At 37.5% G+C, this 72,089-nt stretch overlaps 2 protein-coding genes and 1 long non-coding RNA gene across 10 annotated transcripts; all 3 read right to left on the bottom strand.

The window, feature by feature from the left end:
- Positions 1-26,763: 26,763 nt before the first annotated feature.
- Positions 26,764-31,289, bottom strand: LOC141663752 (uncharacterized). Of its 3 annotated transcripts, XR_012551623.1 has the most exons (3): positions 29,363-31,287; positions 27,182-27,283; positions 26,764-27,074 (listed from the first exon to the last, which is right to left on the bottom strand). XR_012551623.1 is itself a non-coding variant. In XM_074469562.1 (2 exons), the coding sequence occupies exons 1-2, from the start codon at positions 31,224-31,226 to the stop codon at positions 27,275-27,277; spliced, it is 1,869 nt and encodes a 622-aa protein (XP_074325663.1). In that variant the 5' UTR covers positions 31,227-31,289; the 3' UTR covers positions 26,764-27,274. The 3 variants fall into 3 exon arrangements, 2 of the variants coding, with proteins under 2 accessions (XP_074325663.1, XP_074325662.1); XM_074469562.1 differs by having other exon boundaries at positions 26,764-27,279; positions 29,363-31,289; XM_074469561.1 differs by having other exon boundaries at positions 26,764-27,283; positions 29,363-31,286.
- A 1,273-nt stretch (positions 31,290-32,562) lies between these two features.
- LOC141668316 (uncharacterized) lies at positions 32,563-43,319 on the bottom strand. 5 transcript variants are annotated; one of them, XR_012552996.1, is made up of 3 exons: positions 43,234-43,319; positions 34,643-35,536; positions 32,563-34,542 (listed from the first exon to the last, which is right to left on the bottom strand). It is a non-coding gene; the product is annotated as an uncharacterized LOC141668316 (long non-coding RNA). The 5 variants fall into 5 exon arrangements; XR_012552998.1 differs by lacking the exon at positions 43,234-43,319 and having other exon boundaries at positions 32,563-33,138; positions 33,636-34,542; positions 34,643-35,988; XR_012552997.1 differs by lacking the exon at positions 43,234-43,319 and having other exon boundaries at positions 32,563-34,239; positions 34,329-34,542; positions 34,643-35,988.
- Positions 43,320-43,426: 107 nt separating this feature from the next.
- On the bottom strand, positions 43,427-49,073 carry LOC141668315 (GTP 3',8-cyclase, mitochondrial). 2 transcript variants are annotated; one of them, XM_074475130.1, is made up of 9 exons: positions 49,007-49,073; positions 48,770-48,836; positions 48,603-48,662; positions 47,141-47,761; positions 46,800-46,967; positions 46,518-46,706; positions 44,720-44,788; positions 44,055-44,152; positions 43,427-43,785 (listed from the first exon to the last, which is right to left on the bottom strand). In XM_074475130.1, exons 2-8 carry the CDS (start codon positions 48,818-48,820, stop codon positions 44,069-44,071), a joined length of 1,242 nt encoding a protein of 413 aa, XP_074331231.1. In that variant the 5' UTR covers positions 48,821-48,836; positions 49,007-49,073; the 3' UTR covers positions 43,427-43,785; positions 44,055-44,068. The 2 variants fall into 2 exon arrangements, with proteins under 2 accessions (XP_074331231.1, XP_074331232.1); XM_074475131.1 differs by having other exon boundaries at positions 48,624-48,662.
- Between the last annotated feature and the right edge of the window lie 23,016 nt (positions 49,074-72,089).

Raw genomic sequence — 72,089 nt, 5'->3', positions numbered from 1 at the left:
TTCTAGCAGATGGAAGTTGACTCCTTGAAGACAAACCTCCCTTGATCCATGAACTCTCTATTATTTCTTTGATTAGTACCACTATTGTTTCCTAATGCTCCCCCTGAATCAGTGTTCCCATTGTTATCAGTATTTGACTCATCAGAACTTGAGGAAGATGAGTCTGATGATCTTTTTACTGATGTTCCTTGAGTTAAATCGCTTATAGTAGTATTTGGATTTGATTCATGTTGCTCCCCCTCAACATATGCTTCAGTGTTAGAAGTATTTCCACTGTTTTGTGGAGCTTCAGAGCTTTGAGTGATATCAGGACTTACTGTATCAGAGGCAGGACTTAAAAGTTCAGCATAATGTATACTTCATTTTCAAATCTCAATATGTCGTGGTCATCTGCATCTTCTAGACCTATCATCTTCTTGTCATCAAAATACACATGTATAGATTCCATGACAGTTCGTGTTCTCAGATTGTAAACTCTGAAGGTTTTTCTGGTCAACGGATATCCCACAAAAATTCCTTCATCAGCTTTCAATTCAAACTTGGTCAGCTGCTCCGGATGAGTTTTGAGAATAAAACATTTACAACCAAAAATATGAAAGAACTTCAAATTTGGCTTCTTTCCCTTCACCATCTTAAATGGTATTTTCCATGCTTGTTGATCAATGTTGCATTTTGTGTAAAGCAGACATTTTGCACAGCCTCAGCCCAAAAGTAGGCAGTCAATCTTGCTTCCTCTAGCATGGTTCTTGTAGCTTATATCAGAGTTCTATTCTTTCTTTAAACAACTCCATTTTGTTGTGGAGTTCCAGGAGCAGAAAACTCTTGTTTTATCCCCTTGAGTTTGCAGAACTCTTTCATAGAGCTATTCTTGAATTCAGTTCCGTTATCAATTCTGATGATCTTTACTTTGTATGTTGATCCTTTTTCCAGCTCCCTCACATGATCAAGAAGAACGGATGGAGATTCATTCTTGGTGTGCAGAAAATACACCCATGTGTATCTTGTATATTCATCAACAATTACGAGTGCATAGCTCTTCGTGGCAATGGACATAACATTTACTGGACCAAAGAGATCAACATTGAGTAGATGATACGGTTCAAGAATGGAGGATTCAGTTTTACTCTTGAAAGAAGTTTTCCTTTGCTTGGCTTTCTGGCATGAATCACATAAGCCATCAGGAGTAAAAACTGCATTGGGAAATCCTCTTACAAGATCTTTCCTCATAAGTTCATTGATATTGTTGAAGTTGAGGTGAGAAAGTCTTTTATGTCAGTTCCATCTGTCTTCCATAGATGCTCTAATCAGTAGACAAACTTTTGAATTATCAATACTTGTGGAGACCCTGGCTTTATATAAACTACCATGTCTTACACCAGTCAATACAATCTTGCCATTAGACTTACTGACATTTTCACAATGCTCCTCATAGAAGTTGACATGATAACCTCTGTCACAGATTTGACTCACACTGATCAGATTATGCTTGAGTCCTCCAACTAGAGCTACATTTTTAATGATAATATTTCCAACTTTGATTTTGCCATATCCCAAGATTTTTCCTAAGTTACCATCTCCATAAGAAACGCTTGGGTCAGCCTTCTCCTTAAATTCTGATAGCTAGGGATTTATAACCAGTCATATGTCCTGAGCATCCACTGTCCAAGACTAGAGCATTCCTCCTGTCACCCTGCAATCAGTAATTTGAATCAATTAGTGTTTTTAAGGACCCGGACTTGCTTGGATCCTTTGGCCTTTTTAAGTTTGTTAACATATGCAGCATAAGACTTTTTATCAGAGTTTATGTTAACATCCTTATGATAAGTATTTATACATGCAGAAACAAATTTTGCTTTAATTAAAGAGGGTTTCAGTTTATAATAATCATAATACAAATTGTGATACTCTTTACATGTATAAATAGAATGCCAAACACTACCACAATGAAAACAAGGACTCTGTGGTTTATATCTAACTGTTATATTCCTAAATTATGATTTGGAAGAAATAACATTTATTTTTTTATTCTTCTTGCAAGAGTTAGCAAGATGATTAGTACTACCACCATTTGAACAAGTCTTTCCAGGTTCATTATGAGGGGTTACATAATTTTTATTCTTATTAACACCTGCCTTGTCATTCCTATTTATCTAGACCTTTTCCTCTTATCTTTCATGTGAAGATCCTCCAGCTTTTGCTTAAGCTGTTTCTGAGTCATTGAACCAATATTACTGATATTTTGTGAACTTGTTCATTCTTATCAGTAATTAAGTTTGATCTAGGTGCTGAGGTTGTACCAATATTGACTTAACAGTATTAGCACTAGGATTAAACTTAATGGTCTTTATTTGAACCTTGTTCAGTTTGACCTTGCTATCAGTTTTTATTGGTTCTGTTCTCTCAGTTTCTTTTCCACTTTTCTTATCAGAATTAGATCTAGCTGAATATCCTAATCCGGATCCCCAACAACCATTCTCTAAAATTTCCTGAGTTGACTTTTCTAAGTTAGTCCAAAGTTTAATGACTTCTCTTTCTTTTGCAAGCTCCTTCTCTAGATAAGAATGTTTTTATAACAATTTTTTTAACATAAACAACATTATCTCTTTCTTTTAAAATTTATAGCATGGAAAGCAACTCAATTTTTAGGTGATCATTCATTTTCTTTAACACATAGTTTTCACTTTTGATTATATTATTCTCTAAGGTTTGATCCCTAAAACTAACATGTAGAGACTTAAGAAATACTCTTAATTCATAGATATCATCAGTATCATAAGCAAGAGTAGTCTGAGGTACCTTTAATTCAGCATTGTCAGGCCTCAACATAAGCTTTTGTCATGAGAGCATAATTGACTCCATCATCTGAATCTGATGAATCATCCCAGTTTCTCTTCCTTGAGATCAAAGCTTGTTTCTTCTCAGCTCTGGGTTTTCTGCAGTCAGCTGCAAAGTGTCCAATTCCATCACAGTTGTAACATCTTTCTTTTTACTTGTCAAGTTTTCCAGATCTAGATTCCTTCCCATTAGTATTTCTCTTGTTGTTCCTCTTATCAGAGTTTGAGGAACTGGAACCTTTTCTGGAAAATCTTCTCCCTTTCTTGAAGTTCTTGTAGATAATCTTCTTGAAGCTTTTAATCGGTAGGGCAACCATTTAATCCATGTTTTCACTATTGTTATGATCATTGTCGGTATCTGATTCAGTATCAGTATTTGAGTCATCATCAGAGTTTGATGATTCAGTATCTGACTTTGCAATCATGGCTTTCCCTTTGGAGTAGCTTTTCCTCCTAGCTGTCTCTTTTGGCTTCTCTTCAACCTTGAGTGTAACTGGTCTAGATTTAGATCCTTTCCACTTGCTTCTTTGCTTCATCTCTAGTTCATGAGTTTTCAGAACTCCATAGATCTCATCTAGAGGTTTGTTATCAAGTTGATAGTTTTCCTTTATTTATGTGACTTTAAAGTCCCACTTTTCAGGGATAGCAAGTAGGAACTTCAAGTTTGAGTCCTCTAAATCATATTCTTTATTGACAAGGGATAAGTCATTCAGCAACTTCTGAAATCTGTCATAGATCTCAGTTAAGGACTCATTGTCCCTTGAGTCAAAGTGCTCATATTCTTGAGTAAGTATTATCCTCCTGTTTTTCTTGATAGTGGTTTTATCTTGACACTTTACTTCTAAAGCATCCCATATCTCTTTTGATATCTTACATCCAATGACTCTATTGGACATAACACTATCAAGACTGTTGTGCAGGATGTGTCTGACCTTAGCATCCTTCATGATAGATTAGATTTCTTCAGGAGAGTAGTCATTCATGTCTTTGTCTATCATCTTCTCTAGTTCTCCTACAAGCGAAACAACTACCTTCATTGGTCTATGAGGACCATCATAGATCATGTTTAGATATTCTGGATCCGTGACCATCCTGACTTTCCAAATTGGATATTCATGTATCTTCAGGATAGGCACCTTGATTGCTTCATACCTACTCATGTTGCTGCTTATCTGTGATGTGGCTGGGGGTGGTGGCTTCTGATTCGTATTATATGTCTCTTCTTCTTTGCCGACATTGTTGATTAATTTTCAGATCTTAAACTATTTGTACGTTAACAGCAAGCTCTTATACTAATTGTTAGTCCCTTAATCACCTATAGGGGATGAAAACATTTAATATAATCAATTCGACAAAGCTTCAACAGAATCAACAGTTTTATATTAACTGATAAAAACTTATTACAAATGTACTTTCTCGAAAAGAGGAACAAATATCCTTGAGAGCTGCTAGGTTATGCGAAAGATATAACAATGTCACAATGCTTATAGCATGAACCTAATATGTGCTTTATATAGAGCACAGCTACACAATGTATAAGGAATCATATTCTATCAACAACAAGGAAACTTATACAATGCTTCTGAGATAAAGTCCTTCACCGTCTTGAGTTCCTGTTTTCTTTTCCTTCTCGAAGATCAACTGATGTGATAAATACTGATTACATTATCCGTTGACATCATCATCCGTCGATATCCTTATCCTCCGATATCATCATCCATTGATGTCATCATCATCCGTTGATGTAAGTTCTGATATGAACTTCTGATAGTTTCTGCTTGATATCATCAATTGCTCCTAACACCTCTTTCTCTCAAATTTCTGAAGGTTCGAAGTCTTGGTCATTTTCTTCGCTGTTACTTTGTTCAAATCATCGATGTTCTCTTTTTGTACTCAATCGACTTGTAAGCTTCTTCTTTCTTTCTTTTTCATCATTGTATCTTCAAATTTTTGCATGCTTGATCTCTTCTCTCCACGAATTCGATATAAAATTTGGGTTTTTGTGTGTTTATTTTATTGTACATGCTTGTGTTTTGTAGTTTATTTTGTGTTGCTCATTTAGATATGTAGGGATTTGTTGTTTTTGCTTTGGTTTTTGGTTCGATTTTCTGGGTTTTGCTAAGGCTGTTCTTGGTGTTCTCGATTGGATTATGTGTAAGTATATGTAAAAAGGGGGATGTTTTGGTTGTTTGATTCTCTATAGAAACTGTTTCTTGGTTAGGGTTTTGTTTATAGCCGGGTTGGGGGGTGTATACCCGGCTATGGGTTGGTTTCATGCTCTTGTTTGTTTGGTTATTCTGGGAGAACGGTTGTACTCGGGTTGGAGGGTATACCCGGGTATAGGTGATTAAGATTATTTTTTGTTTTATTTGTTGATAAGTAGGAATATAGTATTTAGGGTTTTGCTAATCTGGATTAGTAATATATGGTCGGGTTGGACTTGTATTGCCGGTACGGATTGGCAGGTTATGGTAGAACTAACATAATGTACTTGATCCGGACCATTTAGTGAGAAAATAAAACTTGTAGGAATCCAGACTAATTCACATTGATCTTAATAGGTATATGGTCCGGACCAAGACTCATGATAAGAGACCGCTCTCCTGTTATCCAGGTTCCTCTAGCTAAGAAAGTGATCTAAATTCTTCATAGATAAGCCAATCCTGGGTAGAAATAGGTAAGACAGCTGCGACCTCTTCTAAAGTTATTAGCAGGTTCCGGTATAAGAAGCTCCCGGATCGATGTATACCATTTACTCCTGAGGGATACTGGATTGATGTGAAGTATCACTTTGTGACCAAGGCCCGAGATGTTTAAAATTATGTTTACTATCTGAGAATCAAGTATGAGAAGCAGTCTGATGGTCATCCGGGGGTGTATAATCAGGCAGAATTGGATCAAGCTTTTGCGGAGATGACCATAAGCAAGGATCACTATGCGTTGAATGACCATTTTGCTGAGGCAGACCCGAATGAAATGGATAAGGAGATCTGAGCCGTGTTTCAGTTGACCCCGAACATCAAAGGGAGATGGTCGGAACCTTATGAAAGGATCTACCATCGACCAGTTGATGGCTTCGTCCCGGTTTGGATGGAGCATCTGAGATCCGGGTGGAATTCCCGGTGCCACATGTTTATTAAACATATCTGTAAGCATGTTTATAGGATATCCCCATGCAAATTACTCCAAATAGGATCAAGTCTATGACTTGGTTCATAGCTTATTGTAATAAGGCCAGGTTCCAGCCTACCCTGAAGTTATTTCATCAACTTTTTATATTTGTCAAAATCAAGTCAGAAACCATTTTATAAGATCTGGTTCGGGCTGCTGAGTATGGGTATGATCCGGGTAGGTCTAAGCCAATTATGCACCAGACTTCTCTGAAGTACTGGAATGGGGAGATAATCTTGCTGAAAGATATAAATTTGGCTTGCCTCCCCTACTTCACTCTAGAGGGGATTCAAATAAAATTCCACCCGGCTGTTCTTGAGGGTGAAGCTATTGAGCAGATAAGGGATTTATGTGATTGTCTCGGGTTTCATCTTACCCAAGATACATTTTTGAATCATAAGACTCTCTTCAATTTCGGTTGTAAGTTTCTTGGTATTTGTTTTAGTTGTAAAATTTCTGCTTTCTGCATACCCGGTGATTGTTGTGATTCTATACCCGGATTGCTTATACCATGCTTTCCCGGTGATGCTCTGTTGTTCTGACTTGGTTTTCTTTGTTTTCTTTCAGTTTTCCCTCACTACAATACGGATCACGCTGTTATCATGTCTTCCTCTGCATATGCTGCTGCTTTCAATACCTTGGGGCTTGCTTTCAAGACCAAGAGCGTTGCGGTTGCTGGGTCTGGATCAGCTGATGCTGAGGTTGGTGCCGAGTCTTTTGCTCCCCGAAATGAGATAGATCCGGGTTCTGAGCCCATGAATGTTGACCCAATCATTCAGGAAATTCTTGATGAAGAAGAGCCTTCTCACAAGAGGAAGAAGAAGTCCACAGCTTGCAAGCCTCCCCGGGGTAAAATCATTGTTGCTGACTAGTCGTGTGTGATTCTGAGGGGAAGGATCCAGATGGGGAGCCGGTGAAGGTGGGTACTAAGACCCTGGTAGAACTTGCTAAATTAATGTCTGACATCCCGACAGACGATGATTGGGATGAGATGGATGGATCTGGGATGGCTGCATCCTTCAAGAAGGTTACTGGGCACTGAGGATAGGTAATTTGTCTTTAACTCCTGTTTTCTTACCCGGGTAGAGTTTTCTGACTTAGTTATTTTTTCTTAATTTCTTGTAGGTTGGAAGTGCTATTGCTCTCTTTTCTGATATAGCCTTCATGGAGGTCCGGGATGCTAACAAGAGGACATACTTTGAGAAAGATAAGGTGGATAATCTTAAGGATGAGCTCGATGAGGCCCGAGAGGGTTTCAAGACAGTTGAATTTGGGTTGAACAGGCAGCTTACGGAGGAGAATGACCGGGCTGATGGTCTTGCGAAGGAAGTTGAGAAGCTCAAGGATGATTTGGCTGCCAAGGAGAACTTGAAAAAAGAAGCTATCATTGTCGAGTTCAAGGCAAGTGATGAGGATGATATGGTTGTTGCCACGGTCGGGGCTCCTGATATTCGAAGGACATGGTTCCTGGATGAGAGGCACCTGAAAACTGACCCTGGGGCGAATTGGCCAAGTTTCATCCATGAGTTTATTGCCCCCAAGACTGCTATAGAGCATGGTAATGGTAAGCCTGAACCCTACAATGGTCGGAATCCCAGCTTTCTGTAGGTGAACCCGACTTTGCAAAGCCGTATGGGCTATGCCCATGTAGTTTATTTCCTTCTAGTACTTTGTTAATTTGTGAATGGTGTTTTGTAATTGACTTTGGTCGGATTGTTGTACAATACATATTGATGCTTTTATGGATTTGGTTGCATTTGTTAATTCTAGTTTTCTGCTTTATAATGCTTTATATACTTATGAAATATTTCAAGTATAAAATAATTGCTTTCAACCTGGGTATGGATCCATAGCCGGGTTGATGTTTTCTTTATATTGCTTTTTATACTTAGATAATATTCTAAGTACAAAATAATTGCTTTTAACCCGGGTATGAATCCATAGTCGGGTTGATGTTTGCTTTATATTGCTTTTTATACTTAGATAGTATTATAAGTACAAAATAATTGCTTGAAATCCGGTATGAATCCATAGTCGGGTTGATGTTTGCGTTATATTGCTTTTTATACTTAGATAGTATTCTAAGTACAAAATAATTGCTTTCAACCCGGGTATGAATCTATAGCCGGGTTGATGTTTGCTTTATATTGCTTTTTATACTTAGATAGTATTCTAAGTACAAAATAATTGCTTGAAATCCGGTTATGAATCCATAACCGGTTTGTGTTTGCTTTATATTGCTTTTTATACTTAGATATTATTCTAAGTACAAAATAATTGCTTTCAACCCGGGTATGAATCCATAGCCGGGTTGATGTTTGCTTTATATTGCTTTTTATACTTATATAGTATTTTAAGTACAAAATAATTGCTTTCAACGCCGGTATGAATCCATAGCCGGGTTGATGTTTGTTTTATATTATTTTTTATACTTAGATAGTATTTTAAGTACAAAATAATTGCTTTCAACCCGGGTATGAATCCATAGTCGGGTTGATGTTTGCTTTGTATTGCTTTTTCTACTTAGACAATATTCTAAGTAAAAATTGGTTGCTTTCAACTCTGGTATGAATCCATACCCGAGTTGATGTTTACTTTTTTATCAGTAGTGATTTATATAATTGTTAACTGAAACAAAAAAGCTCTTTTCATTTATCTGAAATTTTCTTCATACAAGAATTTGAATCATAAAGTGGTTGTTTGCTATAGGCTACAGGTTTTTGGTTACTTTTTTATTGCTTTCTCTACTGATAGAATTTTATGAGCTTGAGTCCATGCCAAGTATTGGGGATCTCGGATTCATCCATGTTCGTTAGCTTGTAAGTTCCTGGCCTTAAGACTTCTTTGACCTTATAAGACCCCTCCCACTTGGGCATCAGCTTTCTAGTATTGGTAGGATCCAAGGCTTCTGTATCTCGAAGTACCATGTCTCCAACTTGAAAGTTTTGACCCTGGACTTCTTGCTGAAGTGTTCATTAGTTTTTTCCTTGTATTTTTCCATTCTTGCTATATCCTGGTCCCAGACCTCATTAATGAGCTCAATATTTGTTCTGAGCCCCTCCTTGTTGGCTATTTCATCGAAGTTGATTGCTCGATGAGAAGGGGATCCTACTTTGATAGACATCATTACCTCTGTTATGTAAGCTAGCTTGGAAGGAGTTTCGTCTGTGCTTGTACGGGGACTAGTTCTGTAGGCCCATAACACATTGGGCAACTCTTCCGGCCACTTGCTCTTGCTTTCTCTAAGTCTTTTCTCGATGCCTCAAAGGAGGATCCGGTTTGTCACTTCTACTTGTCCGTTTCCATGAGGGTATGCTACTGATGACTTTTTGTGCTTGATACCCCGCTCTAAGAGATAGGATTCAAATTCTGATCCGATGAACTGCAGTCCATTGTCTGATACCAGGACTCTCGGGATTTCGAATATAATCAAGATATTATCCATGAATTTTATGTAGTCTTGCTGGTTGATGGTTCTCATTACCTTCGCTTCTACCCATTTAGTCATGTAGTCGATTGAAACCAAGAGGTATTTGAGATCTCATTTAGCCCGGAGGAAGGGTCCCATGGTATCTATTCCCCAGATAGAAAAGGGGGTTGGAGACAGGACCGAGGAGGGTAATACTGAGCTGGGTTTGGATACATTGCTGAAAGTTGGCATTGCTTGCATTTTTTCACAAATTCATCAGCATTTTGATGGATTGTTGGCCAGTAGTACCCCTGCCTTATGATTTTGTGAGCTGGATCCTTTGCAGATATGTGGTCTCCGCATATTTCTTCATAAACTTCCATTAAACAATACTCCGCCTCCGCTGGGCCGACATATTTCAGGATAGGGGAGGAGAAGGTCCGGCGATAGAGTAGTCCTTCTTCAAGAAAGAACTTTACTTCTTAGATTTTAATCTTTGAACCTTCCCTTTATCTTCTAGGATTTCTCCATGTTCCAAGTAGTTGATGAAATGAGTCATCCAATTCGGGGTGTTGTCTATCTTCAGGACCTCTTTTGTTTCCATAGTTGGCTTTTGTAATTTCTTAAAGTAGATAAAGCAATTTAGGTCTGATGAGTTTTGAACCAGCTTGGACAGGGTATTGGCCTCTGAATTCTCTTCTCGGCAGATTTGTAAAACTTGGCTTCGTGGTAACAAGGCAAGGTAGCTCTGAACCAAAGCTTGATACTTAGCTAGAATTGGATTCTTCGCTATGTACTCACCGTTTGTTTGCTTGACTACAATATGGGAGTCACTATAGATGTTTAGGTTTTAAAATCTCAGGGTCCTGGCAAGATTCAACTCCGCAACCAGGGCTTCATACTCTGCTTGGTTGTTTGTTGCTAAAAAGCTGAAGGATATAGTAGTTTAAATCATGAAGCCATCGGGGTTCTTTAGAATGAGCCCGACTCCTGACCTTTTATTTGTCGAAGATCTGTCGACCTTGAGAGTCCAGGCTCCCGGGTTAGGATCATGGTTGCTGGATGGATCAATGCTCATAGTTGTAGGCTCAACTTCTGGAAAGTTGCATTCAATGATAAAATCAGCAAGTGCCTGGGTTTTGATAGCAGTCTTTGGAATGAAATTTAGGTTGAACTGACTTAACTCTACTGCCCAGTTTACAAGCCTTCCCGAGACATCTGGTTTGTGTATTATCTTTCTTAAGGGTTGATCTGTCACAACCCGGATCTCTCTTCCTTGGAAGTAATGTCTGAACTTTCTTGATGCTATGACTAAGGCAAATGCAAATTTCTCCAATCTTGGGTACATGGTCTCGGCATCTTTTAGTACTTGGCTAACATACTAAGCTAGGTTGTCATTTTCCATTCTCTTCCCTAATCAATGTTGCTCCTACTGTCAGAGCCACTGCTGACAAATGATAACTCCGGCGTGCGGGACTGCTCCTTTCGACGCCGAGCCTGGACCTTCTTGCAGTAGTTGTGGTGTAGCTGATGTGGGGTGTCTGCAAAACAACACCGGAGGGGGGGTTTGAGCCCCGCAACACCTCCGATGTGAGAGTAATAACTCGCTTTGAGGAAGATGAAGATAGATAGGAAAGTGAGGTGGTTGTGAGTGTATACGTGTGTGCAAGAGAGCGTAACCCCTAAATCATTTTCCCTTGGGGTATATATAGCCCAAAGGTAAGATTTAGGGGTTGGTACCTTTAGATCAGGACCGTTCGTTATTAGAGGCGGAGGATGCCTGGATCGAATGGATTCCATACACGTGTCCAGGTAAGGACCACCTTTATGATGCACCTAAAGTGTGCTGATGCGTGTCATGCTTGTCTCAGTTGTTGGTTATTGATAACTGTCATTGTCGCATGCCCACGTGCCCTTCCTTGATGGGATGTGGGGTATGCCTGTGTTTGGGAGTGTTGGGTTTTATAACATACACGAAAGCATGGATAACAATTTTTTCGCATAAAACCCTTATTAATCGCATACGATTCGTGAATATAGTTATAGATCGAATATTAACCTTTAAAAGCGATCCAAGAATGAATACTAGAGGCTTCTAGCAGCTGCTCCTCAATGTGTGAAGCACTCTACGGTATCCACCAAGGGATCAGATCGTCGGATTGAGGGAAAATGGTGTAGAGAGAATTAGGATTGCCTCCCTCTTCAAAAATTCTTTAGAAAATTACGGCTAGGCTAATAGGGTTTATTATAGTGTATTTATAGACACAATTTCTAGCTAATATTTTTCCATAAAATAATATAATTATTAACCCCATATTTTGATTAATCTCATTAATCCATTAATTAATAATTAAAATCTCTTTTAATCATTTCTAAACTCTTTTGAAAATAATACTCTCCATAATTTAATTATCACAAATTAAATTATTAATTAATAATATTAAGAAAGCATCTTAATTAATTTATTATTTATATGAATCCTTTAACTCATTAAATACAATTAATAAATTAATCATATTTATTTTACATCGTGAGTGATACTTTTTAATATATCGCGACTATTCGGATAATATGAATTCACTGCTTAGAATACCAAGAACCTATTCAGTGAATAGTTACCGCATAATACATTCCTTCTGTCTACATTGTCCCGATTAAAAATAAGGCATGGATTTTGTGTCAAGCCTGTCTAATTTAATCATATGTTTTCCTCTTCACTATGCCTAGTTCTGTTTAATGAAAATTAGAAACTTCTTTCTAATTTCATTCACTTTGGCTAGAGATTCCTGAACTAGCATAAGTGGAATAACATAGGACATTCTCTTCTTTCATTAGAAGGAGCAGATCCCTTATTGATCATTCACGATCTTCGTGTACATATTCTTACACCCAAAAGAGCCCTTATTATTGTCCCTAGAGACTAAGAACTAAACCAAAGTATAGTTTGGTGTACACAAGATGACTATGATGACCTCAATGTTAGTGTAGGTGCCCTAGAGGCAATACATTATTCTTTTAAATCTTTATGTCAGTTGATCATTCAATAAATATATTTATTATGACCTTAATTACTGCGATATTTTGTTAGCATAATAAATGTCCTTAGAATTGTGATACAAAACATGACTTGAACATGAGATTATATAATATATCATATTCTTAAAGGTCCCTAGTCGAGTATTATTATATAGGACAATAATAATACATAGATAGACTAGTATGTTGTTTGACAAGATAACCACAACTCATTGGTTATAAGTATGGGGATACTAAAGTCAATACATAGGTACATGTGAGAGTACATGGTACTGGACAGACCCACAGTGAGATTCTTCATATTTAATAAAGTCATAAGAAAGACTCACAGTGATAATGGTGTAACGATCCTTTGACTTGAAATCATTATATTTCTATACGAGGATTAATATACTTTGACTACATTAAAAGTTACTTTTGATCGGGTGATGATAAAAGTGGACATCGGGTATATCATGAGTCGTATGAGAAATATGAATGATAGATAAAGGATTTAACCCTCCTATAATTAGGAGAGATATTATTGGCCTCTTGATTGAGTAAGATTATAAAAGCATGGCCATGCTCAAATAATGATTTGTCTTGATAATCTACTCATGGATCAAGTAAACCCGGATTAAATGTTGAAGAGGATGACTAAATACATGCCTCGAGTTTAATCTATAATATGTATGGTTAAAGGGATTATATTACACGAAAAACATTAATCACGAAAGGTTTTATCTAATCACAATTTAATTATTGTTTAATTGGGTAACAATGATGTATTACTAGATACCGCTCATTGTTTATAATTTTATTAGAGAATAAAATTATTGCCAATTAAATAATAGCCTATAGGGTCGCACAAATAGAGCACTTAATGGAATAGTTAATTTAAATTATGGATTTAAATTAATTGATGATTATTTGAATTTTATTATAATTAAGTAAGACTTAATTGAGATAATATAAATTCGAATTAAAAGGAATGTTTTTGCCCATAATAATTAAGTATGACTTAGTTATTAATTAAATAATAGAAATTCAGTTTTTATTATTTAATCCAATACCTACTAGGGTTGGGCTTTGCTGTTATGGGCCTTTTTAATCAACCATTATAAATACATAATGATATGTTAAAGAGGCTTGTACGTTTTTGAGAAATCCCTAGCAGCAAAGATAGGCAGAAGCAATTCAGATCGTCAAGAAGGAGGCTAGTACATCCATTCCGTAGTCAAGTTCGTGAGACGTTCTTGAAGGTGCTCGTGTGGATACCGTAGAGGTGTTTCTCCGAGAGGTAGACACAAAGCGTGATAGCTAGGATCTCCGTTGAGTTCGTGAAAGTTAAGCTCTTGAAAGGTATGATTCGTTATCTACATAATCTGCTCATAATTATACATGGATCCTGTTTTTGGGTTTCGAAATTTTTGTTTTATTTACGTTTATCCGCTGCGTTTTATGCCTTCAGAACCCAATAATGGTATCAGAGCTACGTGTATAAGGGGCTGATTTGGTTACGTATTTACTGTATTTTTACAAGTATGATTGTGTGATGAGTCTGTCATGATAACAGTTATGTTATATGAGTCTGCCATGATAACAGTTATGTTATATGAATGATATGATGAATCTGTTAATGATCTATATGATGATACTAGTATGTTTAAGATCTGCCATAACTCATATGTATGCGATCTCTTAAAATATGTATATTGATACATGTTTTTGGTAACTGGGATATGGATCGTGTGTATACTGATACATGCTTCTGGAATAGTATTCTGATACATGTTTTGCTAGTATTCTGATACTTGATTGGATCATGATAAGTGATAAATAGTATGTCATCTCTATATGATCTATCATGTTCTTTAATGGTTACTTGAGCATGGTGTATAATTATGGCCTTAAGACCTTAGTTGTAATGGTTTATTCTTTTGGTTTGTAATAAATACGACTTGCATGTCGTTTTCTATTTGTAGTTGTTTTATCTCGAATGTAACTCGAGTTCTTTTGTAAGTTCATTAGTATAATTTTTAATGTAACATCCAAGAAGGACAAGGGAAAGAGGAGGCATCCTATGGAGGCCAAGGAGACAATGGAAGCAATAGAGAAGACATATGTAATAGTTATTTTTACACCATAGATTGACCTTGATCTTTTCATTAGCCTGAAAAGATCACATGGGACTGGGCCATAACTATTGCACGTTTACTTTACGCACTTTTCATATGATGTATAAATAGTATGTGTAGAGTAGAAAATGCATGTTTTAATTAGATTAATGATGCATGTATGTATTAGATACATCACCCATGCCATGCCTTTAAACAAGATAAAATCTGTAACGACTCAAGATTTAAAATTAACAAACGATTATGAGATTCTCGTGTTTATGAAACACGGAATAAAATACGAATTTTCTTTATTTCTGACATGGGGTGATTTTGTCAACAACGGGTTCATAGAACTTGTAAGGCTGTGGGTTTTAAGCGAGACCGATGTGACTCCTCCACTACCTGGAAATCAAACCATTGACAAGTTTTGATTTAAAGTATTTTATTCAAGGAAAAATTGGGAATCTCTTTATGATGGGATCATGATCGTTCTAAATTAAAAATCCCTAAGTAAAAATATTAAGTTTTAATCAGATGCTTTCCAATGAATGAACACTCATTAAATCCTAGATCGATAAGGGGAAGGGCTGTCAGTGGCAGGGGACTCCTATCTATCGTGGTGAAATGCGACGAATATAAACGGTTATATTTGGACGTTGTATCATTGGGTCTAACTTAACTGAGTCATCATAATAAGGTGAATATAAACGGTTATATTCAACTATTATGAACTTAGAAGCATAAAGTTTGGTTAAAAATCTATTAGATAGATAAGATCAATTGTTGTTCACCAAATTATCCAAGAATTATATATAATATAATTGACAACTGTTGTCTACCTAAATAATCATGTTTTAATGATACCAGTGGTTGACTTAGAACATGACGAAATATGGATCTTGGCTCACTAGAAAGATTTATGGGATATACTTTCCGAATTAATAGTTAGGGCTATTAATTTGATAAAAAAAATAGTGGGAGATATATTATGAATATATCATAATCATATGAACATAAAATTTTAACTCAGACAATCTAATGTTTATTTTGCGCTTTTATTATTGTAGATACTGAGTAATGGCAAACAACACAAACACACTATTCGTACGTTCAGTCCTTGAGAAGGACAAGCTGACAGGAGGAAACAACTTCCTAGACTGGCAGTGGAATTTGAGGATTGTCCTCAGGCAGGAGCGCAAGCTTCATGTCATTGATATTCCTCCTCCAGGCCCCCTTCCTGAGGGTGCTACTGCTGATGAACGAGCAGCACGCACAAGGGATGAGAATGATGCAAATGATGTTGCATGTCTTATGTTGGCAACTATGAGTGCTGAGCTTCAAAGACAGCATGTGCATATGGATGCATATACTATCAATGAGCACTTGCAAAGCATGTTTGCAAGCCAAACTCGTCAAGAAAGGTTCAACACGAGTAAGTCACTTTTTAATTGCAAACAAGGGGCGAGTTAACCAGTTGGCCCACATGTTCTGAAGATGATTGGTTACATTGAGTACCTTGAAACTTTGGGTTTCCCGATTGGTCCGGAAACTGGTATTGACCTAATCATGAATTCTTTGAACAACAAATTCACTCAGTTTGTTGTGAACTACAATATGAATGAATTTGACAAAACACCTACTGAATTGTTACATATGTTGAGAACATATGAGACAAACATGAAGACAGCTGAACCTGCTCCCATACTGATGGTGGGAAATAAAGGTAAGGCCAAAAGGAAGGGCAAATGGAAGGGTAAGAAGAAGATTGGATCTGATTCTACACCCAAGCCAAAGTCAGGTCCCAAACAGGCTTTAAAGCCTAAAGGTGGTGTGGCCAAGGGTGAATGTCACTACTGTAAGAAAGATGGTCACTAGAAGAGAAAATGTCCAATTTACTTGGAGGATCTGAAGAAAAAGAAAGCAGATCAGATTTCTGGATCAGGTATTTATGTTATAGAAGTCAATTTGTCTATTTCTACATCTTGGGTATTTGATACTGGATGTGCTTCTCACATTTGTATAAATGTGCAGGGCCTGCAGAGAAGTAGAACTTTGGCTAAGGGAGAAGTGGACCTAAGAGTAGGCAATGGAGCAAAAGTTGCTGCTTTAGCTGTAGGGACTTATTATTTATATATGCCCTCTGGGCTTGTTTTAGAACTAGAAGACTATTTTTACGTGCCTGCGATTCACAGAAACATTATTTCTGTTTCTTTTTTGGACAAGAAAGGTTTTTCATTTACAATAAAGAACAACAGTTGCTCTTTTGCTTTGAATGATTTAACTTATGGTGTTGTGCATTTATTTAATGGTTTATATGTTCTTGATTTAGATAACCCTATCCGTAATATAGAAAACAAACGACTTAAAATGAATGACTCAAATCAAACATACATCTGGCATTGTCGTCTATGCCACATAAATGAGAAACGCATATCCAAATTACATAAGGATGGATACTTGGATAAGTTTGATTTTGAATCATACCAAGAATGCGAATCTTGTTTGCTTGGTAAGATGACTAAAGCCCCTTTCACTGGTAAGGGTCAAAGGGCCACTAAATGTTTGGAGCTAATACATAGTGATGTATGTGGCCCAATGCGTGTAATGGCTAGAGGAGGCTACTACTACTTCATAACATTTACTGATGATTTCAGTATATATGGATATGTATATCTTATGAAGAACAAATCCGATTCTTTTGAAAAATTTAAAGAATACAAGGTTGAAGTAGAGAAGCAAATTGGCGGAGATGCAAGTATTAAGATCTTACGATCCGATCGTGGGGGTGAATACTTAAGCACCGAATTTAGAGAGTATTTGAAAGAGTGTGGTATTGTATCACAACTCACTCCGCCAGGAACACCTCAATGGAATGGAGTTTCAGAGAGGAGAAATCGCACCTTGTTGGACATGGTGCGATCGATGATGAGTCATACAGATCTTCCAATTGGTTTCTGGGGTTACGCTCTAGAAACAGCGGCTTTCACACTTAACCGTGTTCCTACTAAGAAGGTTCAAAAGACTCCATATGAGATATGGAAGGAGAAACGGTCAGGCATGAACTTTATGAAAGTTTGGGGATGTAAGGCGTTTGTTGAAACGTCAAGAATCTGACAAGCTTGGACCTAAATCCGAAGAGTGCATTTTTGTAGGATACCCTAATGAAACAAAGGCATATTATTTTTATAGTCCTTCTGAGCAGAAAGTGTTTATTGCTCAAGATGCTGTCTTCATGGAAAGAGATTTTGTTTCCAAAAGAAACAGTGGGAGAACTATAGATCTCGATGAAGATCGAGAACCGCAAAATAGCATTGAACCTGAAGTGGAACAAGAGCAGAATAATGATAATGCTCAACAAACACAGGTTGTTCGTAGATCTGGTAGATTTCGCCATGAGCCAGAGAGATATGGATTTCTCATGACTCGGTGTGGTGATTTGATGCTCATAGATGAAGATGAGCCTCTCACATACCAAGATGCTATGAACAGTCCAGACTCTAAGAGATGGCTTGAAGCCATGAAATCCGAGATAGATTCCATGTACGAAAACCAAGTATGGACTTTGGTTGATCCACCCATAGGGTGCAAATGGGTTTTTAAGAAGAAAAAGGGCATGGATGGAAATGTTCAGACCTATAAAGCTAGGCTGGTTGCAAAAGGTTTCAAACAAATTCATGGTATTGACTATGATGAAACTTTCTCACCAGTGGCTATGGTCAAGCCTATAAGGATTTTACTTCCTATTGCAGCATTCCATGATTATGAAATCTGGAAAATGGATGTCAAAATAGCCTTCCTTAATGGAAGCCCTGAAGAGGATGTGTACATGACACAACCTGAGGGTTTTGTCGATCCAAGGAATGCTGGCAAGGTATGTAAATTGCGTCGATCCATTTATGGATTGAAGCAATCCTCTAGGAGATGGAATATCTGTTTTGATGAAATAGTCACAGAGTATGGCTTTGTTCAAAACGAAGATGAACCGTGTGTTTACAAGAAGGTTAGTGGGAGCTATGTGGCATTCATAGTACTATATGTTGATGATATACTACTAATGGGGAATGACATACCTTCTCTAAAGGCTGTTAAGACTTGGTTAGGGAGCAATTTCTCCATTAAAGACCTAGGAGATGCATCCTACATTCTAGGAATGAGGATCTATAGAGAAAGATCTAGAAGGATGATCGGTCTAAGTCAGAGCACATACATTGATAAGGTTTTGCATCGTTTTGGAATGCAAAATGCAAAAAGGGGATATGTCCCCGTGTCTCAAGGGATAACGATCTCTAAGGACCAGTGTCCGAAATCATTGGATGAGAAGGACCACATGAATAAAGTTCCATATACTTCAGCAATTGGATCTATCATGTATGCAATGGTATGTACTCGCCCAGATGTCTCGTATGCTTTGAGCATGACGAGCAGATACCAGTCTAATCCGGGTGAAGGTCACTGGACGACAGTTAAGAATATTCTTAAGTACCTGAAAAGAACTAAAGATTCATTCTTGGTGTATGGAGGAGAAGAGAAACTCGTTGTAAAAGGTTACACCGATGCAAGTTTCCAAACAGACAGAGATGATACTGTATCACAGTCTGGTTTTGTGTTTTGTCTAAACGGAGGTGCTGTAAGCTGGAAGAGTTCAAAGCAAGAAACAGTAGTTGATTCTACAATGGAGGCTGAGTACATTGCAGCTTGTGAAGCAGCTAAGGAGGCCGTTTGGATTCAAAAGTTCATTTCTGATTTGGGAGTGGTTCCATCGATCGCAGATCCCATTGATCTATACTGCAATAATAATTGAGCCATTGCACAGGCTAAAGAACCTAGATCACACTCGCGGGCTAAACATATACTCAGGAGATTTCACCTTATTCGTGAGATTAATGAAAGGGGTGATATACACATATGTAAAGTGCACACAAATGATAACATTGCAGACCCACTGACCAAAGGCTTGTCGCAGCAGAAGCACGATGGTCACACTAGTTCCATGGGTATTAGATATATGGGTGATTGGCTCTAGTGCAAGTGGGAGATTGTTAGTTTAGGTGCCCTAGAGGCAATACATTATTCTTTTAAATCTTTATGTCAGTTGATCATTCAATAAATGTATTTATTATGACCTTAATTACTGCGATATTTTGTTAGCATAATAAATGTCCTTAGAATTATGATACAAATTGTATAGTTTAAGTACATGACTAGAACTTGAGATTATATAATATATCATATTCTTAAAGGTCCCTAGTCGAGTATTATTATATAGGACAATAATAATACATAGATAGACTAGTATGTTGTTTGACAAGATAACCACAACTCATTGGTTATAAGTATGGGGATACTAAAGTCAATACATAGGTACATGTGAGAGTACATGGTACTGGACAGACCCACAGTGAGATTCTTCATGTTTAATAAAGTCATAAGAAAGACTCACAGTGATAATGGTGTAACGATCCTTTGACTTGAAATCATTATATTTCTATACGAGGATTAATATACTTTGACTACATTAAAAGTTACTTTTGATCGGGTGATGATAAAAGTGGACATCGGGTATATCATGAGTCGTATGAGAAATATGAATGATAGATAAAGGATTTAACCCTCCTATAATTAGGAGAGATATTATTGGCCTCTTGATTGAGTGAGATTATAAAAGCATGGACATGCTCAAATAATGATTTATCTTGATAATCTACTCATGGATCAAGTAAACCCGGATTAAATGTTGAAGAGGATGACTAAATACATGCCTCGAGTTTAATCTATAATATGTATGGTTAAAGGGATTATATTACACGAAAAACATTAATCACGAAAGGTTTTATCTAATCACGATTTAATTATTGTTTAATTGGGTAACAATGATGTATTACTAGATACCGCTCATTGTTTATAATTTTATTCTCAATTAAATAATAGCCTATAGGGTCGCACAAATAGAGCACTTAATGGAATAGTTAATTTAAATTATGGATTTAAATTAATTGATGATTATTTGAATTTTATTATAATTAAGTAAGACTTAATTGAGATAATATAAATTCGAATTAAAAGGAATGTTTTTGCCCATAATAATTAAGTATGACTTAGTTATTAATTAAATAATAGAAATTCGTTTTTATTATTTAATCCAATACCTACTAGGGTTGGGCTTTGCTGTTATGGGCCTTTTTAATCAGCCATTATAAATACATAATGATATGTTAAAGAGGCTTGTACGTTTTTGAGAAAACCCTAGCAGCAAAGATAGGCAGAGGCAATTCAGATCGTCAAGAAGGAGGCTAGTACATCCATTCCGTAGTCAAGTTCGTGAGACGTTCTTGAAGGTGCTCGTGTGGATACCGTAGAGGTGTTTCTCCGAGAGGTAGACACAAAGCGTGATAGCTAGGATCTCCGTTGAGTTCGTGAAAGTTAAGCTCTTGAAAGGTATGATTCGTTATCTACATAATCTGCCCATAATTATACATGGATCCTGTTTTGGGTTTCGAAATTTTTGTTTTATTTACGTTTATCCGCTGCGTTTTATGCCTTCGGAACCCAACACTCAAGTCTAAGGGCACTTATACAACTATCACTATGTGAACAACTACTGACACGTGAGTGAAGTCCATCAGTTGTTCAACTGTGCGAGTCATGTTCAGTGAACTTATTCTATAATAAGCACCTACATGCTAGTTATAGTGTCACCACACAAATGTCTATGAGAACAGACATCCTTCATAATGAAGCAAGCATAGTATGTACCGATATTTGCGGATCACTAATTACCAGTTAGTAATCCTACGACTGAGAACTATTTAAGTTTAGAGTTATCATCTTTTAGGTCTCATTATTATGATCTCATCATAATCCATAAAATATTTAATCTAAACTATGATCTATCTTATTTAAACACGTAAATGGATAAAGCCCGTAATAAAAACAAAACAAGTCTTTTATTAATATAATTGAAATCAAAACAGATTACATAAAATTTATTCCTTAATCATCATGCATGATTGGACTTATGACACATCTCCTTCAAAGAGACCCCCCTCGAGCCTGCTCTAGCTGGGTTAGACTCTGACTGGGAGGTGATCCTGCTCCTGGGTTGGGCCTGGGCCCTGCTATCAACCTGAGCCCGACTCTCTTCACTTGCTTTTTCCGGGTGAGGGGGGTCTCAGTTCTTCAACTGAGCTTATCTTACCCTAGATCGGGGTTGGATTCTAGCCGGGTTGCTCATATCCTATCATTTGGTTCAGCTCAATGAGGTTCCTGTCATCCCGGGGTGTTACTAGCCTTTCCATGACCGGGTATGTGTTAATGGTTGCTCCTGGAGGGTGTCTCTATCAGCCCCAGGGTCCTATGCTTGAGAATGATCCTGCTCCTAGACCTGAGTACTCAAAGGGTCTGCCAACTGTGCTCTTACCTGCTCTTGCCATTATCTCAAGTGTACAAATAACAACTGGCCAAGATTTGAAGCTAAAAATGTAGATCTAAGGTTGCTTTTTAGAGGTAGCAAAAATTTTCCAGAATAACAACAAATGAACTTGCTGGGTTTTGCTAACAACACTGCAGTATAAGCTTAACGGGGTCTAAAACACGAAGACAATATGCAAGCTAAAGCAGATTTGGGTTTTAAAACAATCAAAACTATCCGGTGTGAGAGTAAGAACTCGTTTTAAGGAAGATGAAGATAGATAGAAAAGTAAGGTGGATGTGTGTATACTTATTTACAAGTGAGTGTCACCCTCAAACTCTTTCCCCTTGGGGTATATATAGCCCAAAGGTAGGGTTTATGTGTTGGTGCCTTTAGATCAGGGTCGTTCGTTGTTGGAGGCGGAGGACGTCTGACTCAGATGGATTCCATACATGTGTCTAGGTAATGACCACCTTTAGGATGCACCAAAGATGTGTTGACCCGTATCATATTTGTCTCAGTTGTTGGTTGTTAATAGTTGTCATTGTCACGTGCCCACGTGCGCTTCTGTGGTAGGCTGTGGGGTATGCCCGTGTTTGGGAGATACCCCTCGAGCCTGCTCTAGCTGGGAGGTGATCCTGCTCCTGTGTTGGGCCTTGGCCCGACTATCAACCTGAGCCTAACTCTCTTCACTTGCTTGTTCCGGGTGAGGGGGTCTCGGTTTCCCAATTGAACTTATTTTACCCAAGATCTGGTTTGGATTCTAGCCGGCTTGCTCATACCTTATCAAATAGTTGAATTTATTGCATCAGGTTAAAAGAAATAATTAATACTACTTATGGGTTAGAACATAATATTGAATTGGGTTAAACAAAATTACAATTGAAAAATAATTATTTGGTCAATATAATGTCATCAGACTTAAAAAATAATATACTACTCATCCGAACTAAAACAAAATAATATTCAAATAGAGCTAGAATAAAATTCAGAACAAGCTAAATTTAAATACTTGAATTTGGTTGTTATAACGAGCTTATATTATTACATGTTATCTTTTATCTATATAAATTTAATACTATTTTTTTAAAAAAGGAAACTAAAGATAATTCATTAGTTGTATATTAATGTAGGAGTGAAACAAGATAATATATTTTATTCACCCAGATTAAAAAGATTTATATAATTAATCTAAGATAAAACAAAACTAAAACAAAAAAAAAAATTAGACCGACTGAAACAAAATAATAAATACTTTTGTAGTGGTTAAGATAAAATTATATCACATATCTAGTTAAATTAAAGATAATATAATTAAATGGATTTGATCAATATAATAAGTTTAGTATAAAATAAAATAATATATACAACTGATGCATGTTTAAACAAGACTAAAATCAAATTAATGATAATTCGCAATATTGATATAGGATAAAATTTACCTTTTAATTTTAAACATAATTATCATTTAATTACACACCTACGAATATCAAGCAAAAATAAGTACCTCGGTCAATAATATTGCATATAATTTTTATCAGATAATATTATTAAAAAATTTAGATGACAAATTTCATATTTTAAAATTTTCAAATCAAAATATTTTTTAAAAAAATTTATCTAATATTAAAAATAATTCATGTATCGCACATGTTCCAATAAACTACAAGCTCTAAAAAATAGTTAAACATGAATTTATACTTCTATTTTTAAGTAAAATAATAGTCGTCTCACAAGTATAGATCGCATATGTCCCGACTACCTCTGTTTTGAAACTAACACCTAATAAGAAGTTTTTTAGAAGAAATACCATTTTTTTATCGTAGGTAACCCGCAGCCGCTACCTTTCGGGTGCGCACTGGGTAAACCCTACGGGCTCACGCAATAGCCTGCAAACCACGTGAACCAAGGTAAACCGCATTTAAGCGACATGCTCTAACTCAGGAGGCATAATCATAAATTCTCCTCCCGTGAGATTCGAACCTGTGACCAAGAGGACAATTTTCCTCTCTTTAACCAACTGAGCCAACTCTTGCGGGCAAAGAAATACCATATTAACACTAGCACTAACATACTCAATATCTTTCAAGCTAAATCATTAATAAAAGAATTACTTTACTTGCCGGTAAACTCGGCTGTACTGTAGTCGCTTAAATTTTAAATATTAAATATTAAATTTTTAATTAGAGATAATAGTAATAATTATAATATAAATTAGTTCAATATAGTGAATCTTATCACCAACTTAAGTAATTTTATATAAAAAAATTATAATAAAACACCTATTTAATTGGGTCAGTTATATATGTTTTTGAACCTGTTTATATGACCCTGCTTTCAAAACTATTTATCTTAAAACCTAATTATTATAAATAGCTATTATAATATAATGAAATATATATACAACTATATGTATTCAAGTATAATTATTCTTTTAATAAATAAAATAATAAAATAATAAAATAAAATAACAATTATTAAAATAATTGTGCATCGCACGAGTTTTAGGCATGTATAATATAATATAATATACTATTATAAGTAAATTATAGAATAATTTGGTTGGTTGGTTAACACCTTCCAAAAAATAGCATCACCTTCTAAAATCACAAATTACATACATACAAACACTTCGTGATCACAACATAGCGTACTCTCCTATAAATCTTTTAGCATTCGAATAACCAACCGATGATCCTCTAAATCTTCTTGCATTCGAATAACCAATCAATGCTTATTTTAAATAATATAAGAAAAAAATATATAACACAATATTATTATATCAATATAAACATAATTAAAATAAATTAATATTCACAATCTATACTATATTATTACAAGCGAAATCATGTTTCGCTTGGCCGGTTGTTTAACGCCTTATTAAAAAGTATGTCAACATCTTCCAAAATAAAGTTTAAATAAATAGTATAATTTAATTTAAAAAAATAAAACATGTATCCAATATAACTACAAACTCTATAAAAAATATTCAACTTAATTTTTAATTGCATTCAACTTCTTTTTCTTATCTTCTTTGTAGGAACCAAATATTTCCAAAATTAATTTTACTAATTTAAATTATAATATAACAAAATAATATAATTTATAATATAACAAAATAATATAATTTACATACAAAATTATAGGAGGACTTTTTAAGATTTTAGCTCGTTCATCGAACGGGTTATAGGCTAGTATAATATAATAACTGGAATGTGATATAGTTTGGGAGTTTTTCTGTGTTTGGTTTGGTTTGGTCAACTCAATCATGATTGTCAAATCTTCTTAATCAAACTATAAAGGCAGTTAGATCTAAATATTAAAAGTATACATCATCCAAGTTTCCGGGTTCAAATCACGCCAATAACGGTATTTATATTATTTTTTATACCTTATTTGATTTTTGAAGTTTGAATACCGACAATAACAAATATTTATATTATAATTTAAGGATATAAATAAGGTCCCAAATTTGAATTCATATAAGCTTTTTCATCGATTTTTATACCTTACTCAGGTACTGAAGTTCGAATCTCGGCCAAAAATAAATATTTATATTATAATTTAAGGATACATATAGGCTCTCAAATTTGAATCTATATGAGCTTTTTTATGGATAGTCTTAATTTTTTTTTAATTTTTTAATACTTATTTTAGTTTTTAGCACAAGATATTATTGTATATTATGATGCATTAGATCTTTAAAATATTAATCATACAGGTCTACACAAAATTTATAATAATTAAAATGAATATTTTGAAAAATGTTTAAAAATATTATATAACAGAAAAGTAACCAATACATAAAAACACGAAATAAGACTAAATTAGGGGGTGTATTCATTTCAGATTTTAAAGGATTGTTAATAATTTATGGATTTTAAAATATTTTTATTGATTTTAATTCTTCGTGAATTTTGATGGAGTTGATCTAAAATCTTGTAGAGTCTTGCAGATTTTGTGGAGTTTTTTAGAAATCCATCAAAATCTCATGTATTTTGAAGAGATTTCAAGATATTAAAAATGTACTACCAAATACATCAAAATCCACAACTTTTTTAAATAAAAGAAAATCCATGGACTTTTGAATACCATCAGATTTTGATGGATTTTTTAAAATCTTAATTGAATATCACCAAATTTTGATTGACTTTTTAAAATCTAAATTGAATACACTCATATTTTAAAAGACTTTTTCCAATCCTAGTTGAATACCTTCAGATTTAAAGGATTATTTAAAATCCAAATTGAATACCCCATGATTTATAAAATCCATAAAAATCTTTCAAAATCCCAATTGAATAAACCTCCTAACTCACTCCTACTTGTACTTGGGGTCCGGTCCGGGTAATAAGCTAGTATTCTTAATATGCTAATAAGTACATTAAAAAATAAAAATTTTGTTCGCTTGTCTGGGTCATTTTGTATTTTGTATGTTACTTTAAGTTTAAGTTTAATAGAGAGTAGTGTGAATATATTTGCGCGGTTTTTTTTAATTTCAATAGTTATCAATCTGTTTTCATCTTTTGGACTCTTGCATCAAGTTGTTCTGTTAAAAATTAACTTGACTATAATTTTATGTAAATATATTTTAATTTAATGAATCACCATTATTTTTTTATATGGCCAAAATATCTTTTTCCTGCTATGTATGTGTGTGTTTTATTCATGAATTCAAGTTTCTTTTTGAAGCCTAGCAAACTGTCATACATAAATGTTTGTTTTTAACAGCATAGAGAATTGAAACAATGGAAAGAGCTGGTCAAACATGGTACTGGAGAATTTAACATTTTAGAGGATACCCGAGACTGAAAAAGAGAATTCTACTGATTAGCATTTTCTATAGAACTAGCATATAACTGAATCACTTATGTAGCATCCTTTACAAGACACAATTGCTCCTTGTTCTGGCTTTCTACAAAATTGATGTAGCACAACATCAGTTTGCTTTGGAGGTACAACCTTAAGTTTCACTCATCACTGTGACTGTGTTAACATGTTACCCGACTGTTTTGCATTGATCAGAATTTGACCGGTGATATGTGCGGGTGCATGTTGGTGTCGATGGATAGTGACTTGGGTCACGCTTAATGACCGTCAGTCACCACTGCTAGTTACTGATTACAAATAATAAAAAGAATAATGACTGGATTACACATGTCTTGTACACTGATCTTGAATGAGGTAGAAAATAAAACGACCAAAGAACAGGCAGCTTGCGAACCTGTTTACAAAATGGCGTAATGAAAAGTGAAGCCTGTGCGGCTCGTCTCCTGATGTGCCATCATGCAAATTACTCATTGTCTCGTTTCATAGTTCATCCTTCCTTGCAATGAATAAAGTCAAATAAATTCAATTGAGAACTCAAATTATATATGTAACTCACATTATGTACTATAAATATGATTTTTAAGGTCAAGAGAAAAAAATAGTGTAGTTCTATATTGTTAAATTGGGAAAATCAATTATTTTATCACTCGACTATTTATTTTTTTTAGAAACCTACCACCCAACTTACATTTTTATTTTTTTGTCACTAACTTTACTTTTGTATTGAATTCTATCCCATTCCGTTAAGGTTTACTTCTTTCCATTAAAACAACCGGAAAATGAAGAAATAGCTGCCGGAATCTGGGCAGCCCAGAAACCGGCACCGTTCCGGCGAACTATCATTTTCCGGCCAAGCCAATTCATGGTCAAATCAGCTCCGTTTTCTATGATTTTTCAGTCGAAATCACTCTATACAAACTCAAAAATTCATATCTAGTAACAATCACAACCAAAATGCTTCTCGATGATTCCGTCGAGTTTTAATAAAAAATTCCGACGAATTTAAAATCCGGTAATAGCAAAATTGATTTAAAACTCAATAAAACTTAATACATAACCAATACACTCCTACAAGAAAATTACACCAACTTTATACTAACAAATAATCACTTAGTCAGTCAAAAAAATGAAGAAGACAAGTGCCGTCTACTTTTCCGGCGAACACAAAATTATAACCCAAAAATCACGAAATAAATACATGTGAATCCAAAATTGAACAATCTATACATTCATAACTTTAAATTAGTGAACTATTAACCAAAATAAATTCCTAAAATTAACGTTTTTTAGACAAAGTTAACGGAATTGTTTAAAATGAAAAGGAAATGTAACGTTAGTGACAAAAAAAATAAAAATATAAGTAGGGTGGTAGGTTTCTAAAGAACTAAATAGTTGAGTGATAAAAAAATCGATTTCCCTTGTTAAATTACTAGATTCCCCTGTGCTATTTATAAAGTTCTTTCATGATCTGAGATAAAAAAGTTAAGAAAGCCGATAGATGCACACTCGTTTATTGATACTGAGACTAAATTACCCCCGTTGTACATAAGAATAGCTTGTAATTGAAGATGTACACGAGGATAGTTTGGTCGCAGTATCAAAAAAGGGTGGGCTCAGTTTCCTCGCTGAATTTTAATGTAATGTTGTGTTGTGGGGCAGGGGATAGGAGGGATACTGTTAGTTCAAAAACTCGAATTATGAAAGATCGATATATTCTACAGTTTATCTATAACTTGATATTATATCTCGTGTCATCCTGTTCGGAAGATTGATTCTGCATCTTTGTTTCTCTTTCTTCTTTAAAAGAATCATTGTAATTCAGTGTTGCTCTTGATGTTAGTACAGTGGATGGAAGATTTTGAGGTATTTCAAGCTGCATTGGAAGTGGATACTCCTGATTATTAGCTTAAGAATCAGAAGTTTAACTAAATATGAAAAGAATCAAATGTTTGATTTATTAATTATACTATAAATGAATGGTTTTGGAATATTAGCTCTGGATTTGTTTTGGAAATAGAAATTGACATGTATTTATGGACAAAATTTATTTTGATAATAGACATGTAAAAGGGAGGGACTAGGTAGAGAGTAATATTTTTTAAATTTTTTTCCTACATAAAAATAATAATATCATAGTTTTATCCAAAAAAATTAAAAAATGTTCAAGCCACAACATATACAACCAACCACCACTGTGCTAAACTGCTAAACTACAGAGGGAAAACAACAACAAAATGAATGCGGAAAAAATTCTTGGATAATGTATACTATACTTTCGCTTAAAACTTGAATCTGACGTCATCTAGCCTTAAACCAACTAAACACCATAACCTGACTATAAAAATAATTGCACATTTCATAATAGCTACTCGTACCAACTAAACTCCGATCACCACGATTAACAAAATTAAATTAAATTTCACTTTTGCATAACTCCAGTTCAGTCAATTAAGCAATCATAACTTAAAACACCACAGCACAATACATATAAAATATAGTATTAGTTAATATTGAACAAAGCATATTAGGAATTACCCGCATCAAAAAAGAAATAATAATAACAAAAGTCACATACCAGAATGTAAGCACTTCTGTAGCATTGCAAGGAGAGTTGGATCATGTACTTCTGATAGTAGACGTTCTAACAAAGAGGTTGTTGATGCATCTCCAAAGATGCCACAATCATCCATTTTATCTACTAGTTTACAAGCTTCCTTATACTTCTTACTCCGGAGGCATCCACGAATAATGATATTGTAAGTGTCGTTCTCTGGATTTAATCCATTGCATTTCATTGTTTGAAAGACAGACAATGCTTTATCTATATAGTGGTTCTTGCAAAGACCATCTAACAAGGTTCCGTATGTGACAGTATCTGGCTTATGGCCTTGATTTTGAATCTTATAGAAAAAGGTCAGTGCTTCCATAGATTTACCCATCTGACATAGCCCGTGTAACAATATGTTATGTGTTACAACATCGGGACTCAAACCTTCGGATACCATCTTTCTGTAAAGATCCAACGCTTTGTCCAGTTTCAACTGCCTGCAATATGCATCCAACAGAATGTTATATGTAAAACAGTTGGGCATGATCTTCTTACTTTGAATTGTATTGAGGACAACCAATGCTCCATCCATTTGTCCTTGTGAACAATATCCATGCATGAGAGTATTGTATGTCACTATATCAGGATATTCACCCCTTTCATGCATTATCAGAATGATGTGCTCTGCATCGTCCAACTTCCCAAACTTGGAATAAGCATTGACCAATATATTGAAAGTACGAACATCTGGAGTAATGTTCAGGTCATCGGTCATCTGTTTAAGCAACATACTAACCTCTTCCCATCTATTTGTATCGAATAGGACCTGAATGATTGTGTTGTAAGTCTGGACATCTGGTAAAATGCCTTTCTGCATCATTTCAGAATGGAGGTTCAAAGCATCATCCACATGACCGCGCTTGCAGAAAGAATTGATGATTGCGGTGTAAGTGACAGTATTAGGTTTGCAGTCAGAGTTTTCCATGAATCTGAACAACCAGAGGGCCATATCAGTATGACCTGTTTTACAAAGGCCATCAATCATGGTGTTAAAAGTTACTACATTAGGTTGAACTTCTCTAAACTTGATAAGGTTTGTCAACAAAAGCCTAGCCTCCGCAGACTTATGTTGGGCAAGAAGCCCCCTAATTAGAGTGTTGTAGGTGACAACATCTGCAACAAAACCACGCTTGAAGACACCGGAAAGCAATGAAAAGGCATAGTCGAGTCGATCGGAGTGACAACAACAGTTGATGGCAATACTAAAAGTAAAGATATCAACAGGAATGCTCAGCGCACACATTTCCCTAAAGACAGAGACAGCTGCTTGGTATTGTTTCATTTTAACGAGAGCAGTAAGCAGCTGATTAAAGTGAAAATCACAAGGGAGAGGTCGCATTTTGAGCATTTTACGAAACAATAAAAGAGCATCATCGACATTATCGAAACCAGATTTGTTCTGAGTTAGTAATTGCTGTAATTTTAAATGTGATTCGGGGATATGTGTGGAATTAGGGTTTGAATTAATAATATTAGTAAGAGCTTGAAAATGAACAGAACTAACTGATAATGAAGATTGAGATAAAGACCAACTAACGGTACCAAACGGTTGTCGTCGTCTAAAGAATGAGAGTAATCTCGTGGAAACACCGATCAAAGACATTGTTCTTGGCTTCCAAATCTCTCTCTCTCCCTCCCTCTCTCTCCCCCTGCCTCTCCTCTCTCTCTCCTTCTCTCTCTGATCTCTCTCCCTCCCTCTCTCTCCCCCTGCCTCTCCTCTCTCTCTCCTTCTCTCTCTGATCTCTCTCTCACTCCTCTCTCTGTCGCTCTCTCCAAAAAACGTAAAATGAGTACAGCTATTTCTGGTTGATTTCAATACACTTTCATTCATTTTAGCTTACTTACGTGCATTTTAAAATTTATCAAAAATAATAAAATATTTATAATATAAAAATAACTACGGGCACTTTGAGCATCTTCAAATATGTAGAATTTTTAGTTAAAAATCATTAATATATATTATAAAAAAATATAGAGATTATGTAAAAAAAATCATCTCCAATCAAAATTCCCCTTATTTATAAATATAGTGTAACCTCTTGACATTGGTTATATTTATTGAACCACTACAGAACCCGTAAAAAATTTGTAAAAAAAAAATCTAATCATTTATTACCATATTCAATTAATATATTCTATTTATAACAACATAAAATTTTAATAAAATACTATTTTTAAAATATAGCTAACGCAATACCATCATAACATAATTTATTACAGGTTCAACAAATTTTATATATTATTTTACGGGTCCAATTTAACCAACCAATTATAGTCAACACGATACTCTTCTACTACTTTCTTCCCCCTACACTAACTTTATATATTTAATATGATTGACCCATTTTTTAAATTTTTTTCTTACAACATTCCACTTTTTCTTAATTTACAATTTAACTGGACGGAGGGAGTATTATTTAGGAGTATTACTTTGTTTGTGGAAAAAAATAATTTCAAAGTCGTTTCTATTCATTGTAAAATACATTTTCATTTATCTTTTATTAGTGTGAGTATTATAATTATTTTTAATAAAATTGTTTTCATCATTAATCTAACCTATTTTTAAATGTTTTATATATTAATATATTTAGTTGAAATATGGAAAAATTCAAAAATCTAGACGAGTGAAAAATTGCTTTTAGGATGTTTGATTTTTTAAGGGATTTATACGATTTATCAAATAATGAGTAAGTTTGTGAATACATGTATTTTATTTAATAACTAAAAATATGTAACTTAACGCATATATAATTAACAAACCCATCAATATGAATATTTCTAATAAAATGCCTCAAATATAATATTCTCTCTATTTTTTAATATTTGACAATTTGATTTTTGACACATATTTTCAAATGATCGAACTATATAGCTAAAATTTAATAATTTTTGTTTTTTTTTGTAAATAAAAGTGTATTATCAAAATTTTAATTCATAAAAAAATTAAAAAAAAATAATCTTAGATATCCGTGTCTCAAAAGTCAAAATATCAAATAATAAAAAACAGAAGGAGTACATTACAATTTAAAAAATCACTTGTTACGGTGAACACAAGTCTTCAAGTATATAAAGCAAGAAGTTGCAGTTCTGTCAAAAAAGAAATTAAGATGTTGCAGTTTTTACCAAGGCTATTTTATTTACTAGTTGCCCAACTGTTAAGACTCATGGAGAGTAATGAGATTCATATTTGTTCTCCATAAACATTCTTAAACTTTATGACAACTTCTACTATAATGCTCATGTACCTTCAAATTTAGTGCTCAACTTGCAAGGGCTGACTTTGACAAGAGGCGCGAAGAGAAGCAAAACTTGGAGGAAGATCGCAGAAAGGAAACTATGGACAAGCTGAGGAAAGAAATGGAGAACTCTGGCAGGAAAAACTATCGTTTTGAGCACAGGTTTGAAGGACATAGACATTAGCAGTTGTAGGCACACCAGCATGAAGGAGGGAGAGGAAGAAGACGTGGAAGAGAAAATGAGGTGGCCAGTTTAACTTTGTAAACTGGAACAATTCCGATATGCTTTCCTGAAAAAAAAAGTTGGTGCTAGAACTACCGATGAACAACCTCTACGATTAAATTACTCTACTATTCATATCACAGGAAGAAACTTTGAGGTTTCACTATTATGCTGAATTTATGGCAAGGCAATGCTGATAACATTCCTGGATACTATAGTATCACTTGAACCTTGAATATGACAACATCTAGCCTTGTACAGTTGTACCAACCTTAATAGATTTCCTGCATACAAACAAACAAAGTAATATTGATCAGCATATACTTCTACTAACCAAAGTCCAATCTTCGCTATAATTCTTCTAACATTCATAAACTATTGCTACCAACTAACCGATCACCAGGACTAATTAAATTAAGTTACTTGCCAATTTCTCATAAATCCTGTTCAGCAATTAAGCAATCATAACTCAAACACCAGAGCACAAAATATAAACAAGTAGTTTAAGATTGATCAAAGCATACAATACTGGAGACATTTAATAAAACGTAGAAGGTGCAGACATCATAGAAACACTGCTCACGACTCTGGTGGTATAATACTGAAAGAAAAAAAAAACTACAATGACAATAACTACGGAATAGGAGCCTTTAAAAGTACAGTGAGACAAGAATCATTTCACAATTCACACTTTAGGTACATAAGAAAGAACATGAACCATTTATCTTGTCTGGAGTTACCAGCATCAATTAAGAAATAATTATTAAAAAAAGTCACATACTTGAATGCAAGCACTTCTGTTGCATTGCAACTTGCAAGGAGAGTCGGATCCTGTACTTCTAATAAAAGTAAGCGTTGCAGTAAAGAGGTTGTAAACGCATCTGCTAAGAAGCTGCAATCAAACATTTTGTCTGCTAGTTTAAAAGCTTCCTTATATTTTCTTACTCCTAAGGCATCCACGAATAATGATATTGTAAGTGTCACTCTCTGGAATTAATCCACTGCATTCCATTGCTTGAAAGAGAGACAATATTTATCAACATAGTTGTTCGTGCAAAGACAACCTAACAAGGTTTCGTACGTGACAGTATCTGGCTTATGGCTCTGACCTTCAATATTACAAAAAAAGGCCCAATTATGGAAACTGGCTTCAAAGAGGGGTTGAGTGGACCCGGTCATTAGAGCATCTCCAAAATACTGGCTAAATGAGCTCTTAAATAAATAATATAAGGAATTTGACACAATATGTCACTCCAACAATCTTTTAGTTTTTTCTAATAAAATTAAAATGCTCCTCTTCTACCTTATTTAAAAGGAAGCTTTAGTCATCTCATTTTTTCTGAACAAAATATTCACTTCCCTTCCCACCATTTCTCATCTTCTTTCTATGACACAAAAGTTAATTGAATTTGAATTTAATATTATAATAATGATAAGGAGTATACAATAAGGAGTGTTGCTAGAATTGACTTACCTTAGAATATCCTATTATTGTATTTAAAAGGAATGCACTAGGAGGCTCTTGAAGATGCTTTAAGCCTGGGAGAGCTCGACAGAGTTAAAAAACCTCATCTATGCAAACCAAAGAACCTCCAACATCTCCAAACTCAGATTTCCCGGAGAACCTGTCTTCTTTTTTAATTTACACGTGGTGGTTCATTAAGTCATGTAATTTTTAGCCTAGGAAACTGCAGGAAAAACCAAACATGATAAACATGTCACTATACTAAACAAAGCCATAATCAACCTAAATATACACAAAGAAAGACTGGGTAGAGGAAGCCTGACCTCCAATTTGAGAAAATCAAGCCTCAGAATGAGACAACATATGAATCTTATATTTCCCTTCCAGGCAGGCATTAACCTTGGGCTACTAACCTGGGAAATGTCCCTTCTAGCATTGTCAACTAGTTTCCAAGTAGACAATTGGACCAAATATTCCCTAACATAAAAGCATACAGAATCCGCTCCTCTGGTGTTAGTGTTAGGTTCCACTTGTACAAACCCAATTCTGCATGCCTGAAAACTCAAGTGAAAGAGGAACACCACGATCCTCACATCGGGCTATAAAGGTGAGGAGGAAGATGATAAGGTGGCCAGTTTTTCTTTGTAAACTGGAACAATTTTAATATGCTTGCTTTAAAAAACTTGGTGCTAGAACTAACAATGAACATCCTCCTGGAATGAACTATCTGTCTGTTCACATTACTCGGAAAAACTTTGAGGCTTCACTATATGCTGAATATATGTCTTGTTTTTTTCTCTGTCCTTTGAACGGGTTCTGTTTCTTTTACATTTCGTTTCAAGGAAACAAAAGTGACCCTACATTATGTATGCATTGTTTTATATTTTTTGATCAAACAAAAGCTTAAAGTACAGTGTAAGAAAAAGCAATGATACTTCCCTTGATCCTTTATATACAGCGTTTAACATTTTTGCACTTACTTTTAGGGTTTTGACCGTAGTGTGAAAATCACTCCCTCCATTATCAATGCTGAATACATTCTTAGGTGATGTATACTATACTATCACTTAATACTTGAATTTGACATTATCTAGCCTTAAACCAGATTTAATAGCGTCAATGAACTTCAGTTACAAGTCATAAATAAAAACAAAGATACAAATTCTTACACAAAAATGAAGTACTGTGCCCTGTCTATGGCTTCTCTAATCGATTTCCTGCATACAAACAAAGTAATATTGATCAGCACTCACTATTAACCAAATCCTATCAATTTGCTGAAATTTATATATAGAATATATGTTGGGCGTTACACAAGCCAGGCATTAACCTTGGACGCCCAACCTAGAAAACTGGAATGTCCCTTCCAGCAGTGTCAACTAGTTTCCAAGTAGAGAATTGGACCAAATATTCCCCAACGACATAGAAGCACATAGAATCTGCTCCTCTGGTGTTAGAGTTAGTATGAGTTGAGAGAATTACAAACCACTCTCTTATTTGTAGCTAGAACCACTAACTACAAGCCCAAGATCAATCTTAAAGAATTAGGCAGAAGTTTTGATGAAAATATATTATATTCCTGAGATCTGATTTGATACAAATCTGCTGAGACATTTTATAGTAGAAATAGAATATTCTAGATAGTTATTAAATGCACAAGTCGACTCAGGTTCCATGTATAGATAATAAATGCAAGAAACTACAAGAACTTTCTAATGCATGAACCTATAGATGCATAATTAATATCTCAACAGTTCCAGAAACTTCATAGAGTTTGCACAAATTTTCAACACTCCCCCTTTGCGCGAACTTCGGAAACCAAACCAAGCTGTGCTCGAATAAACTCAAATTTCGCTTTTGGCAAGGCCTTCGTAAATATATCAGCAAGTTGTTCGTTTGTATCAACTTCGATGAGGTCAATTTCTTCTTGCAACACTTTCTCCCGTATAAAATGATAGTGCACTTCGATATGTTTAGTTCTTGCGTGAAATACCGGATTTGAAGCTAGACGAATCGAACTCATATTATCACAATATAACTCCACTGCTTCCATTTTAGAGTGAGAAATATCCTTGAGCAGTCTCGTTAACCATACACACTCCTGTGCAGCAAGTGTCGCAGCATTATATTCTGCCTCTGTGCTTGATAATGCAACAGTAGCTTGCTTCTTGCTGCACCATGAGATTGCAGCTGAACCGAGGTCAAAATTGTATCCAGAAGTAGATCGTCTTGATGAGGGATCACCTGCCCAATCTGCATCAGTGAATCCACTAAGTAGAATCTCCGCTCCTTCTTTATACATCAGCCCATAATTCATTGTGTGCTTAAGATAGCGAAGTATCCTATTAGCTGCATCCAAGTGAGGCTTCCTTGGCTTTTGCATGAATTGACTAACAACTCCAACCGGAAATGAAATATCAGGCCTTGTGATTGTCAAATATATTAAGCTCCCAACCAAGGTCCGATACGTTGTTACATTCTTGAGCTCTTTTCCAACATTAGCTCTTAACTTCAAATTCTGCTCCATTGGAGTAGCTGCTGGCCTGCAATTAATCATCTTAAATTTCTCAAGAATCTTCTTAGCATACTGACTTTGAGAAACAAGAATACCTTTCTTGAACCTTGATACCTCCAAACCAAGAAAGTGTTTCAATTCTCCTAGATTTTTCATCTCAAAACGAATAGCAAGTTCATTTTTCAACCTGTTGATTTCTTGCTCGTCATTACCCGTTATTATCATGTCATCGACGTATAGTAACACTAGAACGTGCACCTTCGAATCTTTCTTTATAAATAAGCTAGCATCAGCACTTGAGGAAACATAACCACAAAATGTTAGATATTGAGCAATTTTTCCAAACCAGGCCCGCGGAGCTTGTTTAAGCCCATAAATTGCTTTTTTTAGTCGACAAACATAATTAGGAAATTCCTTTGATTTGAAACCTGAAGGCTGCTCCATATATATTTCTCTATCAATATCTCCGTAGAGAAATGCATTCTTTACATCTAGCTGCCAAAGTCTCCATCCTTTTGAGGCTGCCAAAGATAAAGTAGCTCGAACAGATGTCATTTTTGCCACTGGACTAAAAGTTTCCTCATAATCCAGCCCATATTTTTGAGAGAAACCACGGGCCACAAGCCTCGCCTTATACCGATCAACACTTCCATCATTTTTACGCTTCACTTTGTAAACCCATTTGCAGGAAATCGGTTTTACACCTTTAGGTTTGGGAACTAGATCCCATGATGTCTCATTCTTGTAAAGTGCTGACATTTCTTCTTCCATCGCAGCTTCCCAATTCGATCTGCCTTTAGCATCTTCATATGATGTTGGTTCGGAATCATCAAATGGGCCAGCAAAGAAACACTCTGTAATTTTATCATAATCAGCTCCTATAGTATAATCCTTGTACCTTTCATTTCTCTTGCGTATTCTTTGCGACATTCGAGGCAGCTGATCACTTCTTTGATTTCCATTATCTTCTTCATGATGTGCTTCACTTTCACAATCATTTTGAGGTACGATTGGACTTCGAGGATTTGTTTTGTCTTGTACATCTTCAAATTCATCATTTGACTGATCTGCAAGCTTCGTTAATATAGGTTGTACATAGTAAGACGCTGCTTCATCAAAGACAACATCTCTTGATGTCACAACCTTGCGTGTTTCAGGATCCATACATCGCCATCCTTTTCTGTTAGGATCATAGCCCACAAACACACATTTCTTAGCCTTAGCATCCATTTTAGTGCGTAGCTGATCAGAAACATGAACATAGCATGTAGAACCGAAGATTCTGAAATAAGAAACTGAGGGTTTTTCATTGTAGAGAAGCTCGTACGGAGTTTTCATATTGATCACTTTTGAGGGCAATCGGTTTATTACATGACAAGCACACTGCATAGCTTCTGCCCAGAGTTCTTGGGGAAGACTTTTTGAATGAATCCAACTTCTGCTTACCTCTTGTAAATGTCTTAACTTGCGTTCAGCGACCCCATTTTGCTGCGATGTTCGTGGACATGTAAATTGTCTTCTTATTCCATGTATCTCACAGAATTCAGCAAACTGGTTTGATATAAATTCCCCTCCATTATCAGTGCGCAAGCACCTAATCCTTCTTTGAAACTCCCCTTCAACCTTCCTCTTGAATTGTTTGAAGATTGAGAAAGTATCGGACTTCTCATTCATGAAGAAAACCCATGAAAACCTTGTATAGTCATCAACAATTACAAGCATATAGTGAAGACCGCTATAACTTGCTGCGTTGCTTGTTAATAAATCAGAATGAATCAGCTGCAAAGGTTCTGTACTTCTTATTGAAGATTTTCCGAATGGAAGACGATGTGCTTTGCCATATTGGCATCCTTCACACACAGCTTCATGATGAAAACTTCCCAAATTAGGCAACCCGTTAACAATGTTATTTGCTGAAATATTTTTCAGCTTTTCATAGCTCACATGAGCCAAACGAGCATGCCACAGTGATGCTTTATCTTGTCGGCTTGTCTTTTCTACAAAAGCATCACTTGCCATCAAAACATAGAGAGAATTAACTTTCTTCCCCTCCAACACTGTATCAACCTCAATACTTCTGATATTTTTCAAAATCTTGACATCATTTGGGCCAAATAAAACATATCTTCCAGAATTTGAAAGCTGAGATACAGAGATCAGATTTTTTGTCATACCAGGGACATGATATACATCATTTAGAGTGACTTGTCCAGCATTTGAATCCATGGTCTTCATTTTAACATGCCCTTCATTTTTCACAGGATGAACTGAGCTATCTGCTGTCATAATTGCTTTGTTTCCCTTGTGTTCCTTCTGAGACGATAGTAGTGAAATGTCGCCCGTTACATGATGAGAGCAACCGGAGTCAATGATCCAATCTCGCGAGTAATCGATGGTTGCCATGCCTCCTTCCAAAGTGCCTCCATCACACGAAGTCATTGCATATTCTTGAGAAAAATTTCCTGAACTGATTGTCTCCGTAGAAAGGCATGTTTCCCAATCACGATTTCCATCTTCATTTGCAGAGATGTTAGCATTTTTTTTGACAATTCTAGACCTGCAAAACTTCTTTATATGCCCAAATTTGCCACACCTGTTACATATAATCTTCTTCCTTGCCTCATACTGTGAAGCACCTGAGTTCATCTCCTTTTGTTTAAAATTATTTCGTGGCCAGCTTCTTTGTTCATTTGAATCCTTGAGTCTCCATTGCTCCTCACTGCCGGAACCCTTTCTTTTCCAGTCATTCGTTTCTTTAAAATTATTTGCCTTCCAAGTCTTATAATTATGATTGTTATACCTTTGTTTTCTAGCAAACAACGCGCCATCATGTTCAGAAATTGAAGCTTTCGCCATTTGCATTGCAAGAGCTTCTTGATTGGTTAGCAGATTCTCCAATTCGACGATGCTTGGCTGATTTGCCCATCCCTGGATTGAAGTCAAGAATGGGGTGTACTCCTTCTTTATGCCACAAACAAGATATCTGCGCATTCGTGCCTCCTTGATAGGCTCGTCCGGATCAAGCTCTGAAATTTCAGCACATAAACTCTTTACTTTTTGAAAGTATTGAGCAATTGTCATGCTCCCTTGGTTTGTATTTGCTAGTTCATTTTCCAGAAACTGAAGTCTAGCAGTATTTTTCCTGGTAAACAGCTTTTCCAATGTGTCCCAAACGTCCTTTGGAGATTCCTTATCTCGGATGTGATCAATTAGATCTTTGTGAATAGAGCCTCGCAATGCAAACAACGCTTTTCCGCATTTAATCTTCCATTTCCTTCGTGCTTCAGAATTTTCAGGACTGTCCGGAGGCAAATCTGTATCACCACCATCGACAATATCCCAAAGATCCTGTCCTTGGAGATACGCCTTCATACACATCCTCCAGTATTGATAGTTATTGTTCGTAAGTTTCTCCATCCCGAACTGATTTAACGCTCCACCATTGATATCCATCTGTTCAAACTTTTAAAAAAAACAGGAACTGGCAGCTGCACTTTGTTTTCTGCCTAATGCAACTTTTCTGACAGCAAGCAATCTTCACAGTTCAGCTGATAACACAGCTCTGATACCAAGTTGAGAGAATTACAAACCACTCTCTTATTTGTAGCTAGAACCACTAACTACAAGCCCAAGATCAATCTTAAAGAATTAGGCAGAAGTTTTGATGAAAATATATTATATTCCTGAGATCTGATTTGATACAAATCTGCTGAGACATTTTATAGTAGAAATAGAAAATTCTAGATAGTTATTAAATGCATAAGTCTACTCAGGTTTCATGTATAGATAATAAATGCAAGAAACTACAAGAACTTTCTAATGCATGAACCTATAGATGCATAATTAATATCTCAACAGTTCCAGAATCTTCATAGAGTTTGCACAAATTTTCAACAGTATGATTCCACTTCAAAGAACACCATTCTAAATGCAATAAAATAAAAACTCAAGTGAAAGAGGAACACCGCGATACTCACATTGGCTATAAAGGGATTAACATGAATAAACCTGCACCACGCTAAATTTTCTGCAGCTAATATCATATCCTTGAACAAACGTGGTCTAACACCCCAGTTTAAAGCCCACGGAGATATGGGTACCCCCACACCTTCTGGTCTCTTCTATTCCTTCATCCACCCTGGAGTCTGCCGCATTACAAAAACTTGACTCAAGAGAGTAAAAGGTAAAATCTCCATGTAAATAAAAATTTCTCAAGACTTGATGAAATACTCATTGGAGATTGGCGTTTGAGTATTTCTTAAAGAAAAAAAATTAACACTTCGACTACTTTCTACGATTGGACCCCAAGTTAATGGGGGGGGGGGGTTGGCATCAGCAGAAGGGTCCTGGTTGTTCAAACTCGGACGAGATTGACGAGGTACACATCCAATGATAAATTAGAAACTGAAACACAAAAAACCAGGGAAAATCTTAATTTAGCAATAGGGGCTGATTTGTCGAATTCAGAAGCTGCAAGGGCCGTAATGTCAAAATCAGAAACTGCAGGGGTTAAACTCTCAAATTCTGGAAGTACAGGGACTGATCAGAAAAACCTGCAAATTTCAAAAAGACCGTTTTGTAGTTCTTGAAAAGTTCAGGGGCTGGATTATAATATCCGAAAGGTTCATGAACTTGAACAAACTTATCTAATGTCCAGGTGTTGATTTGTAATTTTCACAAAACCTTACAGCAGTTTCACAAAAAAAGAAGATGATCAGGGTTACCCTCTTTTGTTTCCTTGCAGCAGCCTGACAGCCTCTACATACTTTTGCCTTTTTTTCTTCACTCTTTTTCTACCTCTTAGGTTTGTTGTGACTTCATTTTATTGACAGTGTTTCCGTTCGTGAACAATAATTTTTCAGTTGTAAACAGTAATAGACGATGAACAGGAGTAATTTTTATTTGCAAACTCCAAGATCTCTAAACAATTAAGAAATTATTGGAAAAACCTAAGGTCTGTTACCATTTGATGCAGGACAACTTGTATAAAAATGAATATATAATACAAAAACAATAGAAAATTTGGGTAAATTAACCGCTTGAAAATTCACTACCCCGAGGATTTCATCAACACAAAAGGGGAAAAAACTAAGGATCGCGACCCATATATGAGACCCGAAGAATCACTATAAATTAATCAAGTCTAAGATAATATATGGGAACTACAATGCTTATATAGGAATAAAAACCCTAATAAAATAACCTAATACACTAAGGATTGTAACAATTGGGCTAATTTAAGGCAACTTGCATAACCTGAAAACTACTAGCCACTTGTGCCATGGTCTTTTTTCCATCATCATAACACACATATGCATGATGCCTATAAATCTGTATCCTTTTGAACCTAATTGTATTCTGCATCAGGCTCTTGATTACCTATTTTTGTAAAGGCAACGGAACCTACCTTGTTTCTGAATTAGAAAGATTTAATTCTGGTAAGAATTAGATCAAGTCCATGAAGGAAATCAAGAAGTCTTGCATGATCAAGCATTTTTTTGGAAAGAAGCATCACCCGAACAATTCCATTTGGAATGTAAAACTTGTTGAAGTTTTGACACATGTCCAAAATTGATTTTAGTTCAGAAACTTTTGTTGAGTTTTTCAAATAAGAGTACGTATTTCGAACAGTTTCCTACAGTAGTAAAAAGAAAGAAATATGTCTTACCAAGATCTACCTCCATTGAGTTGATTAACTAGGCCATAATGACAGAGTTTACAGCTTCCAACTTTGCATAGGATGGGTCAGCAGCACTTGGAGCAGTAATAGATCCCATCAGATAGCCTAAACCCCCTACCCCGGTCATCTCATCAGGTTGTGACCATTGAAGAAAATATTGACCACTCAGCTTGAATGGTTATTTGGAGAGAGTTTGATTTTTAACAGCAATATAAAAGTGGCAGAATTATTTTGTAGAACGGATGAATCAACTGAAATGTTATTAAAGCATGTAGAACCTGATGTGCTTTCGTGAGGGCCTACCATGACTACAACAAGGCTCGGAGTAGCCATTATTATTTAGATTTTTGAAATTAGCTATGTGGAAATCTAAATTGTATTTTTCATTCATGAAAGATGATGCCTTTACACAAGGCTGTGTACAGACAAGAGAACATCTAACTATGGAAGATATATCAATTTATACAGCTTGATTTCTACCCTAAAGGGATACATAAATACAGAATTACAGATACTATCTTCTACAAACATATTTTAATCATTCATTATGCTGACTCGGATGGAAACAGAACTAAAGAACATGGTGAAGTTATAAAATGTTAACCAAGTCAATATACTAAAAGTGCAAGATGGACTTAATTTAGGATTTACAAATGAAAACAAGAAAGACAAAATATTTGTCTGCCATGAGTAAATATTCCAATTCCAATCAAATGTACCTGTTGTTCTCGAACAACTCCTTCAGCTGAGAACGGAGATCCTACAGAAGAAATAGACATTATGAGGAGTAACCGTCAGAATACGGATCTTCTCTACTTCAAGAAATCAAAAGCTTAGCAAAAATTTGTGAAGTAAGCTTAACCTGGATACTGCAACAGTTTGTATTTAATAAAAATATATTAGATACTTAACTTGGCAGCAACAAACTCTTGTTTCAATTAATACATCATGTATTATTCAATATTAATAGATATTACAAAATTTTGTTCAAACATTACATAGATTACAACAAAACTTTGAAATTGATATGTTAGATATAGGAAATTACAGAGTTCTTAGCATTTAGCTATGTGTAGCCCCATGCTATGTGTTACAAAGTGATCCCCTATGTGTTACAAAGTGATCCCTGTTTGTTTTGCTTTCATTTTCTAAGCTGTCTTCCATTATTTTTGTATTTCTCTATATTGTAATTCTCTATACTGTTTGATCAACGAACGGAAGTATGAGTATCGCCATATCTGTGCTGCACTAGCAATTTAGTTCTCAAAAACCTGTAATGCACATGAAGGAAAAGTTTATGCTATACATTTTGAAATGAAAACACTTAAAAGAATATGCAGTAGAAGGTAAGAATTTAAGAAATACACACACACACACACACATATATACATATATATCTGTGTGTGTGTGAGAGTGAGAGAGAGAGAGAGAGAGAGAGAGAGAGAGAGATGCAAGACATAAATCAAACGAGTAATTTAATAGCATAAATATATTGCAGCTAGACTCTGGAAAGAATGCAAAATCTTAGATAAGAACTCACAGAACTTAAGCAAACTAGCCCCCTATGTGTATCATTGGTCTATTTGGTGTCTTGGCAAGGTCAAACATTCCAGCATGAGACGCTTTCTTTCTCTTGACCTGAAACAAAAAACAAAAGATATTTTAAAAAATCTTGAAACAAAGAAGGTATCATATAATTGCAGACAAATCTGATGCAAATTATTAAATGCTATACCAGTTGTACAGCTAGTCTAATGATATGGCAAACAATAAAAAATGACTGTCGCTGAGAATTCCTGAACAGCAAAAACGGAATCTCCTCTGTAAAAATTTAGTCTAGAAGACAAAAGTTGTGTGGTCACCCATGTTTTAAACATCACATCAGCTTTAAATTACAAAAATTGGAAGTGTGCTTAATTCACTCTGTTTGACTACAATCAACCAAATCCTCGCACACAAAAATTTGGGGGCATGCCTAGTTATTATATACATACTCAGACATATATATCTATATTATATATATATATATATCCTACTAACCTAACCTTGTAACTTCAATGAAGTCAGAGTCTCGACACTTACGGAGTTTTACATATAAATATGATATAACTAGGATTTTGACATTCTGTAGACGAGTTTCATACATTATATAATATAATCCCTAACAATTAGATTATTGCATCTATAAGTTAAACATGAACATACCGCTGCTTCAATAATCTCCCGCAGCTTGTCATCATCAACACCACTTCGAAGAGGATCCCTCAAACTAACCTGCACATGTTTATTCTAGTTAAGAATTAAGAAGGATAAAATTAGGGAAGTATAATAATACAAACTTTGCAAAGGGTAAGGTCAACATTGATCTCCGAAGCACAATAAATATGCATATTCCATGCAGTAACCTATGTAGCATGATGCAGTCATTTGAGCAAGATCTAATACAATGACATTGTGGGAACTGCAGCACGAAGGTCAATCAAATGACTAAAGGTGTGCTAAAAATCGGAATATTAAACTTAATTACAGCATTAGGTAAAATATTTATTCCTGGAATCAACAAACCATGAATGTCAACCTAGCAAAGACTCATGGATATGAAAATTATGTTCTCGCATATTTACGTCCCTCTTTACTAAGATCTACTTTAGGGATGGGCATAGGATCGGGTCACTTCAGGGCCGAGGAGTACGATCTCCGCCCCCAATCTCCGGATTCGAAACCGATCTCGAACCCTCCCTGATCCCCAAAAGGGGATTTTATTTGTGAAAGAGGATACCTTTAGGACTTGTATATATTTTTAATTTGAAGTTTTCCGTTATCACAACATAATTTTGCAATACATAGAGGAGATTTTTTTTTCTTAAATTTATTGAGAAGATAGTAGTGAGGATAAAATAAACGAAAAGGATATTTACCTATAGAAAGAGTTAACTACCAGCTATCATTATTTGAGTGTGGTTCCTTTAGTGTAAACATGTACATGTAAGATGTTGTTTATTGTTCCTCTTCTAGGAGTGTAGTTTAACCTCACCTAACCTTCTGACCTACCCTTTTCTCTAAACTTAAAATGGATACATGTCATTAAATACAACCAAATAATACATTTAGAATAGAGATAAAGATAACACATGTAAAACAAAAGAAATAGAAAACATATGTTGAACCCCCGCCCCGATCCCCGATCTTTTTTCCTTCTCCCCGTTCCTCATCCCTATATTTAAGAAACATAATAATATCTATATGTATATTAACTAAATTATTATGAATAAATATTATTTATATGTAATGTTACAGTTTCAAAATTTTTAATCTGTTTCTTTAATTCAAGATTTTTAAGTAGAATAAAATTAATTTACAGTAATTTTTATCTTTTATTATAAATAAAAGAAACAAGTGACTGGAAACAGGTGAAATAAGAAATGTGAGAATAATATACCAATACCATATAAATATATAAACAGAGCAATACTATCCAAGGTTGTGATTGACTATAAACAAGCCATGTGCCTAATCCTCAGGAATTAAATATTACTCCCACCGTCCTTTTTTAGTTGTCACTTTTGAAAAAAACACACATCTTAAAAAAAAGAGTAAGTTGGATTCTTTATTTACTTGTTTAACCCTAATAACTGTATTAAATGAAGATGAATTGTTGGTATGTAGAAATTAGTCAAACATTGGAAATTGTAGTATAAGGGTATTCTTTGGGAAAACCTTAAAAAAATATGTTATATTAAGAGGACAACTAATTAGGAACAAATTTTATTTTTCAAAAGTGACAACTAAAAAGAGACAGAGGTAGTAGGATACAAAGGCTTTCTTTTTTGTAAAAGGCAGCATATCAATTCAACCAAAGTAGATTCCCACAAAAATGAGGACTGCAATATAAACATATACCACGAGCACTATGACTTAAGATTACCAAAATATGATGTCTCATTTATGCAAAAAAAACAGATAACATCAATTTCTGCATCGCATTGATGAAGAGATAATTTACCTCCGAGGGACCGAAAAGGCATACTTTGAAATTACCATCTGCTAAAAGTCGTAACCTATTGCAACCTGCACAAAAATGCTCAGTCATCGATGTGATGAAAGAAACTGTGCCCTGATGCCCATCTATTCTGAAATTCTTGGCTGTCTCTGTGTGATGATCCTTTATTCTTTCGATCTTAAATTGTTTACCCTGATTTTAAATTAGATAAAAGTTATTAGGATATGCATGTTAGATTTTAGGTGAAATAAAAATGATTTATTAGGGATTATTGGTCAACCTTACCACTCTGTCCAACATCTCAGCATATGGTACAAGTTTCTTGACATTCCAAACGTTTCCATCGAAAGGCATAAACTCAATAAATCGTATATTTATGGGTTTATCGTGTGTCAGCTTTACAAAATCACATATCTCATCTTCATTGAATCCACGCATCACAACACAATTCACCTAAAATGTAGTGTAAATGAACTTAGCCATTCATAACTAAACAGAGGTCAACTAGGATAAGTATTCAATGTGTGTGTCTGTATGTGTGAAGTATAACTTCAAACGGACAATTAACAAGAAAGAAATTCAAGATACAAAAGAAAATGAAATAACATAGGGTTAATAGGAATCACCTTAACAGGATTATAGCCAAGGTCCACTGCAGTGTTTATTGACTCAATAACCCTATCATGCCCTCTACGCCTGGTCATAAATTCGAATTTTGCAGGGATCAGTGTGTCCAAGCTAATATTCACCAAATTAAGTCCACATTCTTTCAGCTTTGGAAGTTTCTTTGATAAAGTAATACCATTTGTTGTCATTGCCAAGGTCTTTAGCCCTTCTAAGTTCGATAACCTTTGACATAGTTCTTCGATATCTTTTCTTATAGTTGGCTCGCCACCTGTCAAACGAATTTTGTCTACTCCCGAGCTGACAAATAAATTAGCCAGCCTAACTATTTCATTCTGCGAGAGCACACTCGTGCTAGGAGTAAGTTCAACACCTTCGGCTGGCATACAGTACTGGCAACGTAAATTACAACGTTCTGTCAAGGAGATTCTCAAGTAAGTGTGTAGCCTTCCGAATGAGTCAACTAGCATGTCAGAAATAGGATTTTCTTTTGGTCCATCTTCTAAAAACTTTTCAGAAGTAGTTGCATACGTCTTTGAAATGGGTCCAGTAAGATGATTAGTAATCACATCTTGATCACAGTGTTCACCAGAATACAAATATGATTTGTATAGGAGTTTGTTCTGATAACAAAAATGAACATAGATTATCAAATAAGAACTCAGAATGCAGATGGCCAACAACCGTCAGCAACCCAAGTGTGTCAAGGAAAGAACACAGTAAAATTGTAGGCTGATACTTCCATATGTATTTAGGTAAAAATTAGAATTTGGAGTTGACTCCCTCATAAATAACAAGTGGTAACATCTCCGACGCGATGAAATACGATTATTCAACTTTTATCAAAAAGTACGATCTAAATTTTGCTCTCATGGACAACAGATAAATCGTTGGAGAAAAAGTATGTAGGGGAAAAGTCATTAGTGTAAGTAACTCTAAATTACATCAGAACTTATTAAATTGATATTAAGTAAGCTTTAAGGGCATAAAACCAACATGTTATATCAGTTTTATCACCTTCAGATCCTCTTAATTACCGGTTGACACATAAACATCATATTCAGGAGAAATAAAAAAATGAATACCACAGGTGTGTTTCATGCACAATATTATATACATTCTACATATCAATTAAAAAACACGATTACAATATTATTTTTCCGACTTATACAATTCTATCTTCATTTTGTTCTTCCATCCTAATATCTACTCCGTCAATCTACTTGTCTCAATCTACTTGTTCAGTTTGACTTTTGCACGTAATTTAAGGTGCATTGACCACATATCTACGTTAATCATTAAACTTTTGTTCAAAAAAAATTAAAAAATGATTAACAGAAATATGTGGTCAATAAACCTTAAATTACGTGCAAAAGTCAATCCATACAAATAAATTGGGACGGAGGGAGTATAACAAAACTACTATAAACATATTTACGCAAGAATAAAAGAGAGAACAATTACGAGTTCAAAAGAGTTCCGGACCTGAAACCACCGCACCGAATTTCCGAGATTCTGGTGAACCTGTCAAACAAATTCAAAACAAAACCTAATTTAACATAAACACAACATCGTAATTCATTCAAAAATCACAAGCATTCACACAACGACGACAAGTATATAGAACTTACAGCACTCGAACGCAGCTTCGTAAGCAACGAAACACTTCGAAACAACACCATTTCTAAGCCAAAACAACTGCAAAATGTTCATAAACTCATATTAATACGCAATTACAGATTTATAGAGCTTAATTCAACACTCAAATTAACTAAACTCGTCGTTTAAATATAAAATTGAGTTCATAATCGAGAAACAACTAATTTATACTTGCACATCATAGATAGATACAGAGTTAGAAATAGTACCTTGAGTTGATGAAGATATTTGTGAGGGGTCAATCACCAGTATATCTGACCGGGGTTTTTATATACAACAGATATATTATATTATCAAATAGTTTCTAAATTAAAAAAAAAGTAATATAAAATTTGTGATTACGGTCCCCGGCACACGCGAAAGGGGCATTGTATCGGGCCCGGTGACTTATTATAGATATTTTAATGGTTCGGATTAAAAGAAAAAAATTGCTATAATTTTCCTTTAATATATTTTTTATTTTTGCTAGAAAATAAAAGCAGGAAGAAAAAAAATCCACGAAAAATTAGGGTATGCAGATCAATTTCGTTTATGTTATATCCAAAATTTGGCATTGGGTTGACTCGGGTCAAACGCGGGCTAGTTGCAGTCAAACTTAGTGTTGCGTTGTGGAAGTAAGGACGCGTCCAAGCCTACAGGACGCGCCTACTAGGAAAGGGATATGTTACGAGGCAAGAAGAGTGCCTGATCAAGGAAGGCCGCGCCCCAGACTCTATGGACGCGTCAATGTTTATGAAAGTGCTCGGCAGACGAGAGCTTATGGTGATGAACGCAGTAGGACGCGCCTACTTTATCAATGACGCGTCATAGGAGGTGAAATGCTGTGCGTGATGGTTTAGAAGAGACGGTGCAAGTCTAATAAGGGTGAGGACGCGCCCTAATTTCTAGGACGCGTCCTATGTTTGTTTTATGTGATCTTAATGGTGAATTCAGGACAAAGCTTGCATGGAAAGGAGCGATGGAGGTTATTTTTACTAATGTATTTGTTGCAGGTACTCTTGGAAGAATTCCCTCCTTGAGACGGTCAAGGAGGGGGATGTCCGTGAAAAGCTTGAAGGCCTCCAGGGGTATGCCTGATGATTGAAGGCCTCCTCCTGTATTCAACGGGTGTCCTCGTTGGGGATGCGGGGTTTAACCTTGGTGTGTGCTTTGGGAGCTCTGTTCTTGTATTCAACGGGTGTCCTCGTTGGAGAACTTTGGAGTCATCCTGCACTTTGCACCCGAGAGCTTGGGATCACCTGTCCTGCTATCTGGTGGGTTATCCTCATTCGGGGGACAGGGACGCGTCTTGCATTTGGGGTGAACCGTGGCTATACCTGCGTTCGTAAATCAAGGGAGATAGCTGTAGCGGAGTGTTATCCTTGCGCAGGGAGATGCACTATCCGTGAAGTCCTACGATTACGGACGAGCCTTGGGCCTTTGCGGTTGGGCCTCATAGTTGGACATTCCTAAAGCTAGCAGAAGATGGATATCGGATGGGCTTCTACTGGGTTTAAGAGTAAGAAGTCTTAACGCGTTAGACTTCTTGTTCTACGAGAACTACGTCAGGCTTGATCCCTATATAAAGGGTACGTAGGCACATTGAGAGGGTAAGAAGTTGAGAGCTGATAAGAGAGCCACCACTTACTCTGATCAATCTCAGCCTAAAACAACCACAATCAACCATACACCGCTTAAGTTTCCGGTAAAGAACCACCGTCACAGATCTTAGTTTCGGCGAGAAACCTCAATCTTTGTTGTTACCAGATTCCTCCGTCAACAAATTGGCGCTAGAAGGAGGGGTGCTAATTAAGGTCGCAATCTTAGGAGGAAAAGATGTCTTACAATCGTGATGGAAGTTCTTATGATGGAAGTGACAGCAGGTCAGAAGGGGAAGGCGGGGGGCGCTATACTCGCCACGAACCTTACGTTCCCAGAAACATGGCGGACCCACCAAGGGCTCCGGATGTGGGGGGGACACCTCCAGTTCTCATCAGCAACACTGATATATTGGAGCAATTATATCGCATGGGGGATACTCTTAACAGTTTTAACTCAAGACTGAACACGGTGGAGCGTCGAAGGACGAGGAGAGGTCGTCGTTTCCCCCGTCACGGTCATGCCTTGGGGAAAGCCCCTGTAGTTGAGGGAGATACCCAGGGGAGCGGGGATAACCCGCGAATCACTCCACGGCGTTTGCAATATTCTGACGATGTAGAACCTATTGTAGAGCTTGCGGATGAGGACACTGAAGGCAGAGAAAGGCCTCGCCTGGGCAACCAGGTAGTGCCACACCCGCATAGGTCTGGACGTACGATGGACGAGCGTCGCCGTGTGGAGAACGCTCAAAGCCAAGACGAGGAAGGAAGGGATCTTTTAACCTTGAAGAAGAGGCTTGGCATAAGGTTGGAGGACGACGATTTGAGGATGTTGCTGGTAGAATGGCAAAAGGAAGGAAACGCCGGAGAAGCGAGGCCCCGTGATACGACGCGTGTGCCCCCCGCATTCCAAAGGGATGACGGGATGCGGCACCGCGAGCACGAGCGTGCCCCTCCGCGAGGAAGGCCCGGGAATTTCTACCGGGGATATCAGAGGAATGGACGAGGAAGGATGGGATATCAATACGGAAGAGCCCCTTACAATGGTAGGAGAGGTGGAGCGCACCCCGCTGGAGAAGCCCCCGCCGTTATTCCCGTAGCTTCTCACAGCATTACTGGTAATGGGTCTGGAGCGCGTCCTCATGACCAGGACGGCGGGCAGACTCAAGTAAGAATGCAGAACAATGATGAAATTCCGCGACATGGTCAGGATGAACCTCGTGTACGGGAAAACATTCAGAACCAAAATGGTAATATGCCACCGCCGCAGCCTCAAGGTGAGGGGCGGCGAGATCCTCCGCCGCACCCGGGGGGTAATCAAGGGGAATTTCAGCAAATCGCAGAGCAACCCCAGCAGCCTAATGTTCAAACCATTCCTGGGGTAGGGACGTTTAATGTGAACGACCTCAAGCGGTTACTCAACCATCTTGAGGGAGGAAGAGTAACGGCGACAGCGCAAGCTCCTTCTCCTTTTGCTGCTGTTGTGAGGGAGGCGCAATTGCCCGTGGGATACCGGAACACAACCAACGACTTGCGTTTCCACGGGAACTCTGATCCTGTGGAGTTCTTGGGGCGTTTTAACATTGAAATGGATGTATATCAAGTACCTGATTTGGCTCGATGTCGTCTCTTGGCAGCCACTTTCAGAGAAGGTGCTCAGCAGTGGTTCCAAAAGCTTGGTCCAGGTGTAATTACATCCTGGGAACAGATGAAAACTTTGTTTTTAACACAATTTCAAGCCGCGGTGAAGTACACACCACCTGTTACCACGCTGGCTAATGTGAAACAAAAGGAAGGAGAAAGTTTGACTTCATATTTCAAGAGGTTTAACGCAGAATCTACTTTGGTGAGGGGTGCAACTGACGAAACGTTGAAAATATTGCTTATAGCTGGGTTGCGTGTGGGGACGGATTTCTGGAAACACCTACAAGGGAAAGACCCGGTGTCATTGGCCGATGTGCTCGCACAGGCGGAGTCGTTCAAGGCAATCGAGCAGTCGCTTGCAGAAACAAGAAAGAATGATGATACCTATAACTCCAAGGGGCGATCCAAGAGAAGGGACAGATCTGTAAGTCCGGGTTATCGGCGAAACGCCAGAAGCCCTAACAGGGTAAACGCTGTGAGCTCGCGAAGAGAATGGAGCCCACCATCGAACTACGAGAGAAGAGTCAGCAATTATACCCCGCTGGCGGCGTCCATTGATCATATCTTCGAGGTAAATAAGGACAGGGGAATCTTCAAGAAGCCCGACCGTCTAACTTCATGGCAAAGCAGAGATAAAAAGAAGTATTGTGATTACCATGAGTCTACTGGCCATGACACCCACGAGTGTCGTCACTTGCGGGATGAGATTGAGGAATTGATCAAGGCTGGACACCTAGGAGAATGGATCGACAAGGTGAAGCGACGCAGGGGACTTGATGACAAGGGTAAAGATGAAAGACAACCCTCGCGGGCGGAGGATGTTGAGAAAACAGCGGAGGTCAAGTTTCAGAGGGCCGGCAGCATCAGGGCAATTTTTGGAGGACACCCTTTTGTTGGTGACAGTAATCGAGCACTTGAAAGAAACGCGAGAGAAGCGCGACATCCACCGCTCACTAACATCCACAGCTTGGAAGATAGACCCCCGAAGGTCTTTAAGGGGGAGTCCGCTGATATTACATTCAGGGAAAAAGAATCTAGGTGGGTGCATCATCCTCACAACGATGCGCTGGTGATTACCATGCTTATTGGGGCAATGAACGTACATCGAGTGTTCCTGGATAATGGGAGTTCTACAAACATCTTATACTATAGCACCTACAAAAAGCTGGGTTTCCCAGATAGTGACATGTATTTTGAAGATGCGCACGTCTATGGCATTACGGGGGAAGCAGTGAGAGTTATGGGCTCAGTCAGACTTCCCGTCACGCTTGGGGAAGGGGCTTTGTCGGTTACTCAAATGATAGATTTTAAGGTGCTAGATCAGGATTCCGCGCACAACGTACTGGTCGGCAGACCTTGGTTGCGTGCGTTCAGGGTGATAACCTCGATACACCACTTGATGATAAAGTTTCCGACGCCAAACGGAGTTGGCAGCCTGAGAGGGTCACAGTATGAGTCACGTGACTGCTATCACAAGGCTGTCAAGGAATTTCGTAGAAGAAGGTATGAAGGGAAAGGTCTCCCATTTGAAGATATAGAAGATATTCATACAAAACCGGGTGGAGAGGTCCATGCCCACTATTTTGTTGAGAACCCCGGAAAGGAAGAAACCAATACCTCTGGGAACTCTGTTGTGATGCAGGGACGTGTTTCGAAAATCCGTAGTGTAGAAGAAGTGGTGGTGAGTCACACAGGGGGAATCACGCAGAAAGAGGTTAATGGGGAAAAGTTGGAAGGAAGAAGTGAGATTTTGCAAAGTCTCGGCGATAACTGCAAGGTTGATGCTCCTCAAAAGAAGGATGCGCCCTTGAATGAAGTTGAGGTTGATGCTCCTCCAAACGAGGACGCGCCTTCAGATGAAAAAGTAGAAATTGAAGACCCCCGAGACTTTGATTCCGATTTGGATCCCAGGATCCCTATGCTTATCGAAAAAACGGGACCGGCCGAAGACACAATATCTATTCCAGTTGATAAAAATGACCCAAGCAAGGTTTTGAAAGTGGGATCTCAGTTGGATGAGGAGATGAGAGGAGGTCTTACCCGCTTTCTAATTGCAAACCTCGATGTTTTCGCATGGAGTCATTCAGATATGATAGGGATCGACCCGGAAGTAATGTGTCACCGTTTGAATATCCACCCGAATTGCAAGGGCATACGTCAGAAACGTCGCCCAGTAAGTGGAGAAAGGGCGATAGCATTAAAAGAAGAAGTAGACCGGTTGTTGGAAGTGGGGTTGATCAAAGAATCGTTCTACCCCGAATGGCTTGCAAATCCAGTACTGGTGAAGAAACCGAATGGGAAGTGGAGGACATGTGTGGATTTCACGGATCTCAATAAGGCATGTCCAAAGGATAGCTTCCCGCTGCCAAGAATTGATCAGTTGGTTGACGCGACGGCAGGGCATGCGTTGTTGAGTTTTATGGATGCATACTCCGGATACAATCAAATTCCGATGTATGGCCCCGATCAAGAACATACATCCTTTATTACAGACAGGGGGTTATACTGTTACATAGGAATGCCTTTTGGCTTGATTAATGCTGGCGCGACCTACCAGCGGCTGGTAAACATGATGTTTAAAGACCAAATCGGGAGAACCATGGAAGTGTATGTGGACGATATGCTGGTGAAATCTAAGGTGACAACTGACCATATCAAGCACCTGATGGAGATGTTTAATATTTTGAGGAGGTTTCGTATGAAATTAAATCCACAAAAATGTGTGTTCGGCGTGGAATCGGGAAAGTTTCTCGGGTTCATTGTCAACCACAGGGGAATTGAGGCCAACCCCGCGAAGATCAAGGCATTATTGGATATGAAGTCACCCACCAATGTGAAACAGGTGCAGAGTTTGACTGGGAGGATCGCCGCGTTAAATCGATTTGTTTCAAAGTCGTCTGATAGATGCAAGGAGTTTTTCAAGGCGATTAGATTAGCTGGGAAAGACTTTGTATGGACGTCAGAATGTGAAGAGGCTTTCAAAAGAATCAAGGAGCAACTGGGGCATCCTCCCATGTTGTCAAAGCCATTGGATGGGGAAAATCTAATACTGTACCTCGCAGTGTCTGAATATTCGATCAGTGCGGTTCTGGTAAGAGAGGAAGACGGGCAGCAATCACCAGTGTACTACGTGAGCAAGCGGTTACACGACGCTGAAACTCGCTACACAAATATGGAGAAACTGGTTTACGCCCTGATTCTTGCGTCAAGAAAATTGCGGCCGTATTTTCAGGCCCATAGAGTCGAAGTTCGTACAGCATACCCACTGCGACAGGTCCTGCACAAACCGGAGTCATCAGGCAGAATGCTGAAATGGGCTGTGGAGTTGGGACAGTTTGATTTGGAATATGTGCCTCGAACAGCGATAAAAGGACAAGCCTTAGCCGATTTCTTGTTGGAATTTGATTCTGAAATTGATGATAAAGCTTTGGTGATGCTATATCCACCTCAGGCCGAGGAGTCTTTGGAGGAGTTTCCACATCCTTGGTGGATCTTGCATGTGGATGGGGCGGTTAACAATGGAGGAGCAGGTGCGGGCATAGTACTTGTATCTCCGGAAGGCCACCACCTGATGAGCGCAATTCATTTCAAGTTTTATGCAACTAATAATGATGCGGAGTATGAGGCGCTGATTAATGGCCTGAAAATCGCTCTGGAAATGGGGGTGCGAAACTTAATTGCAAGAAGTGACTCAGAGTTGGTAGTGAATCAGGTGAATGGGGGATTTCAAGCGCGAGGCCCGTGAACAGAATTATACTTGAGATGTGTACAGCGCCTGATTGGAATGTTCAAAGAAGTCAGATTGGAATGCGTTCCGCGGGAGAAAAACAGTAATGCGGATGCTTTGGCAAAAATGGGGTCGCAACAAGAGGCTGTGTTGTTAGGATCCATCCCTCTTGAAATCCAGGAGGTTCCGAGTATCCCAGAGATAGAAACTATGCAAGTGGATGAAGCTCCCAAGGAAACATGGATGACGCCCATTCTAGCTTACATTCGCAAGGGAACACTCCCCGAGGATAAGTCTATGGCTCGTCGACTTCGTTATCAAGCCGCAAGATATGTGATATACGATGAAGTTCTATACAAGAGAGGGTTCAACCAACCTCTACTCAGGTGTGTTGAAGAAGAAGAAGGAAATTACATCCTAAGAGAGGTGCATGAAGGAATCTGTGGCAATCACTCGGGGGGTAGCTCGTTGGCAATGAAAGTGTTGCGCCAAGGGTATTATTGGCCCACAATGAGAGAAGATGCTACAAATTTCGTCAAGGCATGTGATCGCTGCCAGCGCTTTGCAAACTACTCGTCTATGCCGGCTACACTCTTGACGCCTATGGCAAGCCCATGGCCGTTCGCCATGTGGGGAATCGATCTTATCGGAGAATTGCCGAAAGCTAAAGGAGACGTCAAGTATGCAGTGGTTGCGGTCGATTACTTTACTAAATGGGCGGAAGCTACGCCACTGGCTACTATCACCGCAAAGAAAATCAGAGATTTTGTTTTCAACTCAATTGTATGTAGGTTTGGAATCCCTTACAAGCTGGTCTCCGACAATGGAAAACAGTTTGATAGCAAGGAGTTGCGACAGCTATGTGAGGAGTTGAAAATCAAGAAGGAGTTTGCGGCGGTTTATCATCCTCAAAGCAATGGACAAACAGAGGTTGTTAACAAAATAATAAAACATACCCTCAAAACCAAGCTGGAGGAACGTAAAGGGAATTGGCCTGAAGAACTCCCGAAGGTGATGTGGTCATACAACACTACACCGCGATCTACTACGGGAGAAACGCCGTTTATGCTGACTTACGGTTATGAAGCTATGGTCCCCGTGGAAGTTGGATCGGGATCACTTCGCAGAGACTGTTACGGGAAAGAGGACGCTGAGGTTAATCAAAGGCTTCATTTAGATCTCTTAGAGGAGACGAGGGAAAATTCTCAGCTAAGGCTAACAGCATATCAGCAGCGCGTCGCAAGGTATTATAACAAGAAGGTAAAAGGACAGTTGCTGAAGGTGGGGGATTTGGTACTTAGGAAAGTGATGCCAAATACAAAAAACCCCCAACATGGAGTGTTTGGAGCTAATTGGGAAGGACCGTACAGAATAAAGTCTATCCTGTGGAAGGGGACTTATCACCTTGAAGACATGGACGGGAAGCTAATTCCGCGAGCTTGGAATGCGGAACATCTCCGAAAGTATTACCAGTGAGGCGTGGCTTTGGCCCCTTGCGTATTTCTTTTATCATTTTGATTTATGCCCAGTTTATAGGCTAGAATTAAATAAATTCCTCCTAGCCTAGGGGGGTGGTGCTTGTACTACTTACTCTGGGAATAGTTGAAGGGTCATTTTTTAGAAATAATTTCCCCACAGAGCATAGTAGCCGTGGGACTGGTGCACTTTTGACATCAGAGTGCATTATAAATAAAATTTTGAAATTTTCAAAAAATATTTGCTCAATCTGCTTGGTCTCATGACGCGTCCTAAACGTAGGGCGCGCCTTAAGCTAGGGTTTTATATGAATGAAACACAAGAAAAATGTACTATTTTCAAGGACGCGCCCAAGTTATCTTGGTTGATGCTCCTTTGGACTGAATGTTACTATGATATTGACAACACAAGTAAAAAAGAAAAGTTACTTGTCAAAGACGCGTCCTGCGGGAAGGATGATGTATTTTGGATCAAAGGTGAGGCGCGTCTTGAGTGATAGTTCTATGTGGATGTTAACTGAAGTAGTGGCTGCTAAAAGGATCAATAGAACTTGAGTAAAAATGTAACTAGGCGGTGTAATATTTCCAAGGACGCGCCCAAGTAATATTGGTTGATGCTCATAATTTAAAAGCAAAAGCAAGTCCCTACCAAGGACGCGTCCTCCCTGAGATGAAATATTTCTAAGAGAGCATTAAGGCATGTCAAACAGTTAGGACGCGCCCAGTCGCTCCTTGTGCATTGGTTAAACACACAAGTACAGTGTAGTGCCGTGCTCATGCACTTTCCGAAGCAAACAAAGACGCGTCCAACTAGAGAGGACGCGCCCACAATGGATATTTGCTTGACGGGAGTAAAAATAATAACAAATTAATCAAAGGCGACGTACCCTGAACACAAGGCGCGCCCATGTAAATGATTGAGAAAAGTGCAAGTGAATGGAGGTCAAAAGTAGTTTTTACAACTTGCAAGGCTTCAAAGGGCCCGCGCCTTTAAAGAGTTTAGAAAAAGTACATGAAAAACATAAGGCGCGTCCTAGGCAGGAGGCGCATCTTGGGGCTTGTCCTGGTCATTTGCAGGGGAAGGCTGAGTTTGGAGTGGAGCAGGTTCAGGGGACGCGTCCTCTTCCTCTAAGCCTAGGAATATCCTTTTGTTCTTGATGGATTCTGCAGCCCTGATCCTGAAATCGTTTACCCATATCTGGGTATCTGCATCAAACTTTGAGAATGTATACTCTGGGTCGTTGGCAATGAATCCAGAGCACCATTCTTCAAATCCAGCCTGGAAGCCGTGCTGATAAACCAGTTTTTTCTCCTCTGTCCATCCATGCAGCCTATCATCATTCAGGATGTCAAGTTCCAGCTGCATGGTGGAGTTCAGGGCGATGATGCTGTCCATTTGTTTTTCCATTGCAGAGACATTGCCTTCCAAAACAGCTTTTTCTGTTTCTAGACGCGTCCTCTCGCCCTCTAGGCGTCTGATTTCAGCATCTTTTTCTTTGGTGAGCAGGGCAATGTGTTTTTCCAGAGATTTGACCTTGTCTTCGGCCTGGCTCTTTGCAGTATCAGTAACTGCAAGACGCGCCCTGAGCCTTGCCGCCATGTTGGCACTCTGTCGGGCATGAAGGTGAAGCTCAGCTGCGGCCTTCACCATGGCTTTTTCTGTTTGTTGCTCTGTTCTGAAAGTCCAGCCTCTGACTTCATCCTCTGAGAAATCCCCAACAGAGGACGCGCCCAGGTATCTAAGAACGAAGGACTGATCGTCAGGAATGATCTTTTGGCGTTTCGAGGGCGCGTCCTCCCCCTCCTCAGGAATTTCAAACGCGGGAGTCTCTATTATCTTTGGAGGAGGAGAAGGAGTTGCAGCAGGAGGTGGGGTTTTTGCCTTTGAATCAACCTTTGTGGGAGCCTGTTTCCTTGCCCTTAGTTTTTTGGAAGCCCCAATTGCGAACCCTTTGGGGAGAGAGGCCATGTCTGCAATATAAACATTGAAAGGAATTAGTTGGGTACAAGGAGACGCGTCCTAAAAGTAGGACGCGCCTATTTCATGATATAAAGGTCTACGTGCATGTCAGATATAAATGAACATAAAGATGAATAAATGTGTGGTAATGACGCGTCCTAACGGTATGACGCGTCTTACCTAAGACGTTTTCTAGAATAAGGAGACATGCCCGAGGGGTAGGGCGCGTCCAAGGTGATAGTGCATATATGAAGTAACTTTTATAAATTATGCTAAAATTAAAGGGAAAAAGTGAGCATAAATACGACGCGTCCTAATGCCGTGACGCGTCGTACGTACAATGATTTCTTACCCTGCTCTAAATCCACCTTTTTGGTGATGTCTGGCTGAATAATTTTTGTGGCTTGGAGCCCTTTGGACTTTTCAGAAGCAGTAAGGATAGGTTTCCCATTGTGGAAATCTCGAAATTTGCAGAGAGAACCCACTCGTGGGGACAAAGCTCCTATTTTCTTCAAGTTCTCCTCGGTGATCATGTCCTTGAGGTTGAAATGTTTTTCAGCATACTGTAACACCTTTTCTGCTCTCTTCTTCTTCTTTCCTGCAAGCTCTTTCTGGGTCCTTTTATCTAAGAGAAGGGAGGATAGGTTACAACAAAGAAAACAAAGAAATGGGTATAAAAGAAAAGGCGCGCCCTGATAAAGGGGACGCGTCCTGAATGTTGGACTCACTTGGTTCCAAGTTGTAGCGAACGCGTGTCCTTTTGACATCATAAATATAGAAGAATGGCTCCTTCCAGTCTCTTTCGTGGCTAATTTTACCTTCATTGAATCCCTTGTTGTTCAACCATTTGTTGACTACCAGGAAGTGGTACCCGGGAATTGATTTCCTGATGCTGTAAAAGAAGCTGAATTCTTTCATTGAGGGCGCGCCCAGCCTTAAGTTATGGTACATGATGAACAGAGCCCAAGCTAGTTTGTATGAATTTGGTAATAGTTGGACTGGAGCTACGTCGTACCATTTTAAGATTTTCTTAATGTATGGATGCAAAGGCGCGCCCACACCCAAGGAAATTAACTTTGGAGTAAGCACCATTCTGGGGATCCTTTGGTTCCCGACATTGAAAATGTGTGGCCTCATGGTTCGAAGAGGGCGCGCCCAGATTCCCTCCATGTCATAGTACTTCATGTGCCATTGAATTTCCCAATCGGTTGCCGTCGAGTCAAGAGCTACGCATGCCAGCTTGCCCTCTCTTTTTCTTCTAGCATTCTTCTCTGCCTCAGTTAGAGTGTCAAGTCTGGCCCAGTCACAGTCCACTTCAACATCTGAAGGATTCCAATGTTCCAGAGGGGAGTCTGATTTCTGAGGGGATACTGGATATGTTTCGGGGTCAGGAATCCTCCTTTCAAATTCATTCACGCTGAGAGGTGACGCGTCCTGAGAGGGAGCCGACCCTTGAGAATTCGACGCGTCCTGGGAATAGGACGCGTCCTCGCCTGAAATGGCTATTTTTTGGGGTTTTTGGCTTGTGGTTAAAACAATTTCGTCGTCTGTCCAATCTTCAATGGCAGCCCTAGTATCGAGAACCGGAGATCTTTGCCTTTTGACTCCCTTCTTCTCTATTCTTGAAAGTATGGGAACATGATCCATGGAGTCAGAACTGGAATTGGACATTATTGAGGTTTTTGATTTAAGGGAACAGAAGACGCGTCTTTCTGCTCTAAGGAAGGAATTCGTCCTGTGGATGTTGGGAAAGTCGGGTTTAAAAGAAATCAGGTGTGGGGAATAGGTTCCAATACGCTTGTTGAGTGCTTTAAACGGGTGAAATGGTGAAGAAGAAGACGCGTCCTCCAGCTGCAAAAGAATAAATAACAATTTGAGGACGCGTCCATTAAAAAAAAAGGGAGAGAAGAAAAGGAAAAGAAAGATGGAAGGAGGATATTGGGAGGGCGCGTCCTGAAAATCTACCGCAGGGGGGTGTGCTACAATGATGCGTCCTAATAAACCTTTGGTCCTATATTACCTTTGTTTGGGACAACTTGAACATGTCTTAAATTAGAAGATACAGGACGCGTCCTAACAGGAAGACGCGTCCTACATGATTATAACAGCGGAATGTTAATCGACTGTTAACAATTTGGGGGAAATATGATGAAATCCTAGAAACATGTAGTTGGGAGATCAGGGAAGCAAAATATGTTAAATTTACAGATATATTCACATATACATGCAAGGAGAGTTAAGAGTGGTGTACGGCAACTCGAAGCATATGAACGGGTTTTTGCTTATTAAACTCAATTTACTTAATTAAATAGGAAAGTCAAGGAAGATTTGTATACCTTGTGAGTTGGCGGTTGGATTGAGCTACAGAAATAGGGAAATGGCTGGATAGATCACCGGAATTTGGACCTCGAAATTCCTTCTTGAAAAGGCGGCAATGGCGGATGTGTGAGAGAGAAACAGGGACGGTGATGATGGTGCGCCTTAAACTAGGGTATTTATAGAAGGAGGGCGACCCTAAGGATGACAGTTGTATACCGCATGTAGAAAGTGAGGGTAGGACGCGTTTTCCCTTTATGACGCGTCCACATAGTTTGAGCCAAATTTCGCTTGGAAAGAAATTCCAATTTTGTTTTTAACTGCAAATGGAATTTGGGGGGTAGTTGTTATATCCAAAATTTGGCATTGGGTTGACTCGGGTCAAACGCGGGCTAGTTGCAGTCAAACTTAGTGTTGCGTTGTGGAAGTAAGGACGCGTCCAAGCCTACAGGACGCGCCTACTAGGAAAGGGATATGTTACGAGGCAAGAAGAGTGCCTGATCAAGGAAGGCCGCACCCCAGACTCTATGGACGCGTCAATGTTTATGAAAGTGCTCGGCAGACGAGAGCTTATGGTGATGGACGCAGTAGGACGCGCCTACTTTATCAATGACGCGTCATAGGAGGTGAAATGCTGTGCGTGATGGTTTAGAAGAGACGGTGCAAGTCTAATAAGGGTGAGGACGCGCCCTAATTTCTAGGACGCGTCCTATGTTTGTTTTATGTGTTAGGGCGCGTCCTATGTTTGTTTTATGTGATCTTAATGGTGAATTCAGGACAAAGCTTGCATGGAAAGGAGCGATGGAGGTTATTTTTACTAATGTATTTGTTGCAGGTACTCTTGGAAGAATTCCCTCCTTGAGACGGTCAAGGAGGGGGATGTCCGTGAAAAGCTTGAAGGCCTCCAGGGGTATGCCTGATGATTGAAGGCCTCCTCCTGTATTCAACGGGTGTCCTCGTTGGGGATGCGGGGTTTAACCTTGGTGTGTGCTTTGGGAGCTCTGTTCTTGTATTCAACGGGTGTCCTCGTTGGAGAACTTTGGAGTCATCCTGCACTTTGCACCCGAGAGCTTGGGATCACCTGTCCTGCTATCTGGTGGGTTATCCTCATTCGGGGGACAGGGACGCGTCTTGCATTTGGGGTGAACCGTGGCTATACCTGCGTTCGTAAATCAAGGGAGATAGCTGTAGCGGAGTGTTATCCTTGCGCAGGGAGATGCACTATCCGTGAAGTCCTACGATTACGGACGAGCCTTGGGCCTTTGCGGTTGGGCCTCATAGTTGGACATTCCTAAAGCTAGCAGAAGATGGATATCGGATGGGCTTCTACTGGGTTTAAGAGTAAGAAGTCTTAACGCGTTAGACTTCTTGTTCTACGAGAACTACGTCAGGCTTGATCCCTATATAAAGGGTACGTAGGCACATTGAGAGGGTAAGAAGTTGAGAGCTGATAAGAGAGCCACCACTTACTCTGATCAATCTCAGCCTAAAACAACCACAATCAACCATACACCGCTTAAGTTTCCGGTAAAGAACCACCGTCACAGATCTTAGTTTCGGCGAGAAACCTCAATCTTTGTTGTTACCAGATTCCTCCGTCAACAGTTTAATATATTAATTGTTATGTAAAATTAACTTTATAGCCCAATTTGGATATGCAGATCAATTTCTATGGTATAGGATATGGATTGTTTAGTATTTTCTGGGAAGTTTTGGCCTTGACCTGATTTCAAGTTTTATGCAGATATTCGGTTTGGGTTTTAGCTGGATCTCTAGTTTGATAACTTGTTTTAATTATAATTTCTATATAATTATAGAAATTGTGTAACAATAAATTATTCTCCAATGGCACATTCCCCTTAATTAAAATTTTAGTTAAACTCATCATATTGGCCAAATTTGTTGAAACATTGGAGACCTATAACATAAATCCACGTCATTTATTATCATATTAAAATTAAGTATTATGTTTATAACAACTTGATTAATATTAACAAACTATTTTTAAAAATATGGCCAATCATTATAGCCACCCCCGTTAAAGTATATTTTATTACAGGTTCAGTAAATTTTAGATAATCAGTATTTTATATCATTTTAGTGAACTATTTTACTCAACTCCATTGGAGATGCCCTGATTGAAGGTTATTATTGTACCATTTATGGGCGGCCATGTTAGGTCCAAAAGATCCATACAGAGGGGGTGAATGTGTGTTCTTCGTTTTTACTCTAAAATGCAGCGGATATTGAAAATTTTAAACGAAATAAACAAACAAAAGAGATTTCACGAAATGATTCTTGTATTAAGAAATTAAACCGCAATGGGTTGCTTACACATCTGAACAAATATTCAAAGTTATAAATAGATAAAACCAATACAAGTTATAAGCTATCAAATCTATGGTTTGTATCTATCACTTTAAAAACTCATAACTCTTATCAAATGATTAAAAATACAATTAAAGAAAATATAAATGATGAGTGTATCAGGTGTGTAAGTCTTTAAATGGTGAGTAAACTTAAGGATTAGTTGTGACCCCTGCACTCTAGGAAGGTGTTCTGCCTTAGAAAGAATCTTTTAGGTCTTCACACTAATCCTAATCACTACTTAAAAATGAAGTCAGCCTTATTTCTTCATTTTCTGAACATATTAATGAACTTCATACAGATCTTTGTTGAAGTCTTCTTCACTGCAGCTACCAAGATTATCATGTATATGCCTAATAAACAATCTGTACTGATTCTAATGGAACATAGATTATTCTTAAGTTATTTGTTCTATGTTGAGTTATCCAAACCAGCATTGTTGAGTTATATATACAGCTTCAATCTTGCTCAACAATCTCCCCCTATTTGACTGTTACACATGATGGTCAAATAATAAGGAAAAGCCACAGTTTGGAGGATAACTCAACTAACCCTAAACATAGATCTTCAATCAGCTTCCTGTTAGTGTTTCTTTTTCGAGTTGACCTGGCAGCTCGACCCCAGCCGGGGTCTGCCACCCCCGGACCTCGCCCGGGGGCGGACCCCCGCTATATTTTATTTTTCTCAAGTTCTTTATTTGTTTACTTGAGCATGGTGCTGGTTATGGTAGTAAGACCTTTAGATTAAAGTTTATGGTTTTGGTTTTATAAATACGACTTGCATGTCATTTTCATTATTGTTGTAACAATTTTACCTCGAATGTAACTCGAGTTTTCTTATGTAAGTACATTATTATAGGTTGTTTTAATGTAATGTACTTCATGAAGGCATGATCCAGGAGGAGAAGCAACTATCGAGACAAGCAGAATGAGGACTTGTAATTGTAATTGTATTTATATTATTCACCATAGATTGATTTTGATCCTTTCAGTATCTTGAAAGGATCACATAGGATAAAGGCCTTAACCAAGCACGTTTACATACCGCACTTTACATATTGATGTATAAATGTATGTATAAAATAGTTAATGATGCATGCTTTAATTAGATTAATCATGCATGAATGTATGTATAACATACGTCACCCATGTCATGCCTGCTAAACAAGATAAAATCTTTAACGACTCAAGATTTTAAAATTTACAAACGATTATAAGATTCTCGTGTTTATGAAACACGGAATGAAATACGAATCTTCTTTATTTCCGACATGGGGCGATTTTGTCAGCAACGGGTTCATTGAACTTGTAAGGTTGTGGGTTTTAAGCGAGACCGGTGTGACTCCTCCACTACCTGGAAATCAAACAATTGACGAGTATTGATTTAAAGTATTTTATTCAAGGAAAAATTGGGAATCTCTTTATGATGGGATCATGATCGTTATAATACTAACAAAACTCTAATATTTATATTAAGTTGTTTAGATGCCTTCCAATATATCCAACGCGTTATCCCCTAGATCGATAAGGAGTGGGTTCGCCAGAGCGAAGTACTCCCATATATCGTGGGACGGCGTGTTGAAGTATATGATACTTTTTAGACCTTTGGGTTGACATAACTAAGTTACCATAATAGGATTGTGAACTTAGTGGCATAGAGTTTGGTGAGATTTATTGGATAAATGTGAATAAATGTTATTCCACTAAACTATTCAAGAGTTATATAGTTGATATAATTGACAAATGTTGTCTACCTTATTGAATCATGTTTTAGGAGTAAAGCCAAAGCTGAACTAAAATGTTGTGAAATTTGGATCTTAGCTCACTTGAAAGTATATAGAAGATATTTTTTCCGAATTAATATTAGGGCTATTAATTTGATAAAAATAGTGGAAGATATATATTTTGAATATATATAAATAATCACTTGAACATAATTCAATAATCATCTGTAGACTAATTTATCTTATGCACTCAAACATTGTAGATAACAAATGGCAAACAATTCAAACAACTTCTCTGTGCGATCAGTCCTTGAGAAGGACAGGTTGACAGGAATAAACTTCCTTGACTAGCAGAGAACTTGAGAATTGTCCTCAAACAAGAGCGCAAGCTCTATGTAATTGATATCCCTCGCCCTGCACCTCTCCCTGAAGGAGCATCTCGTGCTCAACATAATGTTTATCAGAAACATATCGATGATGACACGGATGTTCAATGTCTCATGTTAGCGACCATGAGTGTTGAACTTCAAAAACAACATAAGAATATGGATTCTTATGATATGATTGAGCACTTTAAATGTATGTTTGAAGGACATGCTCGACAGTAGAGGTTTGATACTTTCAAATAGTTGCATGCATGTAAGCAGGGAGAACGTGATCCGGTTGGACCACATGTTCTAAGAATGATAGGGTATATGGAGTACCTTGCCAAGTTGGGTGCCCCAATTGCTATGGAGCACCAGATTGATCTTATTTTGCAATCTTTAAACAACAACTATTCTCAATTTGTGATGAATTACAATATGAATGAGATAGATAAGAACCCCACCGAATTATTGGCTATGTTGAAAACTGCTGAGACCAACGTTCAGAAGGCGTTCCCTGCTCCCATGTTGATGGTGAATAAGGGGAAGGCCAAAGAAAAGGGTAAATAGAAAGGCAAGAGGAAGATTGGATCTAAATCTTATGCCAATCTGAAACATGTTCTGACCAAGGCTTTGAAGCCTAAAGGTGGTGTTCCAAAGATTGGTGATTGTCACTATTGCAAGAAATCAGGTCATTGGAAGAGGAACTGTCATGCTTATTTGGAGGATCTGAAGAAGAAGGATGTTATTGCTACTTCTAATTTAGGTATTTATCTTATAGAAGTCAACTTGTCTACTTCTACATCTTGGGTATTAGATACTGGATGTGGTTCTCACATTTGTATAAATGTGCAGGAACTGCAGGGAAGTAGGACATTGACGAAGGGAGAAGTCGACCTACGAGTTGGAAATGGAGCAAAGGTTGCTGCTTTAGCTGCAGGGACTGTTGGATTTTAAACGCAGCGGGGCAAAAACACTTTTACACACACAAAATCCAGATAAAAGCATATAAATCGTGAATAAAAATTCGAGGGATCGAATCTAACCTTTAAAATAATTCGGAGACAACGATCAGAGATCCTTAGCAGTCGCTCCTCAAGTGTGAAGCACTCCACCGCTATCCACCAAGAAAACGATGTTAAGGAGGAGGAAGGAGGTGGAGAGAATTGGGTTTTCCAATTTTTTTGGGTTTTTTGGGTCCTAAGGTTAGAATGAAAATAGGGTCTATAATATTGTATTTATAGGCAAAATTTTCAGCTGAAATTTTCCCATAAATAATATTATTATTATCCCATTTATTATTCTCATTAATAATTAAAACACCTTTTAATTATTAATCCTTTTTCTAAACACTTTAGAAATAATTATCTCTCTTGATTTAATTTCCAAAAATTAAATCCTTTAATTAATAATATTAAGAACTTTTCTTAATTAAATTATAATCAATTAAATCTCATTTAATCAATTATTAAATTTGCCAATTAATTATTTATTTCATAAATAAATAATCATCAGCCATTATTAATTAATTCCTCCACCATTAAATCATTCTCTTTTTATGGTGTGACCATGTAGGTTCAATATTAAGCCGGTAGTAGAAATAAATAATAATAAAACTATTTTATCATTATTTATATAAATTCTCTAATTTATTAAATATGATTAATTAATTAATCACATTTATTCTACATCGTGAGTGATGTTTCTCAACATATTGCGACTATCCGGATAATATGAATTCACTGCTTAGAATACCAAGAACCTGTCAGTGAATAGTACCGTACAATAAACTCCTTCTACCCTACAATGTCCCGATTAAATACAAGGCATGGATCTCGTGTCAAGCCTATCTAATTTAATCATCTGCTTACCATTTACTATGCTTAGTTCTATGCAAATTAGAAACTCCTTTCTAATTTCATTCACTCTGGCCAGAGATTCCTGAACTAGCATAAGTGGATCAGCCTTGAACATTCGCTTCCTTCACTGGAAGGGGTAGATCCTTTATTGATCATACACTATCTTCGTGTACAAATTCCTATACCCAGAAGAGCCCTAATAATTGTCCCTGGAGACTAAGAACTAAACCAAAACATAGTTCAGTGTACACAAGATGACTATGATGACCTCAAGTCTAAGGATACTTGTACAACTATCACTATGTGAACAACTGCTGACACGTGAGTGAACTCCATCAGTTGTTCAGCTGTGCGAGTCATGTTCAGTGAACTTATTCTATAATAAGCACCTACATACTAGCTATAGTGTCACCACACAAATGTCTATGAGAACAGACATCTTTCATAATGAAGCAAGTATAGTATGTACCGATCTTTGCGGATTATTAATTACCAGTTAGTAATCCTATGATCAGGAACTATTTAAGTTAAGAGTTATCATCTTTTAGGTCTCACTATTATGATCTCATCATAATCCATAAAAAGCTTTACTCTAAACTATGGTATATCTTATTTAAACACTTAAATAGATAAAGTCCGTAATAAAATCAAAACAAGTCTTTTATTAATATCAATGAAATCAAAACAGATTACATAAAAGTTATTCCTAAATCCTAATACATGATTGGACTTAGGACATATTCCTTTCAATCTCCCACTTGTACTAAAGCCAATCACTCTGGTATCTATACCCATCTCATCTTTATGACGATCAAAGTGACTTTCAAAAAGTAGCTTTGTGAGTGGGTCTGCTATGTTGTTATGTGTGTCAACTCTATTTCAATACAATACAAGAAATGTTACCGCGCTCCCACTAACCCTTTTGTAGACGCATGGTTCATCTACGTTTTTGATAAAATCAAACTCTTTGATTGTCTCATCAAAACGAATGTTCCATCTACGAGAAGCTTGCTTTAAACCACATATGGTTCGCAGTAGCTTACACACTAGGTTTTCATTTCCCTTGGAAAGAAAACCATCTGGCTATATGCCAGATCACATAGTCGTAGTACGCAGCAATCGCAAGCAAAATCAGAACTGATTTTAACAGGGCTACAGGTAAAAGGCTTCATCAAAGTCAATCCATTGCCTTTGTTTGAATTCTTTTGCCACAAGCCTGGCCTTATAGGTCTCCACCTGGCCATCTGCTCTAATCAATCTTTTGTATCCCGTATACATAGATTCCATTCTGGATTTTATGGCACTATGCCATTTCTCTGAGTCGACACTACTCATAGCCTCATTATAGGTCACAGGGTCGTCATCATCAATGATCGACAACTCATTGTCATTCCCAATGACAAGGCCATAATACCTCTCAGGTTGGCGAGACACTCTCCCTGACCTACGAATGGGCTGTTCCATAAAAGGTTGTTTAGTCAGAACAGGTGTTTCCACTTGATCCGTAGTAGTTTGTGCTTCTTGAACTTCATCAAGTTCAATTTTGCTCCCACTGTTTCCTTCAAGGATAAACTCCTTTTCCAAGAAGGTAGCATGTCTGGAGACAAACACCCGATGATCGGTGTAAAAGTAATACCCTAAAGTCTCTTTAGGATATCCCACAAAACTACATTTTACGGATCGATATTCCAGCTTATCTGGGTCAATTTACTTGACATAAGCTGGACATCCCCAAATCTTAACGTGTTTAAGACTCGGTTTCCTTTCTTTCCATATCTCATACGGAGTTTGAGGAACAGATTTGGAAAGCACCTTATTCAGTAAATATGCTGAGGTTTCCAATGCATAACCCCATAGGAATACTGGAAGATTTGCATAGCTCATCATGAACCGAACTATGTCTAACAAAGTTTGATCTCTCCTTTCAGATACCAATCTGGAGGAGTCCACTGGGAGACTATACCATTTACTTTGAGATAATCTAAAAACACTCCATTAAAGTATTCACCACCTCGATCTGATCGAAGAGTTATAATACTATGTTTGGTTGTTTCTCCACTTCATACTTATATTCTTTGAACTTTTCAAAGGCCTCAGACTTGTGTTTCATCAAATACATATTCGAATCCAGATCTATCATCTATGAAAGTAATGAAGTATGAAAAACCCACCCATGGCTTGCGTAGACATTGGTCCACATACATCTGTGTGTACCATTCCTAGCAAATTTGCAGTCCTCTCTCCATGTCTACTAAATGGAGACTGCAGTGCCACTATAAAGTGAGATTTTCATCATCCATTTTCTTTTATTAGTTTGTTCAATCTGAAGTAAATTATGTCACATATATACATACCATTATTTAAAGCACCACGTCCATAAAGAATATTATCTCTAAGAATAGAACATTCATTATTCTCAATAATAAATGAAAATCCAGCCAAGTCAAACATGGGAATAATATTCCTCACAATCGAGGGAACAAAATAACAATTATTTAAAACAATAGTCTTGCCTGTAGGCATATGTAAATGAAATGATTCTACATCTATAGCAGCAACTCTTGCTCCATTTCCCATCAGTAGAATCACCTCCTCTTCCTCAAGAGTCCTAGTTCTCCTTGGTCCCTGCAACAAATTGCAGATATGAGAACCACAGGCGGTATCTAATACCCAAGTAGAAATTTGATTTAATGACGTATTCACTTCTATCATGAACATACCTGAATCAGAAGCGGTAGTCTCACTACCCTTCTTCTTCTTCAATTCTGCAAGGTAAACCTTGCAGTTCCTCTTCCAGTGCCCCACCTTGTTACAATGAAAGCAAACAATTTTGTTCTCGGGGTCTTCAGCTTTTGGTGGAACCGGCGTTTTCTCACCTACTTTCTTCTTCTTGGAAGAGTTCCTCTTCCTTTTCTTAGGATTGGAACCTTCACCAATTAGAAGAACAGAACTCTTCTTAGGGGAAAAATTCGATTCCGCAGTCTTCAACATGTTGTGGAGTTCAGGCAGGCTGACATCCAACTTATTCATGTGAAAGTTTACAACAAACTGCGAGAACGAACTCGGAAGCGATTGCAAGACCAAGTCTTGGCTCAGCTCCCCATCCATGACAAAACCAAGTTGTCCAAGACGTTCAATCAAATTGATCATCTTAAGTACATGGTCATTCACAGATGATCCCTCAGACATCCTACAACCGAACAACTCCTTCGATATCTCATATCGAGCTGTCCTCCGCGCCACATCATACAACTCTTGTAGATGCATGAGGATAGTGTGAGCATCCATATGCTCATGTTGCTTCTGTAGCTCAATGTTCATGGAAGCTAGCATGATGCATTGAGCAACATTTGCATCATCTATCCACCTACGATACACAACATGTTCATCATTATGTGCATCACTAGCAGGTTCAGTAGGCTTAGGTGAGTCAATCACGTATTCCAGCTTCTCAATCCTGAGAACAATTATCAAGTTTCGAAGCCAGTCAGCATAATTAGGACCAGTCAATTTGTGAGCATCTAGTATGCTCCTGAGTGATAGTGCAGAAGACATAACGTACAAAGTAAATCTGTAAATGATAAACACATAACAACACTTAGAAAATATTCAATTTCATTTCAAAACACTGTATGAATCGGGTCTTTATTCAGAAGTGGCTCCCACTAGTTTATCTAATTTATTCAACCCCCTACGTGAAAAATTAAGCATTCATAATGCTAGTGAGAATAGGGACCCTACATTCCATTACACAACCCCGGCTGTGGCATGAAACGCCATGTAATGTTCAATAGGCAGACAACTCTTGTCAATTACATCCAATGTTATTCCCTAATCAAACTTTAGCCTCTTGAATAATTGAGTCACGGCTGTGGCACGACAAACTCAATATTCTAAGTCAAGTCTAACCCAACATTCCGTACAATTGAATCAGTCCCCAAAGGCCCACGGCTGTGGCACGTAACGACCTTTAGATTCTTATTCAATGTACACATCTCTATGTAATAGACAAGTATTTCTTATTTCGAAATCAAAGCCCTCGGTTGTGGCACGAAACGACAATGATTCAAAAATAAGAACTACTTTTCGATCATGTTGGAAGGCTATGACCGACACAAGCCCGTTGTGTCATTGGCCAATTACTACTTGATATTATTTAATTTTAGAGGGATTATATTACGTTACAATCATAATCATATTATAAAGAGATTCTTCCTTTTAAATTAAATATTTCAAATCAATAATCAATAATCAGATGATTCCCAGATCGGGTGGAGCA

This window comes from Apium graveolens, chromosome 6 (assembly GCF_009905375.1).
Source record: "Apium graveolens cultivar Ventura chromosome 6, ASM990537v1, whole genome shotgun sequence".
Lineage (NCBI taxonomy): Eukaryota > Viridiplantae > Streptophyta > Magnoliopsida > Apiales > Apiaceae > Apium > Apium graveolens.
The sequence above is the reverse complement of the archived record's forward strand: the minus strand, read 5'-3'. Positions and strand labels throughout refer to the sequence as shown.

What these genes read in the sequence shown, in the direction of transcription:
- LOC141663752 (XM_074469561.1), bottom strand. Translation starts at nt 31,226, where the DNA reads ATGAATGAAAGTGTATTGAAATCAACCAGAAATAGCTGTACTCATTTT. An exon ending in ACAGAAGTGCTTACATTCTG is followed by an intron (nt 27,284 to 29,362) that starts GTATGTGACTTT and finishes ATTCATTGCAAG; the next exon opens with GAAGGATGAACTATGAAACG.
- LOC141668315 (XM_074475130.1), bottom strand. Translation starts at nt 48,820, where the DNA reads ATGGTGTTGTTTCGAAGTGTTTCGTTGCTTACGAAGCTGCGTTCGAGT. An exon ending in CGAAGCTGCGTTCGAGTGCT is followed by an intron (nt 48,663 to 48,769) that starts GTAAGTTCTATA and finishes TTTGTTTGACAG; the next exon opens with GTTCACCAGAATCTCGGAAA. An exon ending in GGGAGATTATTGAAGCAGCG is followed by an intron (nt 44,153 to 44,719) that starts GTATGTTCATGT and finishes TTTTTGTTTCAG; the next exon opens with GTCAAGAGAAAGAAAGCGTC.